The sequence below is a fragment of the Centroberyx affinis genome, unplaced genomic scaffold (assembly GCF_046629955.1).
Source record: "Centroberyx affinis isolate AG114_WGS23_722 - 3 ecotype Tasmania unplaced genomic scaffold, CSIRO-AGI_Caff_v1 ptg001166l_1, whole genome shotgun sequence".
Taxonomy (NCBI): Eukaryota; Metazoa; Chordata; class Actinopteri; order Beryciformes; family Berycidae; genus Centroberyx; species Centroberyx affinis.
Genome location: NW_027279697.1, coordinates 1 through 72,089, shown reverse-complemented (window position 1 = coordinate 72,089; position 72,089 = coordinate 1). Strand labels below are relative to the sequence as shown.

Genomic DNA, 72,089 nt, shown 5'->3' with positions numbered 1-72,089 from the left:
ATAATAGTCTCAAAGAGAAACAATCTAATAGATATCATGTATATGGTAGAGTTGTACTACACAGTATAGTTGTACACTATATCACAGTGTAGTAAATAATAATAAAGATAATATATGGCCCAACTATCCCAAGAGTGCCATGGCGGAGTGAACAGTATTTTCTAGTAGTATTTACCATGTAAAAGCTGAGGTGAACGGTATTTTCTAGTAATTACCATCTAAAAGCTGAGCTGAATGGTATTTTCTAGTAGGGAGTTCATGTCAACCGGCTTTCGCGGAAGTCTTGAACGCAGCATTCCTGCCAGGCAGCCCCCCTGGCGCTGCATTAGAGCTCCTCCAAATTAAGCATCACTGAGGTCAGGCTCAGTTCCTCAGGTCATAGCAAGGCTGGCTTTCTTTTTGGTTTTCTTTTTTAAGAGTGTATGCACAAGTCAATGTGTTCACTGTGTGTAACCTTCAAGCTGTACGAGTGAAAGAAATGGCTGGGGATGGGAGTGCAGCTTTATTTTCAGTATTTTTTCTATTGTTTATTTATTTTATGGAATGCATGTAAAATTGACAACACTGCAAAAACCTTCCAAATGCATTCATTTTCTCTACCTGCTTTTGAGGGTGGTGGGTGAGCCTATCCTAGCATGCATTGGGTGGAAGGCAGGGAGACAGGCAATTTAGATAATTTAGACACCTTGATATAATTACTGTAAACAAATCAGTGGTATTGTTAGTGCTAGTGTTTCTCAAAACTAAGACTACATTTCCCATAAACCCTGTTGCTTCTTGTTACAATCTTTGCTTCTTCATTTAAAGTTTTTTCTCTTTTTTACAGCGCCCTCCTCCTGTTTTGTGCCGTAAAGCAATTTCCCTTTGTGCCGTAAAGCAATCCCGCGGATTTCCCTCCAAATCCGATCTGGTGGAAACACACAATGTAAAATACAGTGTAGAGGCCGGTAGAGGCTGCCAGTCTTCTCAGCGATGGTCTTGTTTGTTTACAAAAATTATACTAATGTCTCGAGATGAATGTGGTAATGAATGATTTATTGATGGTAAAATGCTTTATGTCAAGAAAACAAATATCCATAGTATTAGGATAAATTGTAAATTCTAGAGGGGAGATTTTTACTATAAGCCCTTTGGGGTTTCTTACCTCTCCTGCACAATCCCTGCTATGTTTGTTTTTATATACTTTTGTTTTATCACTTCCTTTGTGCTAATCATTTAAAGTACTGATAACTGTTCCCACGCGTCTTAATGATCAGAACTCGCGATGTGTTGTCGCCCTCGCTGGTGGCATCCATCTCCATCGCCTGACTAGATGTAATTAGAGAAGCCATATGCCTCTCACCAGGGTGTCTGGACTCCAATCCTTCCATCACCTTAATCCCGCCGCGCAGCTCCAAGATTAACAAGCCTCTCCTCTCGCCCAGCGGCATATCTCCTCTCTGACTTAATGGTTACAGATAGGATTGGGGACAGCGAGTTGTGATCTTAGATCTGCTATTAGAAGGAACACTAGCCTGGGCTAATCCGGTCAAGTCCAAGGTGCCCCCACCACCACCACCACCACCACCACCCTCCCCTCCATCCCCCATCCTCTTCCTCTAGGCCCTGGCAACTGCCTATATAGCAGCCATTGCCACAGATGTAGGATCATTCTATCCAAATACCAATCATTACCTTTTGACCATTAACCACAAGGGATGGGCCGATATATCGAAACTCAATATATCGTGATACAAAAATGTGACGATGCGTATCGTGGGGGAGAAAAAAAAATCGGGATATTAGCTCCATTTTATTCTGCTGTAGTAATCACAAATGAGACGCTTGACCATCACAATTTCACAAGCTCTCCATCCAAATTATATTATTGTCACTTTGTAATGACATTTATAAATTGTTTACATTCTAGCAAGACAATGCCATTGCTAGAAAGATTTGTGGCTCAGAAAAAAACAGAATTCTGCACAGTCAGACTTTGTTGTCGTTGAACTTTTATTTATTACATTGTATCATGGTTGTATTGAATGGTGAACCCTATAATCACGTATCAAATCGTATCGTGAGATAAGCATATCGTCCCATCCCTAAGGTGAGATGTTGCCATTGAAATATGTGATTGGTTGGAGTATCTAACAGGCATGGGAGAAAACATCTGAATCACAATATTCTGGTCAAGTACAATTTATGTGCAAGATATGTACATACTAACTGACAAGGTACAAGGCCATACAGGACCTCATATACAGTAAAGGCATGCATTTAGATGACAGGCTGAGAGCATCTAAACATTAAGGAGAGGCACCACAGGTAAAAATGGCTATTTTGGCTGGATTGGTCAATTTTGAGATATTATATTTTGCTGTAGTTTCATAAAATATACAAAAAATATATCAAAAACAATTGGAAATATAAATTATAAGTTTCTATACCAGCTGCAGCAAGTACAGGAAATTAACTAGAAGAAATACTGTATTTCTTGTATGTTCCCTGTATGCTTAACTTGTAGATATGGACAACAAATTTGACCTGCTGCTTCATAAAAACAAATAGCTGGTAATTTACATTATTTTGCTTTTTTGATATCTTCTGCCATTTATTTTTTATGAGGTATTTTACATTTAAAAAAAAAAAAAAAGCTGAGATAAAGCTGAGATTTTTACAAATTACAAATTTGTCTGTAAATGAACAACTATTTAGTTATTCATCAGAATGAAATGGGAAAATGCACTCTGACTAATCCACAGAAGAAGAAAAATGTTCTGATAAGCAAATTCATGCATTTTTATGAAATATTAGCTATTTTGGAAATGTCACTCACAAAATAAATAAAAGTCATAATGCGAAGAGTGTTTGTATGCGTGTCCATATTAAACATGTAAACCTTCATTCTGACAGGATGACTTGCATTAAGTTAACAAATAGATATTCAATGTCAATATATTCAAAGTCAGAAGCAACATTTGCATAAATTATGACAGCAGCTGTCAGGGAAACTGTAGTGAGTGTCCAGTATAGTGCAGCAGTCCGGTGTGGCCTGGTCCTCATAAATATTCAGTAGGGTTAAATAGGATCAGCTTGAGAATGTATTAGAGAGCTGATTGTTGTACTGGAGCTGTAAAATATCAGATGAGCCTGTTAATTCCCCCCTTTCAAAATGACAGTCAGTATTACAATGCCTTTAAAGTGTGAGGAAAATAATGATTTCATCACTGTAAACAGCATTGGTTCATGATATCACATTCATTTCATTGAAAGGTGCATATACCTTTTTATGAATTTCCTCAAAAATTCTGGCTTATGGACATCATGGCAATGTTGCAATGTAATGTGAATATGTGCATGGCATGTTCTTTTAGAAAGGGCTTAGTAATATGTGGATGTTTGGATGTGGAATTAAAACAAATTACAAACATAAATCAGTTCAAGAAGATATACAAAAAAAATATTTTTAAGAGGTATATGGATGAGGAAGGGTTGTGTTAAAGGTTTAGTTTTATTTTATTGACATAGGGTGGATATTTGGGTTGTACATAGAATTGGGACAGTTGTTTATTAATTGTATTGGGTTGTACATTGGGATAGTTGTTTATTAATTGTATTGGGTTGTACATAGAATTGGGATAGTTGTTTATTAATTGTATTGGGTTGTACATAGAATTGGGATAGTTGTTGATAGTTGTTTATAAATTGTATATATGAGTTTATGGATGAGTAGTTGAGAAAGGGGTGGGAAAAAATAAGTGTATACTTCTTCCGACTCCTTTTCAAACATGTAATATTTAATTTGTGTTGTTTATGAGAATTTGTTTATTGAGTTTGTTGTATAGGTTTATTGTTTGTTAGATTATGTTTATTAGTTCATTAGTTTATTAGTTTATGAGAATTTGTTTATTGAGTTTGTTGTATAGGTTTATTGTTTATCTCATCTTATTGTTATTCTTGTTTTGTTTTTATCTGTTTTTTTTATTTTTATATGTTCGAAATAAAAATGATCTATCTAATATGAATTCGCTTTCATATCATAGTCAAAAATGTAGGAAGACATTTCTATCTTTGTAAAACAATAATTTTACTCCCATATCCCATATTCTAATGGTTCAGTTTGTGGCTCTATGGGTGTATATTAAGGCATATTGAGGTTCAGAACATCAAGGTAAGACATAGCTCAGTGTCAGCATGTTCATGTGCTTACAAGGCAACTGGCATAGCAACACAGAGTCTTTAGGCCAGTGGTTCTCAACGTGGGGTTTGGGGACCACCAGGGGTCCTTGAGGGCATTCCAGGGGGTCCCCAGCAAATTGATGAATTGTTAAACTTCATTATTTTGTCATTTTAGAATGACTGTTTTGATCATAGTTTCTCTGTTATTGCTCTACCTACAGTACAGATAGTCATGGAATTCTGGATAAAATCGTATCTGACAATAAAAAATATTCTCAGATTTGGGTCCGAGAGACAAAATCTCATCAAATGGGGGTCCGTGGCTCTAATGTGGACTAAATTAGGGGTCCTTGATATGAAAAAGGTTGAGAACCACTGCTTTAAGCAACAGTCAGGCACCTTGACATGTATCGCCCTCTCCTGGACAATCCTGCAACTCATTACAAGCTGCTCTTCTGCTAGTCCCACCTCTCTCATTCTCCACTGAGACAACAGGATAACTTACTCAATTGAAATTACATTTATGTATATAGCACTTATCTAAAGCTTATAGAGAATTACAATATGATTCTGATTTCGTTAGTCCAGTTGCTCCAGCATGTTGTTCCACAATTCCATGAAGATAATAAATAGGCCAGATTTATGAATGCACTTTGACCATAATGTGATTATACTTACATTTGAATGAAAATACAAAGGTTTTGTTCCATTAGTCAGCTTCCTTGTTAAGTGACAAGAGCACAGACACCAAAATCATTCATGTGTCCCCGGTAGATCATTGGCTTCATTCATTCATTCATTCATTCATTCATTCATTGTGTGAAACACTTAAAGGTTGCCAGTCCCTCACAGGCTTCCATTAATTCATGTTAAAGGAGAAATCCCCCCACTACGAAACTTAGCTAAATATCTCAAAAGTGAAAATGAAAACTTGTAGCAGCTGCAGAGCTGAATGGTGAGTAATGTAACATGACATGCAGCTAACAGAGAAGCTAACAGTGTGCCAACTCTATGTTCTGATTATCCATTGCCCTAACTTCATCGGCTATTGCTGACTCATTATGCCTAAGTAATATTGTTTTGATAATGTTATGTAAATCATCATGATCTGGGCGACAGGTTATATAACATTTAGCAAGTTAGTTACCATAAAACTGAAAATACTAGAGGTTGCACTTGGCTGTTATATGGGTGGACATTTATTTTGACCAAATCACCAGAAACAGTCTATGAATTTAAGCCACTAGAAACAATATATTCATTTTCCCATTCACACAACGGAATGAAAGCTGGCATCAGCCATCAGGAATGGGATCTAGGTGAATCTTGATGCTGGATGCTCCCTGGTACTGGCCTGTAGCAGGTCAACTGACTTTAAAGGGAGTGTTCGCTCCATGGCTGATGCCCCATGGCTCTAGTGTAGCTTAAAATTCACCTGAAACACTTCCAAAAATAAACCTGGCTGCATCAGCCATATTGAGTTAATGATATATTTTGCACGCGCGCACGCACGCACACACACACATACAGTATATATATGTATACAAACATACACACAATCTTATCTGTGGGAGAGCAGCCAAATTCAAAGGCTGGGATTAAAGCGAGGCACACAAATCCCTGAATAAGCAAATACACTGAGAGGGAGGGAGTGGGATTACAAGAAAGGAAAGATAAATGACAGAGAGACAGAGTGGGCGAGAGAGAGAGAGAGAGAGAGAGAGAGAGAGAGAGAGAGAGAGAGAGAGAGACATTCAACATTTTTGTGTTGAAGCTGCTGATAGCTGATATTTTGCCCTGATATTCAATATCTTCACATTTGACCATTTTCATTATTCAGAATTGTATTGTTATCAGGGTGGAAAAGTTTCTGAAACAGCAGTTTGATCATGATGGGACACTAAAACTAAAGGGACTTTGATATAAAACTAACTTTGTTGGCATTTATTGCCAAATATGAGTATGGCATAGAAAATTAGCTAAATAGGTGAAAGGTAATTTTTCATTTCATTGTGACTTTAAAGTGGTGATCTTCAAGTTGCTTGTTTGTTTTATTTTTATTTTACATCTTTGTTGCTAAGCGCTCATTGCCGTGGTGTTTTCTGCACTGCACTTCCCAGAGATCACCTGTCAATCAAACCGTGTGGGCGGGGCTTGGATTTTCTGTTGGTGAAGTTTGAGTTTGTGTAGGTGGCGCTCTTTTCTTTGTCTGTTCAGCCACGGTGGCTATCGCTGCTCATGGTAACTACCCAGCTCTTCTTCTGTTTGTTCAAAACAAGCCGGAAAGGTAAAACGCATCACTTCCTGTGCACCAAAGGATTTTTCCAGAGAAAGAGCTACCAGCACCAGGCGTCAGCAAATGTAAAAGCTTTCATGAACTGGCTGCTGAATTACTATTGAGTTCTATCAATCAGTGATAGAGAGTAGCAAAACAAACATTTATTTATATGAAAATGTTATGGATTATTGCTTTAATAAAAGGCCAATATATCGGTCCAACCCTAGTGCAAAGAGAAGCAAGAGAATAGGAACAGAGCGTTGACAGAGGAACTGGTAATGTGAGATAATAAAAGTGCAAGACTGTTACAGTCAAAAAAAAAAAAAAGAAAGAGGGCAGAAGCAGAGGAAAAAACACAGGGGAGAGCGGGGTAAGATGAGCAAGTTTCTACTCAAAATGTTATCTTGGTGGGGTAAAATGAGACAGAACTAAAATAAAACAAATGCTTCCACCCATATTTCAGGCCTGGTCACATGACACATCGTGTTTATCATTGCTAGGATACAGCGGGTGGCTCAACTTACCCACCGCTCATCTATCACCACTATTTTTGACCATTGTATTTTTTCTGTATAATTCTTTATAATTCTTTATATAATATTGTTTATTTATTTATCTTGAGTGTACAAACTGTGTTTCTCTAATTGACTAGGCGTCCAGGCTGTACGTTGTGTTTCAGTTATTGTGTTTGTTCTATAAACATATAACTTGGGTACATATATGTACATATGTTGAGCATGTATGTATATATAATATTCTCTAGGTATGCATGCGAGTGCCTGTGGGTGTGTATGGATGTTGTAAGTCTATGCATAGCTGTTAACTGTGCCCAGTGGTGTAAAGTAACATTTACTCAAGTACTGTACTTAAGTACAATTTTGAGATACTTGTACTTTACTTGAGTATTTCCATTTGATGCTACTTTATACTTCCACTCCACTACATTTCAGAGGGAAATATTGTACTTTCTACTCCACTACATTTATTTGACAGCTTTAGTTACTTTTCAGATGGAGATTTGACACAATGGATAATATAACAAGCTTTTAAAATACAACACATTGTTAAAGATGAAACCAGTGGTTTCCAACCTTTTTGGCTTTTGACGTCTTCCAAAAAGCAGTGTGTAGTCGGGTCACATTTCAGATGTCTATGAGTTGTTAACAGCTCCACCAAATAGTGATTTTTCCCTCTAAACCTCACATGGTTTCATTTCAATAAATGTTCAAATGATCCAATATTTCAGCAAAAATCAAAGATTAGAGAAAAAGTCCAAAAACTGAAAACAGATTTGTGTATCAGAACTTTGTTTTTTCTTCTTTCCTCTCCCATTAATCATCTCACGACCCCTCAGATTTATCCGGTGACCCTTTGGAGGGGCCCGACCCCTAGGTTGGGAACCACTGGACTAAACTAGCTAACTGTATATAAAGTAGTTCAAACTAGCTCCACCTCCAGCAGCTACAACAGTAACATGCTGCTTACACACTGATGCTTCAGTATTGATAATCTAATGATGTCATATATAATAAAATATCAGTCAGAGGGACCAAACCACTACTTTTACTTTAATACTTTAATTACATTTTGCTGCTAATACTTATGTACTTTTACTGAAGTAGGATTTTTCATGCAGGACTTTTACTTGTAATGGAGTATTTTTACTTAAGTAAAGGATCAGAGTACTTCTTCCACCACTGACTGTGCCTTATACTATTTATATTTTTGTATGACCTACTGCACATTTTGTATTTTCTAAAAATTCCAATAAACAAAGTTGTGAACAAAAAAAAAAAAAAAAAAAAGAAAAGCCACTGTTTCCATTTGCTGCAACTTATATCTCCCACCTCAGTCCTTCCCTCCTTCTGCTCTACTCCTCTCTTTCAGAATGGCCTTTTCACCTCGGGAGCCACCCTGTTGTAAAGTGTACAGGTGTCACTGAGCTGCAGCCAGTGAGGAGAGCGCTTGACCCACACCTCTGATAAGAAGAATGCAGTGTGTTTTACTGGGTGGCTTTAGAGGTGGAAGGGGAGGAGAGGGGCTGAGGGAGAAAGTCCCCGACCCTCCCTGCTTCACAATGCAAACTGAGAGAGAGAGTGAATTATGTCTCGAAAAAAGTCTTGATCTGGCCAAGCAGGTTCACACTTGCAGGTGTAACGTATGTGTGTGCGTGGACACACACACACACACACACACACACACACACACCTCACATCTCATACCGGTATGAGGTGTGGCTCTTTCTAGCACAGACACTTGCAGGTCTCATGTGTGCAGACACAGATATGGGAATGTGACATGGGACAGCGTTTCTTACCGATGCAGCACACATCATCTGACACGTGAGCGGGTGGGGGTTAAAGGAATAGTTCACCCAAAAATGAAAATTCTGTCATCATCTCCTCCCCCTCATGCCAGTTGAAACACAGGTGAAGTTTGTCCATATAACACACAGGGAGGTTGCAGCACAACTCCATAGCAGCCTTCTCCAAAACAACTGAAGTCAGTGGGGACCAGTTCTTCAGAGTTCCAAAAAGACCTACAGTATATTTACACCATCATTTAGTGCAAATCTTAACTACAGCTGATTGATTTGCAACAAATAATGGTGTATAGGTCTTTCTATTCACAGTGTGATTGTTTGGCTGTTCTTGTTTTGGAACTCTAAAGAACAGGTCCCCATTGACTTCAGTTGTTTTGGAGAAGGCTGCTACCAAGTTGTGCTGCAGCCTCCCTGTGTGTTATATGGACTAACAAATTTCATCTGTTTTAGATGAAGACAGAATTTTCATTTTTGGGTGAACTATTCCTTTAATGTGTGTGGGGGGAAGTGATTGGGCAACACTCTCCCCTCCCTCAACAACTGCTATCCAAGACACTGAAGCAATCTCCAACAGAACATACTTCAGTTCCACGCCTGCTGTGATTGTACAATTATTATCAGTTATTGTTCAGTCTGTTTGATACTTTTTTAGTGTTGTTCACACATGTCCTTGTTTTCTTTGGCTGCCAGTTCTCTGCTGCGTTCGGGTTATGTGGGAAGAAGTGGAAGAACGGGATTTCGTCGCTTGGGCTTGAGCGCGTTCTTGACGTGTTTTACTCGCTGGAACACCCACATCCAAAATCATTTGTATTCATGTCCTACAGACTTTTGGTCCTCCCTGGTAGTTACAGTAATGAGACACACCTGGTTTGTGTCTACCTGGCGCTGGCCCTCTACAGTAAAGTAAGTAGGCTGGGAAAATAAGGCCCGAGTTGAAAATAATAATTATCCTTTAAGATGTGTTGCACTGGTCCTAGGAGACCTGCTGCTATGTAGGAAACAGTTCAATGGCATTAGGCGGAGAGCCAAAGTTGATAATCATCTCCATCCAGGTGATAATGTGGGGTCGTATTATGCATCATGCACCGATTACATGCTATTCTCCTCAAGCTTTGGGTAGGCGGACAGACAGTAGGTTATCAAATTAAAATGAGAAGGCTTTGTAGCCTAAATATTTGAATAATATTTGGGGAATATAGGGCCCTGGGAACATAGGACCTTGGGAACATAGGACCCTGGGAACATAGGACTTTGGGAACATAGGACCCTGGGAACATAGGACCCTGGGAACATAGGACCTTGGGAACATAGGACCCTGGGAACATAGGACCCTTTGTCATGTTCCTATTATGTGCCATATAAATCTGGGGAACACAGGACCCTGGGAACATAGGACCTTGGGAACATAGGACCCTGGGAACATAGGACCCTGGGAACACAGGACCCTTTGTCATGTTCCTATTATGTGCCATATAAATCTGGGGAACACAGGACCCTGGGAACATAGGACCCTGGGAACATAGGAATGACTCCATGCAGGGATATATAGTTTGAATGAATTATGCTTGAGGGATATATATCGAAGTCATTGTGGCCAACATATCATCCACAAAAGGGTTGGAAAGCTTTTCAATAGGATCTGACAACAGCTGCGGTTTTTCCTCATGCAACAGCTCATGTTATGTCGATATTTGGCTACGCTAGCTGTAGCTATCTAGCATAGAACGCTAGCAACTGTAAACAGCACTTCACATTTCAAATTTATATGTTTAAGAATTTACAACACAGGTGTTTTGATAGATTTAAGATGTGCAATGCTTGAAAATTGAACTTGAAGTGTATTGTATTGTGTAGTGTTTACAGTGTATGCCACCATGTTGACTGTCAGACAACTACAACTGGGAAAGCTTGGGGTTAGCTTCCTATGTGGAAGTTTAGGTTAGGATATTTTCAAAATGGTCATCAACAAGAATCATGTTTTTGTTTTTTTCTCCATCTTTGGTGCTAAGCGCTCATTGCTGTAGTGTTTCTGCACTGCACTTTCCAGAGATCACCTGTCAATCAAACAGTGTGTCCAGTAGTGTGACCAGGAAAGTGCTACCAGACCCCAGGTGTTTAGAACAGCAAATGGAAAAGTTTTCATGAACTGTATATAGGTTGGATTACTATTGTGCTATATGAATCAGATAGAGAGTAGCAAAACAGATTATTACATAAAGAATCTGTCACCTTGGACCTAGCATCAGTCTTGTGGTGACACATTTTGGGCCCCGACCCACAGTTCAAGAAACAATGTGCAATGGCAAAGGACCAAGTGAAAAATACAACATTACAACAGTATAAAACAGATTAAAAACTGAACAAAGGCAAGGCAATATAATATAAATAAATACAAAAACAAAGGGTAAAGCTAAGTCACATTTCTCTGGGTCTTTATAGGACTGCACAGCTGATGGTTACTGATGATAAGGGGAGTCGATGGTGCACATACTGGTTGTGTATATGTGAGTGTGTTTGTGTGTTTGGTGGGTTTGGCCACTGACTGCGACCAGGGAAGGCTCTGTATGGCTTAGCAGTCCGGACGGACAGGGCAGCACTTTCCCTGTCAGAGAGGCTTTGCTGGGGTTTTGGGGGCTTTGGCTTCAGCTGCTCCCAGGGCTTTCTCCTCCCAACACACCCACACACACACACACACACACACGCACACACATGCACACAAGCACACATGAAAGAAAACATGGATGTAGGGTTTGGCCGATACTGATGTTTTTAAACTGAAGCTGCCAATGGCTGATATTTTCTGCCAGGTTTCAGTATCTTTACTGAAAATTGACCATTTTATGCCCAAAAATCCAAAATATTATAGGTTTTCAGATTCCCCCATAATTTGATTCTTGTCAGGATTGAAAAGACCATGGAACACTAAAACTCTCTAATGAACCCCCAGAGAAATGCTAATACAAATACAAATACTTTATCACAGTGGTTCTCAACATGGGGTCCGGGGACCACCAGGGGTCCTTGAGAAGGTTCAGGGGTTCCCCAGCAAATGGATGAATTGTTAAACTTAAGTTAACACAGTTAGAGAATGTAGAAGAATGACTGTTTTGATCATAGTTTCACTGTTATCTCTCTACCTACAATAAAGATAGTCATGGCATTCTGGACAAAATCATATCTAAAAATATCCTGGATTTGGAGGTCGATGACACTGACTAGCTGATATTTGATTTTTAATGAAAAAAACAATATAGGCTTGTAAACCAATACATCGGTCTAACCACACACAAGCATGCAACAATAACCTTGCTTATCATCAGCTGCCAAAGCCTTTAAAGAGCTAAACCCTAACCCTAAACCCTAACCCAGTCCCAGAATTCCCTTTTGCATTGTGCCAAACAGGATTTAACACAAGCTTCGGAAGTTGTTCATATGCTTCATATCATGCTTTGATTACTCTGCAATATCCAGTCTTCGAATTTCATGACATACATATCAGCACACACAGAGGAACAATGCCACGTGTATTTATCGTATTTCTATGCTTCAACCAATAACTTTTGTGAGTCTTGAGTCACTCTTTAAATAAACTTGAAATTCTCCCTGATACTGCAGCCACTGAGGTCATTAGATAAGGCTCACATTCTAATATACAATAGAAGCATTAAAGTAACAATGAGTGATAGTATAATGAGATGTGAGATGAGATGTCCTCACCTGAGCATAGACAATTAGGCTTTTTTTTCTGTTGGAATCTACCAGAGTGTTTACTGAATGGATTACATATTTGAGGGTAGGGTGGAGTCGGTAGCTTGCCAATAGAGCATTTTAATAATGCTAAGCAGAAAAGGGCTTGGCATAGTTTTGAAGTGGGTGTGTGTGTGTGTGTGTGTGAATATGTGCATTTGTCAGCGTGCTTTGTCAGTTTATGTTTGTATGAATGCCTGCCTACATTTGTGTGTTTATATGTGTGTTTTATGGCGGAACAATGTCTCAGTGTTTGTTTAACCTTGAGTGAGGGACACTCCTGTCATTGACATACTGTTGATACACACACCCTTTAATTGCTACGACAGTCATTCCTACACATGGTGCTGGAATGTGCTTTATAAACCACTAATTGAGCCATCAAGTTAAATTTGGCATTTAAACCTGCACTAGGCAACATCAAATGATGTGGCCCTAAAGGCAGTGAGAGGTAACTGTTTGAATTTTAAGGACTTCAACACCCAGAAATTCTGTAAGGTGTTGTCAGTAAACTGCACACAGAACGCTCATGTTTACCAACCCAGCCAGTCTGTGATGCTTTATACCAAAGGAAACCAAAGAGACGAGAGAGACAGAAGATCTAACGTTGGTGGGTCCAGCTTTCTCTGGACAGAGTGCTGCTCACTGCTGTTTAGAAGACAATTTGGATTTCACTCTTAAATTTTGGTTCTTCAATTCCTGTATGGAGAAGATTTCCCACCAGGGACCGTACTGACACCAGAATTTAATTTGGGCAAAATGGGCTCTGTTGCAGTCCTACCTTGTGATTTAGCCTGATAAGACAGCTGGAGTTTGATATAAAACTGCCTAGTGAAGCTTTAACCATCATGAGACAATTTACCAAATCAACATAGTTAATGTAGTGATATTTTAGAGTCAAATTTTAGTTTTAGCTGCATGGGAGGCATATTTAAATTTTAGGGGGCAAAACAAGGATGCCCCTTACTACCTTTTTAATTTGTTACTGTCTTTGTGTTAAAGTCCTTGTCGTTCGCACCTGAATACCAAATCAGGTCTTCCACTCTGGTCAATATTGCAATCATTCAGCCCATGAAGGTTTCATCAACATGCTCAGTCTATATTGCATTGTGTCTGTGTTTACCGTGGTAACTTGCTGTCCTGATACGGCAGCTCGGCCACAGTTGTGATGTGATGCGAGACAGGAATGACACACCCATAAAAGTAGAAACCATGCCCTGTCTGTGTGTTTGCACATATAGGAACTGTCTTTGCTTTATTTAGTCAAGATTTAAATAGGTTTGACTCTGTGAACCTGCTGGCTTGGTATTGGACTAGTATACTTTGGAGCGCTGATATCGAATATTTAACTTTTTCTTTTCTATGTGATGGTGATTTTCTTCATTTTATGTTTTTGACTGTTTTTGACTTATGTTATGTTTTTGACTATTCTCAATTCTCTATTCTTTGTACATTATTATACATTACTGGTCTGCAACTTTTCTGTTTGTTGTGATGCTGCTTTCTTGGCCAGGTCCCCCTCGAAAATGAGATTTTTAATCTCCACAGGATTAACTTGGTTTAATAAAGCTTGAAATAAAAAAAGTCTGTTTTTTAACCCAGTATGACACAGCAATAGAACAAAAACTAAAATAACTAAAAATGACCCATCCTGAGAATCCATGGTACACAACAAATACACAACATCAGTATTTATCACAGATACAACTGTATGGCACCACCCCTGGCAAAAATGTGTCTAAAGCTTCATCTGTCATACTTGACATACCAGCACTGAACCCACGTCCTCCAGGTAATAAAACTCTTGACAAACCTTAGTGACAGCCAGACACACCTTAAAGTCAGCAAGGCCAAACCTCCCTGGGGAATGTAGACTACAGGCATGAATGGACTTTTTTGCATTTTTTTTCCCAGTTCATACCTATACACACTCATCCGCATAGTATGAATGCCACATAAACACTTGTCCACATTTTCATTGTGTCACTCACCTGGCTGAGTTGCCATGGGTGTACACACACACACATTTTGGAATAAATGCACTGGTGCACTGACATGGGTGTCAGACACCATCACACACACACAGTCACACACACTTGCACACACACACACACACATACACACCCTCACACACACATGCACAAGACCTGAAAAAATATAGGCACAATAGAAAAAAAAATGATGTTTATTAATAAAGTTTGTTATAACATTTTGAATAACCTTCATATCTTTTTCATTTCTGCATTCACCAATAATAACAACAATAAAATAGCAAAAGTCATCAAAAAGCATAAAGGTAAAATGGCTCGGAGCCAAACAGGTTTCTATTGGAGTGAGATTTTTTTTTAGGTTTCTAGAAACGGCTACATGGAGACAAACTACAAACATAATTACATAATAATTATAATAATAATAATGACATTGTAAAACTTTATTGATCCCTGCAGGGAAATGGGTAGGCGTGTGGGTGGGATGGGAGGAATGACACTGCTCAGCTGCCAGGTGAGGTGACTGATGGTCGGGCCTCAGATTCAGGAAGAAGAATGTGGATTCTGTGCTGTTGTGGAAGAGTGAACCAGATTTTTACCCTCTCAGATAATCAACGAGGCATGGGGGGTTTTGCTAATCCAGTCTGCATACGCTTTGTTGATACTAGGGCCCCTGGTACAAGCCACTCATCCTTATTCCTTCAAAGTGAGAGCTGCGTTTGCATTCTTGGCATTAAGTCAAGCTTGTTCAAGGTGGGCATCGGACTCCGTCAAGGATGCTCCTTGTCCCCTCCTCAGTTTGTGATATTCGTGGACAGGATATCAAGGTGCAGCCGAGGTCTGGAGAGTGTCCAGTTTGATGACATTAGGGTGGCATCTCTGCTGTTTGCAGATGATGTTGTTCCGGCACCTATTGCATGCTCAGCCGTCCTGGTGGGGGATCCCTCTTTGACTTGGCCCGCCCATTTTTTTTCCTAACAAGGTTTTCTTGGAGGTTTTTCCTTGTATGCACTGAGGGTCTAAGGCTGGTGGTGCCGGGTAGGTTAGGCTATGTAGAATAGCTAGGCTGTTATGTCTTGCTAAAATCTGCTTTTGTATGTGTTGTGCTTTTCCTGATGTTTGTCCTATATCATTCTGTTCTATGTTGATCAGTTAGATCTAGGTAGGCTCATTCTCTGTAAAGTCCTTCGAGACATGCATGTGATAAAGGTATATAAATAAACAAACTTGAACTTGAACTTGAACTTCTGGCTTCATCTGACTGCGTTGTAGCGGTCTGGATTGATGGTCAGACTGCGTTGTAGCGGTCTGGATTGATGGTCAGCACCTCCAAGTCTGAGGCCTTGTTTCTCTCCCAGAAAAAGGTGGCCTGCCCCATCCAGGTGAGGGGAGAGCAGCTGCCCCAAGCAGAGGAGTTCAGGTATCTCGGAGTCTTATTCACCAGTGACGGTAAAAGAGATTGTGGAGATTGCCTGCCGGACAGTATGCTTGCCAAGATGGGAGCTTTAACTTGGGTTTTTTCAGTTAAAGAGCGGTCTCACTACTCACTATGCCAAGGTTTGTATTTCATCACTGTACTCATTAGTTCAGGCAGCTTATCAGCTTTCCCTGATGGCTGAATCATTCTTTTGCTCATGATCAGAATGCTGTTGTACCAGTCCAACAATCCAACCAGACATTCCTTTCATGGTACCTGGGTCTGCCTACAAGGCTACACCCCTCTGGAATGTTTTAGCTTATAGCACTACAGCAGACCACCCAGTTACTTCAGTAGCATTGCCTGAAGAACTATGGAACGACTTCAAAGACATGGATAAACCCCAGTTCTTAATTAATATATGAACTAAATGAAAGTTAATTCAATAACAAATATTACTTTTCAGTAAAACAAAGTTGTAAACAAAGTCTAGTCTAGGAGGAGGGAAGATGTGCAGTTTTGAGAGACATGCATCTTTTGATTAAATGTTTATTGTAACTTATTATATCACCTTCTTGGGGATTTTGCTGTCAGTAAAAAGTGATAGGCAAGGCACATCCTGTCTGTTTGAGTTCAATCATGTATGATTTATTGCTCACATTTTATTAATCTTGTAAAGCACTCTATAATTGTGCTCTACACTTGAAGGTTATCATATTATTTTGAAATCCAGACTAATCAGATCCTTTTAGTGTCAGCAGCTCTTTAAGGCAGGGTGACTCACCACACCTATTCAAAGGTAGAGGAAACTCTGGGGATACAGTACTGCCTTTCAATGAAGAATCTAAACACAAAAACATTATTTAACAATTAAAGAAAAAAAAATGAAATGTACAAAGAAAATAAAATTTCATGTTTCTGGTATTCCAGCCTGTTTTCATGTAGCTGTGGTCAGGGAGGAGCCTCCATCATATCAGAGGTGGATGACACTGACTGGATGATATCTGATATTTAATAAAAGGCAAATATCAGTCAATTTTAAGGAAAGTTGGACCCATCAGCAAATCACTCAGCCAGTCAGAGCTTGGGTTCTGGATTTCCCCAAAACAATTTTAAACCTAATTTCATCTTTGTTCCACTGACATACTCCAAATTTAGTTTCAGGTTGCCGGAGCTGCAGGTTTGTTTGCAGGAGAGGGTTTGGTATGCTGTTAATGTTTAAGCAGAGAACGGACTGTACCCTCCACTGATTCTCACATCCATTGATTCTTACATCCCTATCAGTAGTGGAATGCAGTGGTGATGGGGTTAGCGAAGGGTTACACCACTACACAGCACTGTATGGTTGTCACTCCTAAGTTATGTTATGACATGAGATAAGTATGGCTTAGTCAGATAGGTAGCCCTAAACTATTGGAACTACCCATAATCCATTAAGATTTGATCATATGAACATGTGTAAATTGTTTTCCCTCTGATTGATTCCTACTGTTTCTTGCTGTTTGTGCCAGATAATAAATCGGACACATTGGCTTTATGAGCCGCCTTAGAGACATCTTTGTCTCTCATCCAACCCCAAATTACTGCACTACACCCTTATTACCAAATTACAAACATCCATGGATGAGGTAACGCATTTTTACCTGCACATGTAACCCATTCAGCAGATGTTATTGTCCATCAGGGCCTGCAGTTAGGGGGCTGGATATAAGCAGAAGTGCCGATCACACGGACCATTGCTAACAAGCTGATACTCCCATGCTATCTTTCATCTGCCTGACTTTGCCTGTCTTCCGTTTCATTCGGGGTTTTTGTTTCCATTTTCATTCTAGGTGAGTGAGTCACCCATTCTCTCACCCATGCAAATCCACTGAAATTTTCATGCCCGCTCTCTGTGGTAGGAGTGTTCCTGAGAAATTCACACAGACCTGTGTTGAGGCCCATGAGCCTCTGCTACAATTTGGACTCCTTTTAAACTTGAGCTTCCCCCGGGGTCAAAGGTGACATATATCGCGAACTCTGGGATCGGCAGCTTTCTATAAGGAGAACAGCAAGCAGCAAACCATTGCAGCAATGGGAAGGGTTGTTAAATATAGGAGTTGCTGACAACACAAAGCAAACGTAAAGTATACACACCGACACAAATAGAACCGGACGCACAAACTCACCCTCGTGCTTTGAATAAGGTTTTCCCTTAAAGGAATAGTTCACCCAAAAATAAAAATTCTGTCATCATCTACTCCCCCTCATGCCAGTTGAAACACAGGTGAAGTTTGTCCATATAACACACAGGGAGGCTGCCAGCACAACTCCATAGCAGCCTTCTCCAAAACAACTGAAGTCAGTGGGGACCAGTTCTTCAGAGTTCCAAAAAGACCTACAGTATATTTACACCATCATTTAGTGCAAATCTTAACTACAGCTGATTGATTTGCAACAAATAATGGTGTATAGGTCTTTCTATTCACAGTGTGATTGTTTGGCTGTTTTTGTTTTGGAACTCTAAAGAACAGGTCCCCATTGACTTCAGTTGTTTTGGAGAAGGCTGCTACCAAGTTGTGCTGGCAGCCTCCCTGTGTGTTATATGGACTAACAAATTTCACCTGTGTTTCATTTGGCATGAGGGTGAGTAGATGATGACAGAATTTTCATTGTTGGGTGAACTATTCCTTTAAAGATTGGCCAAAGGATGAACAATTTGAATGCGTTTTAAACCTAAGCTGAGCTCTATTTTACTGACTCTCTCATAACAAACCAACCTTCAGGCTCAAACTGCGCAAACTACAATACTGACTATTCCCATTTGATGCCTGATGGTTATTTGTCAAGGAAACAATGGTTTGGCTGTTAACATGCAACAAGCCTTGAGGGGGAATTAGTGACATGGGGAAAGATAGAACTCGACACTATACTTTTTGTTTCCCATCCTGCTGAACATGGAAAAACACACACACACACACACACACACACACACACACACACACACACTACTGTTTGTGATGGTTTCCATGGCCAGTTCCTGCTGCTCTTCCTCCCAGCTGATAATGGCCTTCCTGTGCATGGTTGTGAGAGTGCCTGACCATTAGCCTGGATGTGGAACAAGACTACATCACCGCAGACCAAAGGGATGAGACTCTGCCCTATAGCCAAATCCTCAAATGACATAACTCTTAGTATTCACACAAGCCAGATTTCCAAGTATTTGATGTGAATTCTGATTTATGATTTGGTATCGAATTGGAAAAACTGAAAGGAAATGGCAAAATTCACAAAAACTTCCGCAAAATTTTGGAGCGGAAATGTTTTTTTGCGATAAATTATGCGATAAATTGCGATGGAAATAGATTTGTCGGATAAATAATGACGTAGGCTTGACATGTCTGGTTAAATTCCATTGCATAACCATTCACAGGTTGCTTTGAATGTTCTGAAATATTGTCTGTAAAATGTCGGTCCAAAACGACCTCCAGAAATGTCCTACCCACTGTCACTCCCATGCACAAGTCTCCATGGTGGTTGTGTATCCAGTTGGTACATTAGATCGGTGGTTCTCAACGCGGGGTCCGGGGACCACCAGGGGTCCTTGAGGGGGTTCCAGGGGGCCCCCAGCAAACTGATGAATTGTTAAACTTCAGCATTATTTCATTTACAAGAAGTGAACACAATTAGAGAATGTAGAAGAATGACTGTTTTGATCATAGTTTCACTGTTATCTCTCTACCTACAATACAGATAGTCATGGAAATCTGGACAAAATCATATTTAACAATAACAATATTCTCAGATTTTGGTCTGAGAGACAAAATCTCATCAAATGGGGGTCTGTGGCTCTAATGTGTGCTAAGTTAGCGGTCCTTGATATGAAAAAGGTTGAGAACCACTGCATTAGATTATTACCTAGTGTATTTCTTTGTTGTGTTGATTTGTTCTGTGTTTTATTGTGATTAAATGTCATGTAGTTGCATTGTTTTTACCGTTGTCTTATTGTTTTTATTGGGTTTTTATGGCGTGTTTTTACTGCAAACCCTATCTGCAAACCAAATTTCCATTATGGGACAATTAAGAATCGCACTGCATTGCATTGAATTAAATGGAGCTGTAATTTAAAGGGGTACCAAATGACAAAATATACAAATAACTGTAACACTTTACAATAAGGGTACACTAAGTTAAGGGTTAGTTAATGCTTAATAAGGGGTTAGTTAATGCTTAATAAGGGGTTAGTTAATGCTTAATAAGGGGTTAGTTAATGCTTAATAAGGGTTAGTTAATGCTTAATAAGCATTATTATGCATAGTATGGGCTATCTAATTGGAGATGAAAATGTTACCTAGCTATCTAATGCTAGCAATATAAGTTGGGTTGTTATTGTTGCTGTAAGATGAATATATTCGAGTAGGATTATGCTGTCTGAAGCTAGTATTTAGCTAGTGGTCGGTGCACAAATTTTTGTATATTTCACAAGGAGAGACTGGCTTATTTTCTTGTTGGTAAGTGAAGTATTGCGTCTTATGCCAATGTTAGTGTATCATGTTTGTGTGTGTGTGTGTGAGAGAGCTAAACAGCTGCTGCAAAATTGCTACACACAACCAAATTATCTCAACAATATCAATTACACATCAAAGCCATGTGCTACTGTGCAAATATCAAACTTGTTGTTAGTGGCTGATCTATGATCTAGTTTGGAGGACTGAATCTCTAGTTTAGTCAATGGCCTAGTTCACCTGGAAATCCTCTGGATTAGTATCACTGTCACACACCTTGCACTGACTGGGACACACACACACACACATAGTGAAGGCGAGGACACTGACAAGTCTGACTGGATCGGCCGGTGTACTCCTGAGCAGCCACACCTCCCAAGCTACAAAGCAACTCACTCACCCACATCCACACCCACACATACACACACACACGCACACGCACACATACTACACACACACACACACACACACTACAAAGGGAGTGTCCATGTTGTTACATAGATGTCATTGTTTTAGAAAGAGAAATCTAGAGTCATGTGTACCCCTATGTCATGCACTTCTATGACCCATGCTCCACTCTGACAGTTATTGCATGTTTATCCACCTATAACACTGTTTCACCACAAAACAATGCATTATACAAATAATAAGTCACTTTTACTGAGTAACTTTTACTCAAAGCAGAGAAAGAAATGTTTTTCCAAAGTAGTTTTCAATAGACAATTTAGACAAGTCGTACCCTGTTTTAGATTGTTTTGCAGTTGTAGCCTATTCATTTCTGTTCATGCCACTGAAATTGGTCTATAAATATATATGAAAATGCTATTAAATGATGTAGCCTACGTTCTACTTCCATTATGTAGGAGTCATTTTTCTCATGTTTTTATCTGCTCACACACAGCCTACTGCTCTTTGGGTTTATGGGGTAATGTGACATTAATTTGCTAGTAATTCATAATGCTACGTTGCAATGGTTACATTAACAGCGTACACATGCATTAGGTAAACGGGGTGCGTTTTGCAGTACAGTATGTTTGTGGCTGTGAATACCAGGGCGGTTACCTGAAGGACGGGGCCCGGCTCAGCTGTGTGGCCCCGCCTCTTGGCTGCTAGCTGACAGGTAGACAGACTGGGTGTACAGTGGAAGAACAGACAACCAAAGTTAATATTCCAGTTGGTAACTCCAGTGCCACTGGTACCGTGTCTGTGGGAGGGGAAGCTCTGACAGTGTGAGGAGTGTGTGTGTGTGGACATATCTGACACAACACACACGCACACAGACCAGTGCAACCAGCAGAAGACGCGCACAGACAGCCGACTTTCACCTGTCCCACTGGGATTGTTTTGTGGTCGGAAGCCGCTGACAGGTGACCGCGAAGCAGCGACCTGTCATCATGTTCAAGAAAAAGCCCTCCAAGACCAGCGTGGCTATAACGCAACCAAAACCATCGTAAGTAACGTTAGGCTGTTTTGTTTTGCAGCTATGGCGTCTGCCAGAAACTATTTTGCTGTGTTTTGTAGCCTACAGTACTGTTCTGCTTCTAGTTCTAGCTCCAACACGCGCCGTCCTGGCGTATACGTCACTCCAAACTCTATTAAAAAAATCTGGCAGTTTAAAGTGGCCTCGCCTCTCGGCAAACTTACATTGCCAGTAAAGTATAACTTAACTGTAACTGAATCTTTAGCAGTCAACCTTGATTTCGGTATCCATATAATCAAGCAAGCAGCACTTTTTTAAATAAAATGTCAACTTTTAGAATGGGTTCGCCTGTTACTCCTACAGTCTTCTTCCACCAAAAAACACTGAGGTGGGCGGTAGCGAGCAATGTGAGCTAATTATAAAAGTTGAGATTTAATTGAAATAAAGTGCTGCTTGGTGGATTATATGAATGCCGAATTGAAAAGTAGGTCCTAACGATTCATAATGTGTCTTAACTACTGTTTTATCAGTTGTGTACCCCAGCCCATAAGCAAGGCCACATTATTTTTGCCAGATTTTTAACGGGGTTTGGCATGCAACAGAAAACTGGACTAACTTGCCTTACATAAAGTTGGCTTGGCTATAGGTTGAAAGTTTGCAGGCTACAACTGTCAATGGTCCCCCTGCGTCGTTAGATGTAAGCTAGTTTTTCCATTCATTTGGTGTGAAGTGTGGGGATTTAATGTGAAGAAAGTGAACTGCAGTCTGGAGGAGCTGCGTTTTAGACAAAATGTCAAATGAAATTGTGCTGTTAATTAGATTGCGTAAGTGTGTGCTTTAAGTTAACCAGAGGGTGTGGCTGATACGCTGTGTAGTAAAGTGGTAGTAACTGGTTTGATAAGTTTGGCTGTCTTCAGAAAGACAATGTGTACGGGATTGACATGGGTGCTTGTAGCCTCTCCCACAGTATCACTGCACCACTCCCTAGTCCTTTATCATTCATTCTGTCCAGTGGGTTGGTATGTAGTGAAGGTTAGGCTATCAAGTGAATAAATGTATTGAGGCTTGAAAGTGGGTTTCTGATCACCTATGCCAAAAATACTGCTCATTTCCATCGCAACCAAATGAGCTGCCTTCACTCCTCTCTGTGGATGGAGGCGGGCCTTTAAACACACAGCAGAGAGCCTAATGTACTGTCACTCAGCAGGTGCTGGGTGGGGGTCAGGGGCCCCTCAACAATAACACCCTTTGGCGTAGAATACCAAGAGATCCGCTAATCTGTTTCAAATGGTTATCCTCTAGTCGAAGGTGCCTCCCTTCTCACTGTCACTCCTGCTTTCAATAGAGAAGGGAACGTTCTGCCTCTTAAGGGACCGAAAAGAATCCAAAATCATATTCATCGCCTTAGAGATCATTTCAAAACGATGATTTATTTGCATTGGCTTGTGCTCACCACTCCACAGTGAGGATACCAGATGTCAGTGCGATTACAGATCTTATGTAATCGCTATCCAGCATGTCCCCTACTGTACCTAGCAGCTTGTCACCACCGAAGGGCCCGGCAGGAATCCTAACAATGCGGCTCCACCCTCTCCGATTGTCTCCCCCGTTGCTTTTCTTGTTCACGTTTTGGTCGGTGCATCGAAGTAAAAAAGACATCAAACAGGTAGCCGGGTAGTTGTCTGTCTCTCTGAGCAAGGCTAACGACAGCTTCAAGCTTTTTCATATCAAGGACCCCTTATTTAGTCCACATTAGAGCCACAGACCCCTAATATTATTTAGTGTTGGATATAATTTTGCCCAGAATTCCAAGACTATCTGTAATGTAGGTAGAGAGACAACAGTGAAACTATGGTCAAAACAGTCATTCTTCTACATTCTCTAATTGTGTTCACTTCTTGTAAATGAATTAGTGCTGAAGTTTAACAGTTCATCAGTTTGTTGGGGACCCCCTCAAGGACCCCTGATGGTCCCCGGACCCCACGTTGAGAACCACTGGCAAAGAATTACACAGGCCTCGGAGCTGTGGATTAGCGCCTAGGTTTGCAGCGTTGCAAAAAAACCCAAAAAGATTATATAATTTTTGTTTTGAAGAATAATGCGATAGGCTTGTTTGGGCCTGTTTGCATGAGTTTACACTTCAAATCCCTGTTTCTGGAATTGCAGAAAGTCCCGATAGGTGCAGAAGCAGTGACAGGCACTGCAGGCACTTCTTCTATATATCCTATTCTTATCTAGTCTGTCGATATAAGGATGGACACCAGGCTATTGAAACAGAGCAGGGCCAAGGCTGCTGTGAGGCTCACTGACACACCCCTCCATGTTCTGGTTTCAATTTGACCCCTCTCCCTGTGGAAACATGGGAGTTGTTTCTCCAGCTGACGTTCCCGCTGCCAGTTTCTTCCCAGAACAAGCGGGACGAGGCTTCAGAACAATGGATTCTGTGCCAGCGAGCTCACTGGGAAACCAATTGACAACATGCTCAGAATAGGGCAGGGTAGCATATTCTGAGCATGTTTTTCAGCTGCTTGAAGGATCCTCCAAAAAAGCGACTTTGTAGGAAGATAAACAAGTCGAGGCTCTGGTAATACAGAACAGCTTTCGGTTTACAGCTTTTCAAAATGTCCCTCCATGCCACGACCACATTATGCACAAACCAAAAAAGTTGTTTTCCGCGGGATACATGGGTAGGATATGTGATGTTGGCGTCTACGTTTGAATGAAAAATCAATGTGCTTGCCAAACTGCCTAACTGACAGTTTCAGTAAGTGCAGTTTTGGAAGTGCTGTAAATGGCTCCCATCATGTTTTTGTGGATTTACAGAGAGAGGAAACCCCCCTCGGGGTGAGTTTCATTCGAATGAGCCCAGGCAGACAAACGGCGTCTTCTTCAAAGGCGTCTTATACCGGTCTAAACTTGTTCCAGCAATGTTTGCATCAAAACCCACAGCTCTGGAATTGGAAGTCGGTGTCCGGCGTACGCTCATAGCATAATTGGAGCGTAATGAGTTTCAAATGGTGAATGTGGGTGTGTGTGTGGGTGTGTGTGTGTGGGAGGAGTTGGGGGGTGGGGGGGTGGGGGGGGGGTGGAGACACACAAACACACATTGAAATAAAAACAAACAGATGCAGGTCACAAACAGTATCACCAACATGCCTCATAGTCCCCAGTATTATAATAATGCTAAAGATTAACTTTATTCGCATAGCTGTTTTCATGATAACAACTGAAACCCAAACAAAAATGTGTTTGGGTTTCCAGACATGAAATAAAGTTACTGAGTTACAGAAGAATAGTGCTGTAATTCCTTGTGGTGTTTATCAGGTTTAACCTTAATGTCATCACATTTACATAATGACTCTGTATGAAGGTTACAGTAAGTTATTCATTATTAAATAGGGGTTCAATTTTAAAACCTATGAATCTACACTAGCCACTAACACCTTTTTATTACTTAAAGGTCACTCAACATAGTGCATGCTAAAAAGTGTTAGCATGGAGCCTACTGTCACTCAACATAGTGTATGCTAAAGTGTTAGCATGGAGCCTACTGTCACTCAACATAGTGATGGTGCCTACTGTCACTCAACATAGTGTATGCTAAAGTGTTAGCATGGAGCCTACTATCACTCAACATAGTGTATGCTAAAGTGTTAGCATGGAGCCTACTGTCACTCAACATAGTGTATGCTAAAGTGTTAGCATGGAGCACCAGAGCCAGTGATCTGTAGGGATGATTTTGGTGTCTATGTTCTCATTACGCAATGCCTAAGCTGACCAACGGGACAATATCAAAAGAAGGCTGTGGTTGTACTTGGCTGCTCCCAGGTCTGCATGGGTGTAACTATGAAGCACAGCGATGCTGAAAAGGAGCATTGTCAAATGTCCCTGGATAGAAAAGGTTTAAAAAGTCATGTTGTCAGAGTTATTGGTTATACACAAGGCGTGCCTGCTGCATGAGATGAGACAGGAACTTGTCGGACCAGTTCCCTGTCTGAACATTTTTGTGTTATGATTTATGAGATTTGAAATGAACTTGTTAGGAACCGTATCACCTTTTTGCAATTAAGTAACCCGTAACCCCGCCATCAATCTGTCGTTAATATAATTTAGAAAGGCATGCATAATATTTGCATGTAGATTAGGTGGCTGGTGAATGAATTGTCACCATATGTTGGTTAGTGCATCATTCTTCTGACATCTCAAGGATTTGCAGCATCAAGTCCTGTGCATTGGTAAACGCAATGGTAATTTCATGTGTATTTGTGATTGTTTCATAGTTGACTTTTTGAATTCTGGATGACTTTCAAATGAAATATCACAGATTAAAACAAGGCACATTTTTTTATCAAACATACTGTACACTTTTGTCCAGCTAATCAGATCCATCCTGGCTTCAGTGTGTGAGGATTCCCATGAAAGAGCTGAGCTGTGAGTCAGCCGCTTGGCACGATTCACTGTCAGTTTTGCTGTGGGTTGTTTTGAGCAAATCCAAACCAGAGGTGAAGTGGGTTGGACCTTTTTTTTTCTCCTGAAGTAAAGCTAATATAGATAGTAAGTGAAGGCTTCTGCACATGAAAGCCAATTTTCTTGTCTCCTGTGCATTTTAGGGCAACACTTAAACCTTTTCCTCAGTTTACCTCCGAGGCTATAACAACTTTCTGACATAAATAAACCACAAAGTCACACAAAACCAAGACATTTTCACTTCACACCAAACACAGTGCAAGTACACCCTTAAGATTTACACAGATGAGGCAATCAGAGCGAGGCCGTGCTATCTGCAGGGCGGTGGCCCCTGATAAACAGGCTCCTGCTGATATTGCCCCAGTGTTATTAGCCTGTGGGGAAAGGGGGATGCACTGAACTTGTTTCTCTTTGCAGGGTCAGATTAGCAAGCTCATTCCTAGAGTGACAGCAGTGCGATGTAGTCATTCCTCGCATTCTCACACCCAAGGAGGATTTGATTTGGATTTGTCTTCTTTGCTCGTATTCTTTAGTCGTGCCTCTTGACGGCAGCCGTCTTGGATTTGCATCATAAAGGTCTTAGGTTAGCTTAGAGCTAGCAGCTCTTTGATGTTGGTTGACTGGTATTCTCTATTGACGTTCACGTTTTGAATGGTATGTTTGCATAGACTTCACAGAAATCAGTAAATGCATCTATCTTTGTCTGCCAGTTAGTGAGCAAGCTGTCACTCTCTTCTATGTGGCATATACTTCAATATTTGTAATATTTGATTTGATGGAGTTAAATAAGCCTGTCATATACAGTATGTCCATGTCATTTGAATATGGTTTCATGATAACCATGGGGTGAGACAGTGACATCTTGTGGTTGCATTCATTCCTAATAGTACTGGATCTCCATTCATTTTCCTATTGACAAATACAAAAGCATCTCTCATGAAATATTAACTGCATGATCTTAATCAAATCGGTTGTTTTAAAGGAGGATGAGGATATAAACTATAATACAGTTCATTGCAACTCAGTTTTGTTTACATTGGTGTTGATCAAGAATCAAAGAACTTCTAAATTCTTTGATACAGGTTTGATGTATAGAGTTAAAGGAACAAGAGATATGTAAATTATACTGGAAATGTTATACTGTTATACTTAGTCACATCATTTGGTTTAATAAGAGAGTATTGCCAACACAGCAGTAACTTATATGTCAAAGAAAACAGTATTTGAGGCCCAGGAATTGAGCCTTGAGGCACACCTTACACAATCACAAAATTGTTTTTTGATGGGTTTTTTTTTCCAGATTAACTAATGTTTTCTTCCTTTCTTTCTTTGCTGTCTTTTTCTTGCTCTTTCTCTCTTCCAGTGCTCCATCTACAGAGCTGACCGCTCTGATCGAGAAGCTGCAGAAGAATGCCGACAAAGTGGAGAAGAACATCTATGAGACGGAGCAGAACCTCAACAAGGTGCAAACTAGATCTAGATTTTTAGAAGGACCAAGAGAACCTCAGCTGCACTCTCGCTCATAGGAAGTTAAAATATCTGACATGTAACCCAGGCTGCAGTGTTAATGAAAACATACAAGTAAGAGACACTGCCACATACCATAGTGTATATAAAAAATGTTAACTGAGCCCAGATCTAGTCTCTTGATTGTATTTTTCACATATAAATCCATATAAGTCACATCAATGTCAAACTATAGCATGGCTTTCGGGGGAGCTCACTGTTTTTTTTACCAGGGCGGGGGGTACAGGTATCAAAACCAAACATCACAGTACACACAATACGGCCAACTAAAGCAGGGCACAGTATACTCTGCAGAGTGATGTACTATATTCTATAGATTATCGACACAAATAAGACACGGATAGGTCAAATAGCAAAACAGCCTATAAACGCACAAATGTATTAAATCAAAAACAGAAAGTTTTTTTTTCTGATCTTTGAGTTAAAGTGAGTGAAGTTTCATATTGCGGCGCCACGCTTCGATGGTGATGGCAAGAATAGTATGCATGCCGGTGTCTTTATTAAAGTGAATTAGTGATGAATCATGAATCATACATCAACAACAGCCTACTTTTACACATGATCCATGATGATGAAGATATAAAAGAACAGAAATGCATGGCAAAAACAGCATATTGTCAATATTTTAGAGACCCCCCCAAAATTTCACAAATCATGTTTTCAGGAGGAGCTCATGTCTTTCATCATTAAGAGGAGCCAACTGTCCTTCTAACACCCAATTTCCCCCCCCCCCTTAACCCATGTTTTTTCCCCATGTTTTTGCCGCAGGACGTGAGTAAGATCAACGACCGCAAGCAGCCGCTGTACCAGGATGACACCAACAGGCGGATCCTCAACTCCCTGGAGCTGCTCACCGGCCTGGACGAGGACGCCCGCAACGCCAAGCGCCTCCAGCACCCGCAGGCCGAGATGATCGAGCAGGAGTGAGTTCGTTCAAAAGTTATGAATTAGCGTTACAAAAGGAAAATCATACGCTGTAATATGTTTTATATGTGTGTGTGTGTCCAGCATGAAGCAGCTGCGTGAGAGAGTGATGAAGCTGAGAGAGGACCATGACCGGATCTACCACCTGACCCGCACCGAGGGCATGCCCAGCATCAACTGGGGCACTATGATGGACGAGAAGCTGGTATGAAGCATAACCATATTATCAGCGCATATCACTTGTATGCTTGTGTGCTGACAACCACACTCACAAGGGTTCCCACTATGGTCCTGATGTCAAATGTCAGGACTTTTTCCATGACTTTCCATGGGCTGAAAACCATCTAATGTCAATGAATGTGGGAAACATTAGAAAAGACATTCTGGTATATTCCTGCAAAGTGACCCATTTGTAAAAAATTCCCTGATATTCCCTGATTTCCCCAGAGAGTTTTATCCAATTCGCTGATTTTCTCTGTCTGGAATACACATATTCTCATACACATACACAGAGCGGTAGTCAAGACCAGTGGTTCTCAACGTGGGGTCCGGGGACCACCAGGGGTCCTTGAGGGGGTTCCAGGTGGTCCCCAGCAAACTGATGAATTGTTAAACTTCAGCATTATTTCATTTACAAGAAATGAACACAATGGAGACAATGCAGAAGAATGACTATATATATATATATATTCTCAGATTTGGGTCTGAGAGACAAAATCTCATCAAATTGGGGTCTAATGTGGACTAAATTAGGGTCCTTGATATGAAAAAGGTTGAGAATCACTGGTCAAGCCCACCTTAGTTGGGTCCCAGTCAATTCTGAGACCAGGCCCAGTTGAGTTTGAGTCAAAACGAGGCCCAAAAGGGGGTAAAGACAAAATCAAGACAGAGATCAGAGCAAATTGAGTCCTTTTCATGACAAAGACCAAAACAGGAAATAAACAGATTTTCCAAATGTAAAAATACTGCTTAAGAAGTTTCTTAAGAATGGAAAGAGATGTAGATCTATCTGTAGGAACGTCCAACAAATCAATGCATAGGATTTTGACCAGTCAATACATAGAATGATGAGGTCGATTATATACTCTAGAGGGCTTTCAGGTGACATAATGCAGTGGTTCTCAACGTGGAGTCCGAGGACCACCAGGGGTCCTTGAGTGGGTTCCAGGGGGTCCCCAGCAAATTGATGAATTGTTAAAATTCACCATTATTTAATTTACAAGAAGTTAACACAACTAGAAAATACAGAAGAATGACTATTTTGATCATAGTTTCACTGTTATCTCTCTACCTACAATACAGATATTCAGAACTGTGGTGCATTGTTTATGTTTTTTGATTGGGTTAGGTAATAATGAGCGGGACAGAACATGATAAACGTCTATGTAAGCGCTGAAAACAAGTATAATACTATTATTATTATTTTAATTGCGGTGAAAACCGGGACAATTTGGTAGTGAATGTTGAAAACCGGGACATTTTAGTGTATTTGTCAGGACTCGGGACACCCATCTTGAAACCGGGACAATCCCGGACAAACCGGGGCAATCCCGGACAAACCGGGACGTCTAGTCACCGTAGACAAGGGCTAAAGACAAGACAGTTTACTGTGTCACAGTAACCTACATTTGGAAAAAAAAAGCTACCTACCCTCACTGAATTGGCCTACGCCCACACCACAACAATGTTTTTTTTCAGGTATCTCTTTTTCTAGCCCAGCTGGTATATATTATATATTAGATATTGTTTTCCACTGGACCGCCATGTTGGTGCTAGACGTGGTTGCTGGCAGATTTGTGATGTTCTGAAGTGCAAAGCTAGAGTTTAATCCCTTAAATTGTTTGTAGTGCTGGGGAGAAAAGAAAAGAAGTTGCACCAGGTGGAGAAAAATGTATCTTTGAAAAGGTTTAGATAGGCGAGAAAAGTCCAGGAGTGGCCAAGGACAAAGACAAGTCCAAGTCCAAAAAAAGGGACGGGACCAACACGAGCCCAAGTTAAAATAGACACACAAAAACACCTTCTCTCAACCACAAACCACAGACACTCACAAGTCACAACCCACCATCAGGCTTATAGAGCAGGACCAAGCTTGCTGTTTTGTCTCCCCTGCCCAGGACAACCTGAACAACAAGGGCTTCGGCCAGGACCTGCCCACCGTGGAGAACGAGGTGGAGGAGCACAACATCTTCCACAGCGAGGTGGAGGCGCTGGCTCCCCACATCTCCGACGGCAACGACAAGGTACAGGGGAAGAAGAACAGAGCGGTATTCCTTAACGACAGGACAGGATTAGGACTTTTTTTTTGCCGTAAAATTGCGAGAATTCTTACACTTATTAGGGGTGAATAAAACCGCAACCCTTATTATTATTACTCTTCCGTTGGTTGTAGTAGTTTGTTGATGTCTTGTTTGATTGGACCATTATATGTTCATGTAGCCTTTTTATGTCAATTGAAAAAAAAACCCCATTGCAAAACGAATATAAACATAATATTTGGCAGTGACGGCTTCCACATCCTATTTATCCATTTCTCACTCTACCTGTTCTCTCTCTCTTTCTCTTTCATCTCAAGGATTATGTCAGTGCCCTCCAGGTCAAGTACAACAAGCTCATGGTAAGCAACACTCAAACACACATGAGAACACACGCTCTTTATGTAAGCCCAGGGGTGTGTATGTATGTATGTATGTGTGTGTGTAATTGTAATTAGCATAAACCTCACTGTAAGCCGGCCATTTGTCTAGACCTGGTAACTCTCTCATCAGTAGGTTGGCTTTCGGGCCCTTTGGCAAGTTTCTGTCATTCATTTTGCCCAAGGGACTGGGTCTATTGGTATGCAGGCACACACAGTTGATGTTTACTTTGTTATAATGAGTACACACATTATCTGTCTTTACCTGCCAGCATTTACTTACCCTGTCACCTGATCCTGAGGAGAGACAGCAGCAGGGAGAGGGGGTGTAGCTTAGTTTGTGTCTGTACTGTGTCGGTGTGTGAGTGACAGTCAGTGTTTGTCCATGTGTATGAGCTCATTCCTATATACTGTATATATAGGTGGGAGTCACAAATTACATTTACTCTTGTTACAGTAATTGACAAACAAAGTCAGTAATTTTACTTTTACTTCAGTATGTTTTGACTGAAGTGGTAACACTTTACAATAAGGGTCACTAAGTTAAGGGTTAGTTAATGCTTAATAAGGGTTAGTCAATGGTTAATAAGGGTGAGTTAATGCTTAATAAAGGTTAGTCAATGCTTAATAAGAGCTAGTCAATGCTTAATAAGAGTTAACTAACCATTAATTAACAGTTAACTAATGTGTAGTTTACTAATGGTGTTAATGTTAACTAAGGTATTAATTTATACATTAATAGTTTATAAAGATGACTATTAAATAATGTATAAATGAATACCTTAGTTAACATGAACACATTAGTAAATGATTACCAGACACATTAGTTAACTGTTAATTAAGGGTTAGTTAATGCTTATTAAGCATTATACAACAGGTAGTTCCGACCTAGCGATCTGATTGGTCAACTAGACATTTAGAACGTCCTCAAATCAGCATGACAGCACACCTAGCCGTGCTCATCACTAAATATTACTCCGCCATATATTATCATACAATATATTTAAATATAACGCTACGTTAACTCTGTTCAGCCTTGATGTTACCAGACGCTCTGGTATCCTCCATCAGCTGTGCCGGTGAGTCGGTGACACGGCGCTACTAGCTTAAAAATACACGTGAAGTTCGCGGACATAGTAGCTAAATCTGTCCATGGAAAAATTATTTTTTTCAGCAGATCTCTTAGTTACAACAAGATTGAGCTAGCAAGGCAGTTTTGTGTTTATATGTGCGGTATTTATTCAGTTTGGGAAATCCCGCGATCTCTAGAAAGCATTAGCTCAAGTTGGCTGGCTGACTCAACAGGGACTAGAAATCGTCTCTGTTGCTAGGTCGTTACTAAGGCTCCGCCTACTTGCTGGAGTAGTAAACTAGGTTCCATTACATAGGAGTCTACTGACGTGACTGATTGTTTTCCAGTTATTAGTCAGACCTAGGGTTGCAAAATTCCGGGAATTTTCAAAGTTGGAAACTTTCCATGGGAATTAACGGGAATTTATGGGAATTAACGGGAATTTATGGGAATAAACGGGAATAAACCAGGAATTTACTAAATTGAAGGTATGCTCTTAATAGGGAACTTAAATATAGTTGGGGAAAATATATTTTAGCATAATCCTGACTAAAACAACCAGATATCATGCAAGTACAGTTGAATATCTATGCTATTCCTCAATCACATGCACACATAGCACACTGCTTACTGCAGGGCTATTGAGACCACGCCCCCTACCTGCACTGTGCATTCCTGTGCATTTTTATTAATTTTTGAATGGGTTGGGTCGGGGGGATGAGTAATATTTAACTCAACATTCATGTTTTTGTTCTTCAATGAAAGAATTGATTGTTCAATAAAATATTTAACACTTGATAAAGTTCTACTTACAAAAAAATCTGTTTTAATTGTATTACTTTGGATGGATGTCTGCTTATAACAAAACAAATATTTATGCTTGGATATGATACCTTTCCATTAAATTACCCTCAATTCCCAGTTAATTCCCATAAATTCCCATTAATTCCCATAAATTCCCATAAATTCCCATAATTCCCATGGAAAGTTTCCAATTTGGAATATTTCCAAAATTCCCCAGCTTAACTTCCCATGGAAATTTACCGGAAACTTTCCGGAAATTTACCGGAAATTTTTCACCCCTTTGCAACCCTAGTCAGACCCCATGTATTTCCAGGGAAACGGAGATAACACTAGCAAAAAGTTTTTTTTTTTGAGAGCGAATTGCCCCACAATATGAATACATTTTGTTTATATCTTTTATTTTGTTGGTAACTGTTGTATAATCGCAATATTACACTCGAGGGTGTGCGTTACCGTCATTATTGGCACTTCAGTGATGCTTACGGACCTTGGCGCAAGCGCCTCGGTCCTGACCGCATCACTGTCGTGCCAATAATGACGGTAACGCACACCCTCTCGTGTAATATTGCTTAATTAACTAACCCTTAACTTAGTGACCCTTATTGTAAAGTGTTACCACTTCAGTATTAAACTTCTCTACATTTTAATCACATCCATTACAGTGTAGGCTACAGATTTTGTACGCTCCCCATAATTATTGCATCAAAAACTGATGAATCTATAAATTGCATCTGAATCAAATGTGCAGACATATGGAGGAAATGTTAAGTTAGCTAACTGTGACTTTAAAAGCTCAAATTCATCCATGATAGTAGCTTAGTTAACATTAGCTAAGAAGCCTTCCTACTAGCTACAGTGTGGCTGGTTTGTGTTAGCCTTTGTTGTTAAGCTAGTTCGCTAGGTTTGCTAGCTACTTGGATAGCAAAAGAAACATCAATGAAGTAATATTGAATGATGGGAATGGGCATTTTCACTTTTTTGTCTTATGTCTTATGTTTAGAACACTCAACATACTCTATAAAAACATGAAATATCACATATTGACAGTGGTGGAAAGTAACTAAGTACATTTACTCAAATACTGTATTTAAGGACAATTTTGAGGTACTTGTACTTTACTTGAGTATTTCCATTTTATGCTACTTTGTACTTATACTCCACTACATTTTAGAGGGAAATATTGTACTTTTTACTCCATTACATTTATTTCACAGCTATAGTTACTAGTTACTTTTCAGATCAATATTTTATATTAAAACATTTGATCATCTTTATAAAATAACTATAAAAAAGCATTGTTATAGATTAGACTACCCAAAAGTATAGCTAAATTGTTAAGATTAGCTTCACGTTGACAACTTTAAAATGCTGCTTATATGTACATGTATGTCAATAAATCAGTATTAATATTCCAATAATTTATGAAAAATATAACTCTCTAAATGGGCACAGTTTGCATAATGAGTACGTTTACTTTGATACTCTAAGTACATTTTGCTGCCAATACTTATGTACTTTTACTTGAATGCAGGACTTTTACTTGTAATGGAGTATCTTTACATTGTTGTATTGCTACTTTTACTTAAGTAAAAGATCTCAGTACTTCTTCCACCACTGCATATTGAACTCTTATCATTTTTGCATTGCATGGGAAAGATGTAACAATGTCTGTCTTTTAATTCGACTTAAGTAGATGTAAACACCAGGAATTCTTCTTTTACTTCAGTCAAATTTCAGCAAAGTAGGACATTGTAGCACTCTTCCCACCTCGAGACTTTCCCTCCCTCCGCTAGGCCAGCTCCAGCGCTCGCCAGCGCCACCTGCTGAGCCTGCGGGACTACATGCAGCGCTGCACCAACGAGCTGTACTGGATGGACCAGCAGGCCGAGGAGAGGGTCAACTACGACTGGAGCGACAACAACCTGGACTACCCTGCCCGCCAGAGGCAGTACGAGGTAGCTGGGGGGGGGGGTCACACTCACACACACACACACACATACATAAAAGAGACTAAATAAAAACCGAAAACCGAAAAGAGTCTCAGTTCCCCCCCCCTATATCTATTGTCGCCCAACAGAACTTCATCAGTAAATGTCTGGAGTCCAAGGAGGCCACCATCACCAAGCTCAACGACGACGGCGAGAAGCTGACTGCCTCCGAGCATCCTGGGAAGAACGTGATTGAGGTACAGCGTGGGTCCATCTTTTCAGATTCACATTAACGTTCATTTTAACAACAGCCTCGTCCAGCACTACCAAACGGTTTTTAACAAGTGGATTTGGAAATAGCTGACTTAAAATGATCAATATCCCCCTGGTCTAAAACATTGAAATAAAAGCAGTTGAATAAATTAAACGGGGATGATTTGTTTTTTTTAAAGACTTTGATAGTATTCAACAATTCAGGTTAAGGTCTTCCCATAGACCAGTGGTTCTCAACCTTTTTCATATCAAGGACCCCTAATTTAGTCCACATTAGAGCCACGGACCCCCATTTGATGAGATTTTGTCTCAAAATCTGAGAATTTTTTTATTGTCAGATATGATTTTGTTCAGAATTCCATGACTATCTGTATTGTAGGTAGAGAGATAACAGAGAAACTATGATCAAAACAGTCATTCTTCTACATTCTCTTATTGTGTTAACTTCTTGTAAAATTTCATCCATTTGCTGGGGACCCCCTCAAGGACCCCTGGTGGTCCCCGGACCCCACGTTGAGAACCACTGCCATAGACAACCAGTGTAGTATTGGCTATCAATTACACAATATATACTGTATGTAATCAATCAAACTGCAAAAAGGCCAATATTGGCCTGATATATCAGTCTAATCCTAGGACAGTGTTTGTTCCCTTTGTCCAAACTCATGAAGGATTGAGCTGCTGTTCAGATTCATTGCTGCATGTGTGCCTGCCTGGGCTTCCGGAAACATTCATCCTTACTAACCAAACACACACACACACACATTGTTGCTCCTCAGGCCCACATGGAGGCGGTGCACGCCGACTGGAAGGAGTACCTCAACCTGCTCATCTGTGAAGAGAACCACCTCAAACACATGGACGAGTACCACAAGGTTAGACACAGAGATAACACACTCACAGGGGTTCACCGAACACATACACACCCGTCGATACAGGTAGAGATTCTCAGTGTGTGTGTGTGTGTGTGTGTGTGTCCAGTACCACAAGGAGGCACGCGATACTCAGGACCTGCTGAAGAGGCTGGGCACAGAGGTCAACCAGAAGTACAACCCAGAGTTCAAAGACATGTATCAGATGGACGGTCTCATCAAGGACCTGGATGTGAGAATTTATTCTTTATCTAAATATGAATTCATCTCACAGTGGAAAATACTCAACAAAACTCACCGTGTGATTGCTTGTGTGTGTGTGTGTGTGTACAGGACCAAGCAAAGGCCATGGACCACTTTGACGAGCGGGTCAAGGCGCTCCAGAAGCGCAGCCTGCAGGTTATGCCCCTGAAGTACCGCCGGGAAACCCCGCAGAAGCTGCTCCCCGTCGAGGCGCTGTGCGAGTTCGACACCGATGAGGTACCGGACGCCATATTCCTTCCTGAAAGCCAGTTTGTTAGAGGTTGCCAATAGCCAGTATATGGCGCTGATGTTGATTATCTTTGAGTTTGATGTTTTCCATGCTCAGCAAAATCGCCCACATTCCAAGTATTCAATGTTTTTTTATCCCAGAATTGTATTTTTATCAGGGCGGGAAAGCCTCTGGAACATTTAAAGTATCATGGGACACTAAAACTCTCCATTCAAAGCCAGACTAATACAATGTATATTAGGTCAGCAGCTCCTTAAAGGATAAGGCCGGTGTTTTTTAATGCATCACTTACCGTCAACAAATCGAAAAAATAAACAAAATCAACAATGCATTTGCTCTACTGCCATTACTTTCTGACTTCCCTTTAGCCGCCAACCCGGAAGTCATTGGCTCCAATTGTAAGCTAAAAACCTTGAAGTACAGCTAGTAGTAGTATTTAGCACTAGTAGTAGTATTTAGTAGTAGTATTTTATTCAGTCATCACACACAATACAATAAGTATAAACAGTATATACAATATACAATCTAATATACAATAAGTATAAGCAGTCTAGACAGTATAAACAAAATCTATGTATTAAGGAGTGACTGAAAAGGCACAGGCAGAAGCATAATGCTTATATATGCCTATCCTACATTCTTATCCATTTAAGCTACCCTCCAGAAATAAAAAATAATAATAAAATAAAAAATCATTCACACTTGTAACCCTCAAAAATAGCTTCTTTTGAAAACCAAAAGCGAGTTACACATTCTTAAATTTATATTAGCATCGTTCCATAATTTAACCCCAACGATAGAAATACATCTCCTTTTAATCCCTTTTTTAGCTTTTTGTACAGTAAACTTACAAACATCTCTCAAATCATATTTGCACTCCTGCATTGAAAAAAAAAAGCTCACAAAGACATAGTTTCCATTTTAAAAATCGCTAACTGTTACCACGAAAAGTCAGGCTGTTGTAGTTATTACCACATCAAATTCAAATGGGAACAAATTCTTCATTACGCCGGGGACTATTTTCGGTGCTACGGAACTACTTTCCTGAGATCGCAAACGTGTTTAGTGTTTTTAATCGTTTTTTTTAATACAATGGAGTTCTATGGTTGCTGGGACATGGCTGCATTGGGCACCGGCTACATGGGCGAGACTTGTTGGCAAAACAAAATCATTGTTGATTTTGTTATTTTCACAGGATTTGTTGACGATAAACAATGTATTAAAACACACCAGCCTTATCCTTTAAGGCAGGGGGAGGCAGGTTTCACTGCAGGTTTTACAGACTGTTGAGTAAAGTCCTCCCACACCACACTGGAATGATTTCTCTGGTATCTGAGATAAAGAATACAAATATATCGACTAGCTGTGGTCAGGGAGGAACCTCCATCATATCATACTGACTGGCTGATATTTAATACAAGCCCAATATCGGCCCCATAGATCAGTCTAACCATGCTAGACACCAAAACAATGCCCTATCTGTTTTTTATCCACTTTGGTGAAATATTAGTGATTGGATTCATATTTATGTAATGTATGAACTCAATGATGAAGTCAAATACAGGTTGGGCAAATGGAAAACATATGGAAACATGACTTTGGGATACTTTTCTTAATTATCTGACAGTAAAATTAGAGATAGTGCCTTAGTTTTGCAGAATAGGATAACAGGCTTTGGGTCAGATATCGCTTTGAGCAATAACTTGTGCTGGTGTGCCTTGACTAATCTCTTAATCTCTTAATACTTTTATTATTGTTGCCAATCATTTCTTTATTCTTTTCAAATAAAGTTTACTTACTTAGTTAACAAGCTGCAACACAACCTTATCGTCTCCCCCAGCTCACGTCAATCAAAGTTTGACATCTCTTTCTCTTCTTCTCTTCTTCCCTCTTCCACCCATCTAATCCCCTTGCTTTTTGAGAATCCTCCCTCCCTCTCTCTCCCTCTCTCTCTCTCTCTCTCTCTCTCTTCCTCATCTTCATTTGTACTTTCTTCACACCTCGAACGACATTTCTCTTACCGCTTTGTCCGCTTTCTTTGTGGTTCCTCTCGTGATTCCTTCCTCCCAAAACTGTCCCGTTCTCCTCATCTTTATTTATTATTTTACTGTCTTGCGATGACTCAGTTTCCCCTTGGGGATCAACACAGCTCATCTTATCTTTATTTTAATTATGCCTTTTTTTTCTCTCTCTCTCTCTCTCTCTCTCTCTCTCCGCTGTCAGTCCTTCTCTAATCCCGGGCCGTTCGCCGCTATGAGAGCGCATGACTAAGCACTCTCGCTTTCTTCTGCTTTTTTTTTTCTAAATTCCGGGGCCTCTTACTTAGGGTTTTGTGGTGTAATGTATTCAAATCCGCTCGCAAGAAAACCCGGGCCGAGACTCGGTATCTTATTTAAAACCCCCGGGGATCACAACGCAGTGGATTTGAAGTCTGTACTTTGCCTAAAGAGCCTATGGAACTCTATGGAACTCTTCAGCTTAGGTGTAGTGAATCAGTGAGAAAAAAAACTCCTCATGCTTTGGTCGTCTCTTAGTAGTGGTTTGACCTCACTTATTAGAGGTCAGATGTTTTTATCATCGTTCATAATATTCACAATGTGTAAGGTCTTCTCCCTTAGGTGGACCACTTTGTGTTCTTCTGTTTCTTCAATAGCAAACCAATGAATGACTCATGACTCAATGACTGTTCATACTGGATTTGCGCTTTAACAATTAACAAACGACCATATTTATGGTTTATTTATTTAGTAAGTAAGTAAATCTTTATTTATATAGCACCTTTCAAAACCATAGTTACAAAGCGTAGAATAAAAGCTAGAGATTTTCCGATACCATTTTTTCCTTCCCGATACCGATTCCGATACCTGAACTTGCGTATCGGCCGATACCGAGTATCGATCCGATACCAGTGCGTTAAAAAAATATATATATACAGTACTAGGGCTGAACGATTTTGAAAAAATATCTAATTGCGATTATTTTGACTGATATTGCAATTGCGATATGATTTGCGATATTAGAGGGAATGATCATTTTTACATCGTTATTCTCATTTTCATTGAAAAACGTATTCAAATGATTATGGTGTGATTTTTGCGGGGATCTGTACCAAACAAAGATGTTTTCTTAAGTCTGTAGAATATGATGTGTAGGCCAGGACATCTCTGCAGCACCACAATATTTACTTTAAAATGCTATTTTGACACATTTCACCTTTAACAAATATTGCACCTCCTGCGATTTGAAAATTGCAGTAGGCCATATTGCAATTTCGATAAAATTTCGATTAATTGTTCAGCCCTATACAGTACTGTGCAAAAGTCTTAGGCATATGTCAAAGAAATCCATAAAGTGAAGATACTTTCAAAACTAATGAAATGAAAAGTTTCTGAATATCAAAAATTTACAATAAACAGCAGTCTACTGACACACTAATGCAGAAATCAAATAAACATTGAAGACTTCTAAGAAATTGATATAAAAAATCTAGGGTGCCTAAGACTTTTGCACAGTACTGTATATTATTATTATTTTTTAACAGCTGTATTCTACTAACCCTGTATGGATGTGATATGATTGCTATCATTGTTGTATGGCCTGGCTCAGGTTAAACCCTTTGTAAAACATGAACAAATACATACAGAGAATGAATGCCATAGAACTTTATTATCTAGTTTGACAGTCAGCCATAACTGAAAAAGAACATAAATAAATAAATCTATGAATAAATAACAATTCCTTTAAAAAACTGTTAATGTGCAGCCACAATTTAGTAAAATAAAAGACATTTAAATAGTATATATTTAGTATATAAGTATAGATTTCCGGGAAAAAGGCCGTTTTTTCCGGCTGAAACTACTTTAAAGTAGATTTTTTTCGGAGCTAATAAATTACGTGATATCGGATCGGTGCATAGACTCACATACTTGCCGATACCCGATCCAGCATTTTAGGCTGAATCAGAGGCATTTCCCATACTGGTATCGGTATCGGAACAACTCTAATAAAAGCTAAATAAAAGAGTAAAATATACACAAGGAACTATAACTATACATGCACATTTACAAAAGTATATACATATATATACACATACATCCTACATACATGCTCACAGATATACATACATACATGCATATAAACATGTACATGCATACATACAGTGGTGGAAGAAGTACTCAGATGTTTTACTTAAGTAAAAGTAGAAAGACCACAGTATAAAAATACTCTGTTACAAGTAAAACTCCTGCATTCAAAATGTTACTTAAGTAAAAGTACAAAAGTATTAGCATCAAAATGTACTTAAAGCAACAAAAGTAAAAGTACTCATTATGCAGAATGGCCCATTTCAGAATAATACAGTATTATATTATTGAATTATAATTATTGATGCATTAATGTGTAAGCATCACTTTAATGTTGCAGCTGGAAAAGGTGGGGCTGATTTCCACTACTTTATATACTGCTGGGTAGCTTACAGTAATCTATAATAATACATCACAATTTATTAGTTGATTATATTTTGTATTAATAATCTGAATCTGCAAAGTAACTAGTAACTTAAGTTATCAAATAAATGTAGTGCAGTAAAAAGTACAATATTTCCCTCTGAAATGTAGTGGAGTAGAAGTATAAAGTAGCATAACATGGAAATACTCAAGTAAAGTACAAGTACCTCAAAATTGTACTTAAGTACAGTATTCGAGTAAATGTACTTAGTTACTTTCCACCTCTGCATACATACCCATACACATACATACACATACTGTACACACCCATATATACACACACATAAACTGCATATATGCATGCCCACATACACATGCACAGTGTACATAAACACATACAGCACAAATACACAAAAAGCACATCTGTCTATACATGCAAACACGCAGATTCATAGGTGCAGTTTTGAGAAATATGAGTTTTAAGACATCGTTTCAAACTTTCAACTGAGGAAGCATTTCTTACTGAAGGTGGGGAGCTTGTTCCAGAGTTTAGGGGCCACGACAGAAAAAAAGCACAGTCAGAAGCAAATGAATGACTATTTATCAGAAGCAAATGAAGGACTCCTCATAGTCTCATAGTAGATCTTTGAGTCTTAACCCGGCGTGTTTTTCCGCAGGGCCAGATTGTGCGCGGGGAGAGGTACACTCTGCTCAGGAACAACGGGGCCAAGTGGGACGTGAAGGACCCGGCCGGGCGTAAAGTCACCGCGCCGGGCATCTGCTTCTTGATCCCCCCCACCGACCCCGAGGCGGTGTCCGTCTCTGACAAGTGAGTGTGTGTGTGTGTGTGTGTACATGTTGCGCGACCCTCTATCCTATTCATTTGATGACATGACTTCATTGTATCGAACCCTTTTTTTTTTTTACGGTCAGCCTGGCCAACCAGCAGAAAGGCCTCAAGCAGAAGATGGCCAGCAGCAAGGGAACTCTGCTGAAACGCTTTGATGAGCTGAAGAGAGAGAGCGGTAGTGGCACAGGTACATATTATCCAATTCTACTTTTTTTTTGCAGTTTTAAAAAATAAAAAAGTTCACACTGCGAGCAACATGCTATTCCGGCTGATTGTGGGTGTTGCAAGAGGCACCGATTGAATATGTAGTGATCTCATGCAGTTGTTTCACCTAGGAAAATAAGCTATGTATTTATAGAAATCGTGTATTTTTTGCTGCTTTGTTATTGCCTTTCGTAACATTATTGTTAAAAAAATGTTTTGATGTGTTAATATAACGAGCGAGCAAGTGCTAATATGGTAAGATTAATAGAAGATGAACAGAAAAACCGACTGAAATGATTTCTGAGCTTACGATTGACCCCAACAATAAATGCAACCAAGCAGCAACAAAATCACATGGGTTGGGAAACGAGGAAGCGCGGAAATCTGATTGGCTGTTGACGGCCGATGACTACTTCTGTTAATAATAATAATAATAATAAACTTTATTTGTATAGCACCTTTCATACAAGAAATGCAGCTCAAAGTGCTTTACAACAAAGAAATTACATGCACTAAGTGCTTCACATAAAACTTGATAATAATAGTAAAAATAAGGTAAAGATGAGAATAGAATACATAGAATGCATCTTCACATGAAAATAGACATAGATTGAGCATAAAAACAGGGAGAGAATGCCATAATTAATGTAAAATAAGATGGAGACTAAAACCCACTTGATAATAATAGTAAAAATAAGATAAAAATGAGGAATGCATAACATAAGATGGAAAATAAAACCCACTGAATAATAATAATAAGAATAAGGTTCTTACATAGAATGCATAAAATCAAGTAAAATACAACATTTTAAAATAAGTGCAGCAGTGCAAAAGTGATGTTGACTTGTTGATCGTGCTGCCATGGTTGTCCCGAAGAGTTGTCATTGTCTGGCATGGATCTCTAAGAGAAGAGACTAGGCCAAATAACTATGCTCATCACGTTGTGTGTGTGTGTGTGTGTGTGTGTGTGTGTGTGTGTGTGACCTCAGACAAGCAGGAGCAGCAGTGCCGCCAGCTGATGGCTGGTCTAGATAAGGTTGTCGGTGACCTGGACAAGCAGGAGAAGGCCATTTATACTCGAGTGCGCCCTCCGCTGGGGCAGACCAGGCCACTTCAGGACAGTGCCGATCGCCTGCAGGACATGAAGGTAGTAATAATGACTTTAAATTCATTCTTTCAGGGTTCCTACGCAGGTCTGGAAAGTCTGGAAAGTATTAAAAATGAATTTGATCATTTCCAGGTCTTGAAAAGTTTGGGAATTTTAAAAAATGTTTGGAAAAGTATGGAAAATGTTGCAGTTCAGGTCCGATACACACATAATTCTAGCTTTTATGTTGTTGTAGAGCCACTTTGAGTCCACAGTTTTTGTTGATGTGAAGAATAATGTTCAGATAGAGGGACGCTCTTATTACCCAGCCGCTGTCAGCATGCATTATATCAAATACACACCAAAATCAAATCCGGTCAAGAACATAGGGTCTGGGAAAAATATGGAATTTTAAAATGGAAAGCGTGTAGGAACCCTGCCAATCATCTCACATATTGTGATATTTGTCGCTGTGAAGAACAATCTTCATCTATACAGTGATATGACCTAGTTAGCAGGGGCAAGATGTCTATCTGCGTAAATCATATTGAACACCAGACAAAATCTTCAAAACAAATCAAGGTCTGGAAAACGTATGGAATTTTTTAATTGAAAATGTGTAGGAACCCTGTTCTTTGTTGAATTGAATCGAAACACTCTCTCACAGACGCATACCTTCATGCACACGCGGTATTCCTGTTAACCGAAACTTTCCCCGCCAGGACATCGCTGCTGCTGTGAGTAAAATCGAGCCAGAGAAGTCCTCCAAGGTGCAAGAGGCAAAGAGCTTCTTGACCTCCAACCCGAAATGTGCCAGCACTCCTCAGCTCCACGCCAAGGTGGACGAGGCCAACAAGAAATACGACAAGATTGACCAGCTTCTCAAGTGCTCTGAGGACAAGTATGTAACCTGATCTGTATGTTCTATGTTCTATGGTAGTGGTGGTTTGGTCTGCATTTGTTTCTTTGCTCCAAGATAATGCTTAAATTTAACTGAACAACTTTGTTTTAGACTGAAGAATTCCAACCGCCTGGAGAACTCGCTTCAAAACGGGAAAACGTTCTTGTCCACCTATGAGAACAAGCTGGCCAGGGAGGAGGTTGCCCCATCTGACATCTCCTCACTGGAGAAAACACAGCGCGAGCTTGGAGTAAGATGTCTCTTCTTTGACCTCATGACACACATCATCACAGACAGTTAAACCAGTCACACTTAAATAAAGGCATAATGTTAAATCTTCAAATATGAACTAGAGATGCAATCTCGGAACCCATCGTCTATCGGTCTGACGACGATTAGACTCTTGGGGCGACGGCCAATATTTCGGGGTTTCCGGTGGAGCCAGCGGACATCCGGGCCGAGACTTCCTCTTCTGTGCGCCGGTCATTGTTTACAGTCCGATTAGCAACTTGAGACGCGAGAATGGAGTCGGAGTTGAGAGACGACGTCTACGACCGGATTGTTTCACAAGTTTTTTAGGTCCAGACGACATTTCGGCTAATCTCTATAAACAGATATCATGGAAGAGGAAGTCTTGGCCCGGATGTCCGCTGGCTACACCGGAAACCCTGAAATATTGTAACACTAACAAATCAGAAATATAGTCCTTTTTTACATTCACATTTATGTATTATTCATTCCAGAAGAGCATAGTACTGTATATACTCAATTCGTCTTACTTCCTACCCTGGCAGGATATTGCATCAGACCTGAGGTCCAAGAGGTCAGTGGTCGCTGAAACGGAGCAGAACCTGCGGGCGGCCAAGAGCAGCTGTGACAACATGGCCACCAAGCTGCAGGAGCACTGCCCCGACATTGAAAGGCAGGAAGCCGACGTCAAGAAGCTCAACAAGCGCTTCGACAACCTCAGCAGGCAGACTGACACCAGGTGAGCGGCTCATGTCATGAATAGGAAGTTTACTTTGGAAGATCTGTCCGTCCAAGAAATATTTGTTAAAAAATGTGTTAGCACATACACACTATCATGTGTTTTCAATCTTGGCAAATAAACACAGCATCAGTGTAGTTTCTCCAATTAAATAACGATGACTTCACATATGATCTATGTAATGATGTTCTCTGTCGCTGTATGTTGCAGGTCTCAAAGCTTGCAGAGAGCCAAGATGGCATATAACAATTACCGCAATGACTACGACAATCTGAACATCTGGCTGTCTCGCGTTCCAAACTATGAGCCCCGTGAGACTGATGACGTGAGACAAGTGGAGACCAAGCTGAAGAATCAGAGGGTGAGAGCAATGAGTGACACTGGATACGTTTACATGTACGGAGGTTTCCGGTCTTCACCCAGTAACTTAAGTAACCAGATTTTGGGTCGACGTGTGTAAACATCATAACTGTGTTAGAATAACCTGGCAAGATCATACTCCAATTATGACAAATTAGGTTAAGATATCTGGCTTACTCCCATATTACTGGGGCATTGAAACATTTGACTCCTTTCTCTTTTTAGTTTCACAATCTGCACAAACTCAGACTCACACAGGGTTATAGGTACATTGTGATGTCAGCAAAAACAGTGATGAGCAGTCATTGCTATTCGTATTACTTTTGGGATCATTATTTCTTTCCTCTGTATTAGAATTAACCTAGTGCTCAGTCAAAGAGGGTAACAGGTGGCTGCAACTTTTCATACTTTTTTGCTGGCAGACTTTTCAGGCCACTTCAGGTGGACAGGAATATTCTGTTAACTGGTTTATTCGTGGCAACAGGGAGACTCTGTCACAGGGTATCAAAGGTGCATGTAAACACCTTAACCTAAAGAAAACCTTAATCGGTATATGGTCAATAGCCGGGTGAGTCCGTGGATGTCAATGTTGCCATTGGAATGTTGTGGAATGTTTTGAGAGAGATTGCATTGTCAGAAGTGACAGTAGAAATAGACATACCTCTAACAACATCTGCGCTATTATCCACAGAACCTGCTCTCTGATATTGCAAGGAAGGAGTCTGACTTGAACAATGTCTCCAAAAATTCCCAACTTTACCAGCAAGCTGTCAAAGTAAGATATTCAACATTTATATATTTCTGTATTTATCCATTCTGACACTAGCTTTAATTTGCAGAAATACAGAACAATGGAGGGCTTTGATCTAATGGTTTATTGTTTCTGTTTTTGTAGGACTATGAGAATGAAACTGAGAAGTTCAAATCTATCCTTGACCTTGAGGATGGGCTTGTCCCTCAGACATACAAGAGGAGCAGACTGGAGTCACCTGCACAGAGGGTCAAGGCAGAGGTAAGGCATAGTAACCAAGCTTCCATAACATGAAATGTGAAAACATTAAATATATTATCCCTTAATCCATATTTTGCTCAATTTTTCTATCATAATCAAATTGGATTTAGTTGATGGAAGCAATAACCTAAAGGATTCATGTGCTCACCTCGACATGCTATTTCTCTGTTTACAGGAATCTGCTATTGGGGCTAAGTTTACCGAGGTGAATGCTGTGAACAAGCAAAGGCTGCAGAATCTGGAGTTTGCCCAAAGCCTTCTCAACCAGGTGACATATTTTCAGATTTTGTGAAAGAAAAAGGTCATTATGTTTTCTATGTCTAGAAAAAATTAATGATTGTCTTCTGACATTAATTATATCATTTTCTCTCTAAAGCAACCTGATATCCCCATGATCCAGTCTACAAATGTCCAATCAGTTAATGCTGCAGCCCCAGGAGAAGAGCCTTGGAGAATCAAGAAGCAGCTGGATGAGGAGGCACAGAGGAGGGAGCAGCTGGAGAAAGAAATTGAGAAAATCCAGACTGACATCTATGTCCTAGAAGGCCAGAAGCCCCAGGATACCATTGTCAAAAAGGAGCTGATCAAAAAGGTTCCTGACCCCCAGCTGGATGAGGAAGTCCATAAGGTCCAGCAGAAGCTCTCAGAGGAGCGCCGCACTACACGAGTCCTGGAGAATGACCTTGAGGTACTGAAGTTGAAGCTGCGTGGCCTTGAGACAGAAGTCAAGGAGGGGGCACAGCAGTACACTGTGAAGGAGGTCCTACGTATAGAAAGAGACCGTGGCCAGGAGGAGGAGGTGCGCAAGCTTCGGGAGGACCTGGATGAGCTGAGGAGGCAGAAGTTAACAAAAGACAATGAGCTGATTCAGATACAAAAGCAGGTGACTCTCCTGGCTGAGGAGAAGAACAAGGAACAGGAGGTGATCACTGAGGAGGAGGTGATCAAGGTTCAGAATGACCCCCAACTAGAAAGCGAGTACCGGGTGCTCTTAGACAGGAAGCAGAAGGAAATGGATGGCAGGAAGCAGCTGGAGGATGAACTGAACTTCCTTCAAGACAAGCTCCGAAGGCTGGAGAAGGAGAAAGCCATGGCAGAGGAGAAGATTTCCATCAAGGAGGTGCTGAAAGTGGAGAAGGACGTTGTCTTTGAGATGGAGGTGGAAAACCTGAGGAGGCAGTATGAGGATGAGAAGACCAAACGGAGGTCATCTCAGCGAGAAAGAACTGACCTCCAGAGGAAAATCTCCAGCCTAGAGGAGGAGAAGTCCAAGGTTATTCTTCAGGAGAAGGTGCGTGAGATTGTCCGCCCTGACCCCAAGGCTGAGAATGAGGTGGCCAATCTCCGTCTTGACCTGGTAGAGCAGCAGAGGCGCTGCAAAGATGCAGAGTTCCAGTTTAGATCCCTACAGGATGAGCTGACCATGCTGAGAAACAGGGGCCCTCAAGTGGAGGTCAAAGAGACCATCAAAGAGGTTATCAAGTACAAGACAGATCCACAGACTGAGAGAGAATTGGAGAAACTCCGCAACGAAATCGTGGATAAAACCCACCAGACTGAGAAATCTGAGATGGAAATCCGTCAGCTTCGTGTTGAAATTCAAAGATGGAAGGACACCAAGCCCCAAGTGCAGACTAAAGAGGTGGTCAATGAGGTGCTGCAGTATAGAGAAGATCCCAAGACTAAGGAAGAGATTGAGCTGCTCAAGAGAAAACTGGCAGATGAACAGAAGAAACGCCTTGATCTTGAGAGAGAGCGGTCAGAGCAAGAGGAAAAGATCAGGCTGAGGAAAATTGATCTGTCTACCATCCGAGAGAAGGTTGTACAGCAGGAGGTGGTCAAGATGGAAGAGGATCCTATCCTGAAGTCAGAATGCAGCACGTTCACCCAAAACATCAACAATGAGCAGAAGCAGAGGGAGAGCCTGAAAACTGAGCTCTACCAACTGCAGAGAAAGAAGGCCGACCTGGACCTTCAACTGGAAGAACTGGACCGTGAGCGGAGGGCAAGGCGTGATGCTGAATTGGAGATCCAGAGGCTTAGGGTCAGACTCAATGAGATGGAGATCCGGGATAAAGAGAACCGTGAGAAGGTGACGGTGAAACAGAAGGTAGTTCTGCAGCAGGATCCCCAACAGGAGAAGGAGCACTCCATCCTCAGACTACAGGTAGAGGAAGAGAGGCACAAGCGTACTCTGCTAGAGAAAGAGCTGAATGCCCTGATCCAGCAGCAGATCACCTTGGAGAAGGTGGATGTGAAGGAAAGAGTTGTACGCACTGAGAAGGTCCAAGTTGAGAAGGACCCAGAGGCTGAGCTAGAGATTGAGAACCTGAGGAGGACTCTGGAAGACGAGAAAAGGAGAAGGCGAGACCTAGACCAGGAGTTGTCCAGCCTTACTTCCAAGCTCTCAGATATGGAGTTCTCTAACACCAAGTCTTCTAAGGAGCTGGACTACATCCGCGATGAAAGTAGCCGTCTGCAGCAAGAAAACCAGAGGCTGCAGAACGAGATCCGCAAGCTTCGGTCCGAGATCCAGATCACCAGCAAAGAGACTCGGCTTATCACTGAGTCCGCGCCCAGGGAGAACGGCAAGAACATGGAATTGAGGCTTGATTCACTACAGAAGGAACTATCGGAGCTCAGGAGCATCACCAGCCAGAAGGATGAGGAGATCGAGAAGCTTCAAAAGAATCTGTCGGCAATGAGAGTCAAGAGGGAGCAGAGGGAGAGCCACCTCCGCAGGTCTATCGTGGTCATTGACCCAGACACAGGGAAAGAGATGCGACCAGAGGAGGCCTACAAGCTGGGGCTCATTGACTGGAAGATGTTTGTCAACCTGCAGAGCCAGGAGTGTGACTGGGAGGAGATCACGGTCAAGGGCCCCAAGGGAGAATCATCGGTTCTTCACGACAGAAAGTCTGGGAAGAAGTTCTCCATTGATGATGCCCTGCGTCTTGGGCACATCACAAATCACCAGCTTCAACAGTACCTAAACAAAGAGATCACCATCCAAGAGTTTGGTGTTATGGTGTCGGGCAAGAAGTGAATGCAAAAATTCTAAGAAAGCTCATCTATTTTTGGATCCTAAAAGTTTCCTGGCTTTTTACTTTTATTCTGACTTTCATGTCACGGTGAATTGGCATTGTTTTGTACCTCTCCTTTCTTGATTCCTAAATGCACTATGTATTTATTTTCCCTATGCATATACAATTTTGTTCGCTAAACTGGTGGTACTGGAATGACATATGGGTTGACATGACTGTTGTTACAGCCAACTAGCTATTATTTGATGTAGGAAAAGTGTTTTTTTGCAGAGATTATCTGAAATTTCTTACACTAGGTACTGGGGTAGAGGTAACATTCATTTTCTGATATGATATTGCTATTGAAGTATGAAACAAATACACAAGGATGCTAAATGATGTTTCATCTATTTGTGGGGTGTTTTTCCCAAGTTTCTCTGATGTGTGCTCTACAAGCCTAAATAAAACAGTAAAATCAAACTGGGAAATTTGCATGGTGTTTCTGAAGTGTGATCTCTTTGTGTGGAACATAAATGTTTGCATTCACATGGCATTATTGAATATATTTGAAAATATGTGGACTATCAGTACAAAGTATGAGCATACTTACAAGTCACACTGATAGAAGGAAAGCAGCTCTGAAGGCTGAGTGATACTCTTGTCATACCTATAGAGTTAGGCTACTACAATCACAGGAAAGGTGGTAACATCATCATCTCTATTCTCAAGAAATAGTAGTCCAAACTGAAATTAGCCTCGATAACAACATAAAGTTCCTCTATTCTTTTACCTGACAGAGTATAGCTCATTTAATAATAGCCCAGTTATATAATGTTATGGATAATCCTCAAATAAGCTCCTGGCTGAAATTATCAAAGGGGGCTCATGTCTAATATGTTTAATAATGTATATGTTTATTGATGTATCAGATGGTCTATTTGGACTGAAACATCAGTTTTTTATATGATTAACTATTAAAGCATGGACATTGTTTTCACTGAGTTATTGCTGCACATCATCATCCCTCTATATGTCAGATGAAGGGCCCCAGGAGTGATGTCTTTCCATGTAGTCCTCCCACCAGTAGGTGGCTGCAGGTCCTGTTACAAAGGGGGCCTGGAAGAGACGTCTGGGTCTATTTTTACAGTTTGGATAGAACACAAACGCAGGGAAGAGAGAATGCCACAATTGTAGCCTATAAAATAACAAGACTAGGCAAGCATAGTTTAGCTGGACCGCAAATGCAGCCTGTGGGCAACATTGTCTGAAACTTTTGACCCATGACTTTCTGTCAATAAATGGTACTGGACCCTCTTTTCATGTAGGTTCCTAGAAAGTCAGTGAGACGTAGGGCAACATCTTCAGGCTCTTGGGCAATGCCCTGTGCCCACAGGTGCTGTGGTATAAAATGTGGCATGGAAAATGGATTGGAGTGCTCTGAATCTACACGTAAGCAGTGGTGGAAGAAGTACTGAGATCTTTTACTTAAGTAAAAGTAGCAATACAACAATGTAAAGATACTCCATTACAAGTAAAAGTCCTGCATTCAAAATCTTACTTAAGTAAAAGTATTGGCAGCAAAATGTACTTAGAGTATCAAAGTAAACGTACTCATTATGCAAAGTGTCCCCATTTAGAGAGTTATATTTTTCATAAATTATTGGAATATTAATACTGATTTATTGACATACATGTACATGTAAGCAGCATTTTAAAGTTGTCAACATGAAGCTAATCTTAACAATTTAGCTATAGTTTTGGGTAGTCTAATCTATAACAATGCTATTTTATAGTTATTTTATAAAGATGATCAAATGTTTTAAATATAAAATATTGATCTGAAAAGTAACAGAAAAGTAGCATAAAATGGAAATACTCAAGTAAAGTATAAGCACCTCAAAATTGTACTTAAGTACAGTACTTGAGTAAATGTACTTAGTTACTTTCCACCACTGCACATAGGCGATAGTAGAGTCAGTGCAATCTATTTTGCATTTAAACTCGCATTTCAACAATGGAGAGTCAGTCAGTTAGGGACATAGAATATTCTTGGCCAATCATGGAGGCAACCATTTTTAAATATGACTATAGAAATATCAACACTTTGCTCTTTTCTGAAATTGTAAAGATTGGTTATGTTTTTATTACAATCAAGGTTTTGTCTCTTCTGGGCACATTTAAATGTCACAAGTCCGGGGTGGCTCAAACCTAATTATCAATTGTTTGTATTGACATGAAAGGGAACTGACTCCCAATTTAAAATATATGATAATAAACAGCAAGTAAAACATCCCTAATTAAATACTGGTTAAAATAACCATAACTTAGAATATTTTTGAATTTAATTAGAATGTAGCCGATGTATTGAGCCTCTGCTTTATTTATATATTATGGAAACTAATTGTGATATGATGTAGGCTAAGTTAGTTAATAAGGCTACAAGGAATGCTAACAGTACCTCAACATAATCAAATATCAAAGAAGAAAAAAGCTATGCAAATTGCGGAAATAGGCAAACTTCATTTAGTCTTCATATAGACATAGGTTTATTTGTTTGTGGTATGGGACCATAGGCCTTTCTGTTTTGTTCTGTTTTGTTCTGTTTTGTTTTTTTCTTTCTGCGTTGGTGTTCAGTTTTATTTTTATTATTTTGCATACATAATGGTTATGTATACTTGTTGTAAATGTTGATGTTTTTTTTTTTGCATTATTTACGATAATAATAAAATCCATGAGTAGCGGATGTTACATGGGGAGGAAGGGCTTGTCGTCGCACGTGATTACAGTGGGTGTGTGTGTGTCGTCTTCTCCCTTCATTCAGTGCGACGTTTTACTAAAGTTGTAAGATGGCGACGGTGCATCTGAGAATCGGGGACCTAGTGTGGTGAGATAACCTATTTAACATTGTTAATTACTTCTGTTTCTATCGAATGTTCTCGCATTCCATAAAGGAGTGCTGTGTCAGTTAGTTTGGGATTTACTGCTGGCATTAAACCGACTGTATACAGGGAAATGTTCGCGTACTAGTTGATGGTCAAACCCAAACAAATTGCTAGCCAAGCTGACTCAGCCAACAGTCGTCGTTAGCTTCTAGCTAGCCAACAAGCTAGAGTAAATACTTGGGTAGAAACCGGACAGAGTTCGATTTTTCTGCACACAAACCTGTCTTTTACAGTTATAACCTTTGTGTCGACTTGTTTGCGAATGTAGCTACTTCGCGTACGTTGGTTTTGTGATGTTGGAAAAATTGTAGTCCATAATGAGACCTAGCTGTGTAGCTTGTTCCTATTTGCCAAGCGGATATCTAACTGGCTTTCCATCTGATCAGCTTCCGTATTAATAGTAGGAGCCTATGTCATCTGCAACCACCGTTAGTTTGTCTTCATTGAGTTGCCATGTCCCATTAAAGGCTTAATGTAAGTTGACCCCGATATGTGACGTACTCCTGCATGGAGAGACCGATAAGCCAAACTCCGTTAAAAATCTCCCAGTTTAACGTTTCCCTGCTTATCTACAAAGGTACACACATGGTAGAACATGACTTCAGACCTTTACGAGGCTATGACCCACTCTTCAATTCGGCACGCATGTAATATACCCATCCCCACTTATTTTAGTATCTTTGGACTTTTACAACGATTCACCTGTTATTCAGTCCTCTCGCACCCAAATACACCGTGGAGGGCGGTAGCACGCAGTTCGTGCCAAATTTAGAAGTTGAGATTTTATTGAAATAAAGTTTGCCTACCAAAATAAAATGCCGACGAATTTACCAGAAGAATGCAACGATTCGTATAATGTCTTAAAGTGTGTTGTAACGGGTATTTTCCTTTGCCGACAAGCAAGGCAACGGTAAATTGTCAGATTTTTGAATGCAGTGTGGCGTGTTGTTCTGGGAATATAAGTGTAAATGTAAGTGTCACTCTGTTTCAGGGGGAAACTTGGTCGCTACCCACCATGGCCAGGAAAGGTAAGAAGAAGTGCAGACTTGGTCAACACATACTATGGTGTGGTTCAGAGGGAAATAAACACTTGCATTTGTTTGTGCTTGTGAACTTGGCCATGAATTACAAACTGCCGTTTATCCATATTTCAGGTAGTAAGCCCTCCCAAGGACCTGAAAAAGCCAAGAGGCAAAAAATGCCACTTTGTGAAATTCTTTGGCACTGAAGACCAGTAAGTATGGACAGTAGGCAATACATGCATTCTCAATTCCCTGCCTGGCAATTTCCAACGGTGCTGTGTTTCTGTGTTTCTGTGTTTCCCGTCCAGCGCGTGGATCAAAGTGGAACAGCTGAAGCCCTACCACCCCCACAAAGAGGAGATGATCAAGATAAACAAAGGCAAACGCTTCCAGCAGGCAGTAGATGCGGTGGAGGACTTCCTAAAGAAAGCAAAGGGGAAAGAACAGGTGAGGGGGGGGGGTGTCCTCTAAACGCCTCACGTATCATGCTGGGGACACACTATTAGAGTTAAAGGAAACTATGGCTGGGTCTATTTTGTTGTGTGGTGGAGTGTTTTTCGCGCTTGTCACGTCAGGATATAGAAATCCATCACAGAAGAGGCAGAGAGACCAATTTCTCCACCCACAGCAGCCTCAATAGACCAGAATGCAATGCAGCCACAAGACATTTTGTGTTTTGATTAAGGGCCGCGAGTCTCACTGTTTCTCAACTGGACAAACCTGCTCTCTTAGTATCGCCATCGCTCCCTGAACGCAACAAGTTCTCCGGGGGTTGCCAAAAAGGAATTCTGGGAAATGTAGGAAATCACTAACTGAAGTAGAAGTAGACGGGGCAGGTTGAGGGAAAGTGGGTACACCAAAAACGCTTCATAACAAAGTAATGCCTGGAATTTATTGAGCATCACAGATTGATGATGTCTAGCAGTGTGAGAGTATCTGAGGGGGATTTTTCCTCTAACAGAACAGTTTGGGCATCACACACAGAGCAGCAGGCATTTTAGATTTTTTTTTTTTTTGCCTTGCCGTCGTAGAGGAAACACACGTTTGATATCCAGCTGGATTTAGGGAACACACACTACCCAAGCCCTGATGCCACACAAATCTCGTGAAAACATGAGCTCTACAACACACAGCCAAAACAAACATGGAGGTAGAGCATTTTTCTTTCCACCACTGATGAATGAATCCTGTTTGAAGTCCTTAACCCCCATATACTACAAGATAATCTGTGCTGATTGTCCAGTACTATGGCCTCAAACTAGCACTGACTCAATGCGATCTTGAACATCAGTCATGATGTACATGTCACGGTTGTAATCAGGATAAAAGTCATGTAGAATTGGCAGAGAACAGGTGCCACGTTTAGCCTCAGCAAATGTTCCTGCTGCTATTGAACCCCAGGCCTCCAAACTGCTGGCACTGCTGTAAACCTGTTTTCCTTTGCTTGGGGTACACACTAACCTGTTTGTGCCATGCAAGGACTGCACTACAAGATGCTACATCTGTCTTTAACAGAACTCTGACGGCAAAGGAGACTCCAAAGGAAAGAAGACTCCCAGCAAGCCACTGAAAATACTAGAGGAGGACGACGAGGACCTCAGCGCCCTGAAGGACCCCTCCGAGAAGGTCAGTAAAAACATTAGGTTCCTTCAGGGAAGTCGGAACGGCAGGGTTGTCGCGGGTGAATTCCCTAATCGCCGCGGTGGTTACTTACTTAACGTAGGGTATTTCCCAAATGGTGCGCTGTTTGTGTCGAGAGGGGCGTAGCCTTTTAAAGCAATATTCCACTTCGTTATAACATGGGGGTTATTCAGTACTTGAATGCCACGAAAACCAGAATGTAAACTACTCACCAAGATCAGATGCAGCTGGGACGAGTAACTGCTTTAAGCTTTTAAATGATGCACATAACCATACGGTGGTACAATTAGATCAATGATTCTGCCTTTTTCATATCAAGGACCCCTAATTTAGTCCACATTTGGGCCACGGACCCTCATTTGATAAGATTTCTGAGAATGTCTGAGAATATTGTTATTGTTAGATATGATTTTGTCCAGAATTCCATGACTATTTGTATTGTAGGTAGAGAGGTAACAGTGAAACTATGATCAAAATAGTCATTCCTCTACATTCTCTACTTCTTGTAAATGAAATAATGAGGAAGTTTAACAATTCATCAGTTTGCTGGGGACCCCATGGAACCCCCTCAAGGACCCCTGGTGGTCCCCGGACCTCGCGTTGAGAACCACTGAATTAGATGATAAAGGCCAAAAATGACCAAAAAAATATGCCTATGAGACATTTGCACTCAAAATAGCCCCCAAAAAAATAAAGATTCTGTACTCTGAACACTCTGAAGATTAGCTTGCTTAACTGGCACTTGGGGAAGCAGCATTTTAACAGACAGGTGCTATGCATACAAAGTCCTGTCAGTTCATCTTCAGCATGCTAGCAATTTACAAAATCCCCATTTCAAAGATCCCAGTTAGTTACAGCCAGTATAGGGATAAAATCAGTTTGCCAGCAATCATTGTCATCGCTGCTTTTTTTTTTTTGCCACCTCCTGAAATACTTTGCACGTAATGGACTGAGCTCTGATATCCATTTCATGGCATCTTTAAGCAGGCCCTAGAGTCGAGCAGCAGAGTTGGAGCATATTTTGCCCTCTGCATAAGCTCCGATGTACTACCCAGTGTTCTTCACAGTTCATTAGCGGAGCTGAATGATGTTTGAAGCCATAGTAACCGCGTGTTCACACAGCGAGCAACTCTGGTTGACGTGTCGCTCTATTCTGATCGATTGTGGGCGGTGCGAAAAGCTCAGACTGCATCTATGTAGCGGTCCGCAGCCACAAAGTTTTGAACAGGCAAACAACGTTACATTGCTTTGATGACTTGGCAGCAAACAGAAAAAACAAACGGAAAAAAAATCATTAAAATAACTTCATAGCTAATCATCGGCCACATTGACGGATGCGACCATAGTCGTTGAGACATTTATTCCTGTCGTCTTACAAATAGAAGTTGTAGAGAACTATGAATTCACTTCTCATCCATTTTCCACTTGCCAGGTGAAACTATTGTTCAGACAGTGAAATCACATCAGAAGGGAAACAGAAGCACGTAAATCCGATGACCATGAAAAGTTCAGCCGTAGCCAACTTTTCTTGGCTGTCAAGCTTGTTGACCGTTCACATATCGGCCGACTTTCCCCGGTCACTCAGCCGTATAGGAAATGAATGGACGTTTGGTGACTTGTTGGTCATGTGGCTCGCAGTGTGAACACGCGATAAGGTTAACCTCGGTAGGCTTTCCCAAAATATGTCGGCGGTGTGTTTCACTGACATCTTCTGGAATTACAATGCCTCCATTCAATTTTTTTTTTTTAGTTTAAAGTGTTTTCGAAAACCAAGCCCTGGTCAGTAGGACTCTAGACAAGACCATGTATCTAGCACCTGCTGTGGTGTTAGATTTCACTCCTTGCTCATTTCAGTCTTTGTTAGACTGGATGTTGTCCAGCATCCTCTTCTTCAACTCAGACTACAGGCAACCTTTGATAGAGGGGCAAAAGCAGGACTGATTCTTAAGATTTTTGGATCTTTCGCATCACTCTTTACACCCTGAAGAATAATAATTGTTGTTTTTATGGGCTACATGGGTTTACTCACTCAAAGTCACTCCTCCATACTCGACAGAGAAACCTCCCCCCGCTATAGCAGACATGTCGGTCTGCAGATTCGCCCCATGAACTGCAAGGTGAATGTGTGTCTCTCTCCCCCCCCTTTTAAAGGACTTAACTGACTCTGACCCCGAGCCGTCCACTCTTGAGAGGCTGGGGGCTGCACCTGGCTCAGGATTCAAATGGGAAAGCAGTGTAGGTGAACCCCCTTCCCACCAAGCCTGCTTTGCCTTGCTGTTCTTCTACCTTACCTTAACCTTTGGCTTTATTGGCACGCCACCAAGAACTGCAGACCTTTTTCCTTTCTGACCTGTTTGGTGTTCACTCAGGACTACAGAAGCTGTCGGTTAGGGGGAATGCCAGCGAGGTGGTCACCAACTCTGTATGTCAAGGCTCACAAGGGGGGGGGCTGGGATTTTGTTCCAGTTTGGCCCAGAAAAAGTGGGATTAAACTGATTTTCTGTTTAGCTGCCTGGTTTCTGTGAGTGTGTTTATAGTCGAATGTGCCCAGCCTGCTCCCCAGGCCCAGGGTTGATGACCACTCTGCACAAGATGCTCTTAAAATGCAGATTGACAACTAGGTGATTGTAAAGGAACTGTTCACTTTAAAATGAAAATACTGTCATTATCTACTCATCCCTTTTGTCACTAGAAACTCCATTGAAGTTCATATGAGCACCGAACACCCAACCACTTAACTACTGCAGTTCCATCTCAGCTTTCTAACAAACAATTGAGCGGGGTGTGGTTGTTTAGAGTTCCAAAAAAGAGCATCGAATTTCTCTAAACATCTTGTGCAACATAATGTTTTCTAATCAAACCATTGCACTGTGAGTCCAAAAGGCCTAAATTTACCTCATTACACAGTGTTATTATAGATAGAGGAAACTGTAACTTCTTGTAGTGTGGCAACTGAAACAAGGAAAAGGGCTGTTTCTTTTCCAGCTTGCCAGCGATTAGAGATCTCGCTGTGCTACCTGGCACCACCCCCCAACCCCGTCTATTGGCTTGGCAGTAGTAAACAGAGTCAGTCCATTTACTTTGTTTCGGTTCCCATACTACACAAGAAGTTAGTTTCCTCTACCTAGAATAATGGTCCACAATGAGGTAAATGTAGGCCTTTGGGACTCGAGTGTTATTATTGACTACAAAACCCTTGGATGATACCGCACAAGTAGTTTAGAGATATTTGCTGGTCATTGGTGGTCTTTTTGGAAATCCTAACCAAACCCTGTTCAGTGAAATGGCTTGGTAGAAGGCTGAGACGGAACCGGGGAAGCATAACTCGCTGTGTGTTTTGGTGGTCATCCAAACTTAACACGAGTATCCACTGACACTGGGGAGAGGAGGTGATGACAGGCTTTTCATTTTGGGTCGAAATGATTGTTTTCATAGAGGTGCACCAATAGTATCTGCAGCAAGCTGTCCGGATACCGATACTTTACAATTGTGTTTTCATTCACCACAGATTCCCCCGAAAATATATTCTTATTTTCACCTTGGTACTTTGTATTACTCAAAAAAAAAAAAAAAAAACCTTACCGCACATATTTGTCAGTAAGGATTTTATTTTGAAAGGTTTGACCGAACGTTCTAGAACTTGCCGCTCACATTCAAGAAGCTTTATCCTTTAGCCTGTTTTATGTAGCCTATTTTATAGTTCATTATTTTGTATCATTATTTTGGATGGTTAATCAGTGGTTAGTGCAGAATGTGACCAAAACAATAAATGAATGAATCCATTAACAGAATTGATGGACTTGTTCCTGTAATTGTCGTATAATAGGCCAATAATAGGCGGCATGAATGACTGTAAATTGAGTAGTACTTGGATCGGTGCTTGTGTCGTCCCATCTACTTTACAAAGCACTCAGTACTGGCATCGGCTGGGAAACTTTGCTATTGGTGCACCTCTAGTTCTTAGGTGAAAAGGAGACTGAACTGCTTTGAAGTAATGCTTTTCTTCTCAGACAGTTAATGTGTTGGTGTGAGTATTCTAAAGGGTCAGCCAATGCTGCTACTGTATGCTGTCGTTATTGCTATTCAACTAAACCTATCTTAAAGCTGACTGACTCGTGAATTGATTTAAGATATACCGGGTTCCCACTGGTCATGGAATTTCTGGGATATCATGGAATTTTCAGAGGTGTATTCCAGACACCAGAATTTGGCAAATTCTCCGGGGAAGCTAAGGAACATCAAGGAGTTTCACGCCGTCCCCAATAAAACATACAAACTAGGAGGGAAGCGCTCCCACTTTTTGTCATGAAAAGTCACGGAATTTCACAGAACGGCCACGATGGGAACCCTGGTGTATCCGCACCGCTCGGTAATAGACTCAAGGATTTCCGCACACTAGATTTGTCTCTACTAGGTCAATGCATGTCCTCCGAGAATACTTCCCAACTGAACTCTTCTTCCATTGTAGCCCGTGAAGGACGACCCACATTTCCACCACTTCCTACTCAGCCAGTCTGAGAAGGTAAGAGGGAACGCCCCGCTCAACATTTCGCTCTTGGGCCTGACATCTGCCCCCTGTCATCCTTGTTTTAGAGAGGGATTTTAGGTAGAGTTTGCTTTTAGCATGGTGTAATCTCACTTTCCCCTCCTACTCTTGTCTTCAGTTTGATCTAATCTTAGACATTGCAACCTGGCGCTGTTTTTCTCTGTATGCGTCAGCCTGGCTCTGAGTTGATCAGTAGAGATAGTTTGTTGTAGCACCTTGTTCTGTGTTATCTTCCTTTCCCCCCTTTCTAGACGCAGCAGAGCCGATTTTCCCTGTGGCAACTGCATTACCCTTGGCAGTATTACTCACTGTCTTAATATAGGCATTAGCTAATATAGGCACTGTGCACAAAATCTCACACGCCACCCCCCCCATTTCTAACAGTTAAACTGTAACAGCCTGTGGCTAGACTGATAAATACTTTTTCATTTCCTTCACTCTATCACTTCCATCAGTCTACTTGTGACTTGCACAATGAAGTTTGTGTAGACTGTATGAATTAGGAGTACGGGGAGTAGGACTTATTGTGGAAGCAGAATATGTGCGATATGAAAATATACCAGAGGTTTGTGTTACACATGATAAGAATATGCCAAAAATGAAAGTATACAGTATACAGTGTGAAATGGGTTGAACCAGTCTAAAACTACCTATGTGTGCCGGAGGTGCCTATGAGAAGGATATGAAGGAAGCAGATGGATGAATTCACAGCAGATATACAGTACATGATGTGGCTAAATGTGTCGTGTTCACATTAACAAGCCTACTCATCTGTAACAGTTTCTTTTCTGCTCTAATCCCACCTGATGAATTTCAGTTTGACTCAGATTTTCATAGCGGCCGCCAGTATGAACTGAAGTAGTCAAAGAACACGATGGCATCTTGTCGCTCATGTTTTAACTACTTGGAACTACCCACATCCAAATTATTATTTACTTTAATTGATGATTGGTTGATTTGATGCCATGTTTGCCATGTGTTGACCCACTTTCACAATTTGCGATACCAAGTGGGAGATATCAGCGCAGACAAAAAATTGCTCCATCCTACTTGGAAATACCACTAGGAAGATGACATGAATGTGACATTATGGTCTGGTCTCTGTGCTGTGTGTTTTGTTGTTGTTTTGTTTTGTTTTTTTGTACTAACCCTTCTCTGCCCACAGCCTGCCTCATCAATGGAACCCATTAGCAAGCGCCTGAAGATCATTGAAGAGGTAGAGTAAACTAGTCAATATGATGTCCCCCACAAACGATGCACTCACCCTTTGGGCCAGTCAATAACAAGTTATGCAAATGTGTAAAAGGTCAAAATTTCTAATCTGTTCTCAAGAAATGCATTGGTTGATGTACAAATGATGCAGTCGCTCCCAGGTCAGTCTGTAAATAAATGAAATGGCCTTAAAGCTGCACTAGGCAAGATTTTTCTGGAAAAAAAACCCAACCTAAATCACAAAGTGGGAAGAATAACGCCCCACCCCCCACCGATTGAGACGCACTAGATTCACTCTATTTGCCCAAATGAAATTCTGGAGTCTGATGTCGACCCTGGCAGGGAAATCTTCTTGGCCCACACGAAGCAATGAATCAAAAAACGGGGGGGGGAAATCCAGAACTGTCTCTTTAAAGAGCAGTGAGAGAAAGCCGGATCCCGCCAACGTTAGATCTTTTCCCCTCTCGTCCCCTTTTGCTTTCTGTCGGTATAAACCACAGACCGGCCGGGGTTGGTAAACATGAGCGGGCCCTGTGAAGTGTACCGACGTTATTATTGTACAGGAATACCGCATGTGACAGATAAACAAATGAACAGAGAGGGAGAGATTGCTCCGTACCCACCACCCACCACCATCACCACCATTTGTTGTTGACCATTTGCTGTCATTGTGGGGTACGACAAATGGTCTTCTCTGTCATCCCCCTTTTTCAGCCTGATTCTTTGTTTCTTCACTGCACCTATATAGGCCAACCACAGTTGAAGAGATTTAGTAACATATCTTGCATTCCTGTACCTTTTGCATTTTAGTTGCCATGTTTTCACTCAGAATTTTAGTAATTTTTCAGATAGATTCAGATAGATTATCTTAAATTTTGGTAATGATTTTTGTTGAATAGCTACATAATGTAGCCTTGTGCTTTCAGTGCATGAAGCTGACAATGGTGTTGCTTGTTTGTGTGCAGGACACAGGGTCAACATCTATCCAAGCAGCAGACAGCACAGCCATCAATGGCAGCATCACACCCACAGATAAAAGGTATTACAAATCCTTACTACAGCATTATAAAGTTCTACAAAAAAGGCCATTATGAAAATTACTTACTAATAGTAAATGGAAAAGAGAAGCTTTCCTAAAGGTCAGCATCTCCTGCTCTTAATTGTATTATTTTAATTTCTTTTGTAGTCTTAATTTGCTTGGGATCCATTTATAACCCACAAAGAAAATGCCACTTCTAAACTGTGCACTGATTTAAGTGGTTCCTCCCATTTTTCCTAATTTGTAGATTGAACCTCACAAACAAGCTAATAATAATTGTTCTCTTTTCCTTTTTTTTTCTTTTTTTTCCTGTCTGTTTCTCCTCTCCAGAATAGGGTTCTTGGGCCTGGGGCTGATGGGCAGCGGTATCGTCTCCAACCTGTTAAAGATGGGCCATGTGGTCACGGTGTGGAACCGCACAGCAGAAAAGGTACCGCAAGTCACACACACACACACACTCGCTGTCATTTAGGCGATCACCTTGCCTAATTTAAAAACAACGACACATTCTGTAGAGTCCACACAGGGCTCGACCAATATTCATATTTTTGATTTGCCGGTAGCCTAACGTTATATGAAGGAGGATTATGGGAGTTGTGTGAAAATCCTCAGCAGACATGTGAAGATTTAAGATCATGTTTTGAGCATTTTTTGCCTTTTTATTAGAAGAGAGAGACAGGAAAGAATGGGAGAGAGAACATGAAATGAAGGGGAAATCCCTCTCCTTCCCCTTTATCAGTGATCAGATCAGATTTTTGGAGGGTGTATATGAAACTCACACAGGCAACCGTTCCCTTACCCTGTTTGTAATTCTCTCCCTCTTCCCGCATTAATAATTTAGAACCCCTTACGTAACATCATCAAATCCTTCATTAATCAATAACAGATCTCAAACCCGTTTACCCCTTTGCAAGCTTAACATGTGCCGATACTGGCCGCTACTTAATCTGTCCTTTCTGCAAGCTCTCTGCTCACAGTGAAGTGACACACACACACAAACACACACTAGCCTTTGTTCTTTTATTTAATTTGCGTTCAATAGACCGTGCATGACTTCCATGGAGAGTCCTGCCTGTTTACTCTAGTGTCTTTTAAAGCGTTTGGGGCAAAAATTCCATCCTTAGTGCATATAGGTTTTCTACAATACCTTTTCCGTAATGTATAGTCTAAATTAGTTCGAAAGACATGGGTTTTTGAAGGCTAAGATATCTTTTAGCGACGGGACGATATATCGAAATTCAATACAAAAATGTGGGGCAGAAAAATGAATCGTGATATTGGCTCCGTTTTATTCTGCTGTAGTAATCACAAATGAGACAGCTTGACCATCAAAATTCCCCAAGCTCTCCATCCAAATTATATTATTGTCACTTTGTAATGACGTTTTAAAATTGTTTACATTCTAGCAAGGCAACGCCATCAGCTCGAAAGACTTGCGGCTCGGAAATAAACAGAATTCTGCACTTTTGTCACTGACCTTGTGTTTATTACATGGTATCGTGGTTGTATCCCAGTGTGACCTGTTCATCCAGGAGGGCGCCAGGTTAGGCCGGACCCCCGCGGAGGTGGTCTCCATGTGCGACATCACCTTCTCCTGCGTCTCCGACCCCAAGGCCGCCAGGGATGTGAGTACCGCCTCGGGGGGGCCTATCGACTTCCTGCGGAGGCGCGTGCGCCGGTGGGGAAACTCTTTTTTTTTTTTTTTTGTGTGTTTTAAAACTACTCTTCTCTCCCGTTTCTTGCTCTCCAGTTGGTGTTGGGCCCCAGCGGAGTGCTGCAGGGGATCAGGCCAGGGAAATGCTACGTGGAGATGTCCACCGTCGACCCGGAGACCATCACAGAGCTCTCACAGGTATACACACTCACACACACGCATACCAGAGTATCTGTGGGTCCCTAAAAAGTCTAATCTCAACACTGTGTAAAGTACTAAAATGGCTCAAATCCAGTTATTTGAGGTCTTATCTTTTTTTCACCATGTAGGTTTCTTTGTGCTGCATGTCCACTCTTAGATCAGTCCAGAACAGGTTTAGTAGTACAATCTGTATCCTATCTGCTTTACTAAACTCAGCTGGACTTCATGTCCCTCAAAAACTAATTCCCCGATGTCCTTTTTCTTCTCCTGCATACTTTCATTAGCTGTGTTCAACCAAAAATAGGCTCCATTACGAGAAAATGGATTTTCCGGTGTATCTGCTGGACTGACCGTGAAAGGACTGAAACCGTCTACATCTGCAGTGTTCCCTCGATAGCCAAAGAATGCAGCACTGCTATGGAAAAACATCAGTGTCACTGTCCGTACCGTCATGTAATGGAGAATTCAATTATATCGCGTTAGAAATAGTTACTCTGCAGTTGGAAGAGACCGAGGACATTGCCATTTCACAATCTATGACAATGACAGAAAGCCAAGAAATGTAGTTTAGAGCTGCAACGCTTAATCGATTAATTGTCAACTATTAAATTAATCGCCAACTATTTTGATAATCGATTAATCGGTTTGAGTAATTTAAGAAAAATGAGTCAAAATTCCCTGATTCCAGCTTCTTAAATGTGAATATTTTCTGGTTTCTTTCCTCCTCTATGACAGTAAACTGAATATCTTTGGGTTGTGGACAAAACAAGACATTTTTGTTTTGATCAGGGTCTTTTTATTGTAATTTTTCACATTATAGCATAGGTCCAAACAGGTCCAACAGAAAAAGAAAAGGAAACCCACCCCCCAAATACCAGACAAACACATATAAACACTATCAAAACAAGACATTTGAGGACGTCATCTTGGGCTTTGGGAAACACTGATCCACATTTTTCACCATTTTCTGACATTTTAGAGACCAAAAAACGAATTGATTAATTGAGAAAATAATCGACAATGAAGATAATTGTTAGTTGCAGCCCTAATGTAGTTTCCCTTGATGAAGGAAGAACTTGTTGTTCTTGTGTACAGTAGAAAAGGACGTGACATACAAATCTGACACAGGAAGTGATGTACTCAGGTGTGAAAAATGACATGCTTTATTTAACATCAGGCGGTCACGGAAAAACATATTTCTTAACTGTTATTGTGAACAATAAAAAATTAAAAAATATTACTGTTAATTAAAATTTCCATACTAATTAGGGTTCGATTTGGCCAATATTGGCCTTTTATTAAAAGAAAGTGTGCCAGTGTCATCTACCTCTGATATTATGGATGTGATGCATATTTATTATTTACCAATCATACACTGGTTGTCTATGGGAAGCCCTTAACCTGAACTGATTCTAATGAGACATTTTGATCAGATTCCACACAAATATGTTTTATATATGTTTTTACATTGCATTTCAATGGAGAGTTGTATTGTCCCATGGTGTTTCATACTCTTTTCTACTGAAACGCTTTTCCACCCAAAACGCTAAATACTTTGATATTTTTTGGTACGAAAATATATTCAAAGATCTCTATTGTGACATAATCCGTCCTTGGCCTTCTTCCGCCGTCCCGTCGGGTCATGTCATGGTCATCAATACGCGACTCCTCTTCTCCCCCCCACCACCAGGTGATCACATCGCGGGGCGGCCGTTTCCTCGAGGCTCCGGTGGCGGGCAGCCAGCAGCTCTCCAACGAAGGCATGCTGGTCATCCTGGCCGCCGGGGACCGGACGGTCTACGAGGACTGCAGCAGCTGCTTCCAGGCCATGGGCAAGACCTCCTTCTTCCTGGGTAGGTGCTCACGCTGCGTTCACTTCCTAGGGGAAACACGGGAGATACGAGCGTCCTGCTAGAGAATACTGTTCACCTCGGCTTTCACATGTAAATACTACTAGAGAATACTGTTCACCTCAGCTTTCACATGTAAATACTACTAGAAAATACTGTTCACCTCAGCTTTCACATGTAAATACTACTAGAAAATACTGTTCACCTCAGCTTTCACATGTAAATACTACTAGAAAATACTGTTCACCTCAGCTTTCACATGTAAATACTACTAGAAAATACTGTTCACCTCAGCTTTCACATGTAAATACTACTAGAAAATACTGTTCACCTCAGCTTTCACATGTAAATACTACTAGAAAATACTGTTCACCTCAGCTTTCACGTGTAAATACTACTAGAGAATACTGTTCACCTCGGCTTTCACATGTAAACACTACTAGAGAATACTGTTCACCTCGGCTTTCACGTGTAAACACTACTAGAGAATACTGTTCACCCCAGCTTAGGTTTTAAGTTTTTTTAATTACTTGCATATTGCAGCTTTTAAGTGTGTGTGTGTGTGTGTGTGTGTTTTCAGGCGAGGCGGGGAACGCAGCGAGGATGATGCTGATCCTCAACATGGTGCAGGGCAGCTTCATGGCGACCATCGCCGAGGGGCTGACCCTGGCCCAGGCCACCGGCCAATCACAACAGACCTTCCTGGACATCCTGTGCCAGGGCCAAATGGCCAGCACCTTCGTGGACCAGAAATGCCAAAGTGAGTCAGCACAAGCGGGAAGGTGTTTTGTGTGTTTTTGTTTTGTTTTTTGAGAGTGACAGGGTTCCAACGCAGGTCTGGAAAAGTATTAAAAATGAATATGATCATTTCCAGGTCTTGAATAGTTTGGGTATTTGAAAAAATGTCTGGAAAAGTATGGAAAATGTAGCGGTTCAGGTCCGATACACACATAATTCCAGCTTTTATGTTGTTGTAGAGCCACTTTGAGTCCACAGTTTTTGTTGATGTGAAGAATAATGTTCAGATAGAGGGACGCTCTTATTACCCAGCCGCTGTCAGCATGCATTATATCAAATACAGACCAAAATCAAATCCAGTCAAGAACATAGGGTCTGGGAAAAATATGGAATTTTAAAATGGAAACCGTGTAGGAACCCTGCCAATCATCTCACATATTGTGATATTTGTCGCTGTGAAGAACAATCTTCATCTATACAGTGATATGACCTAGTTAGCAGGGGCAAGATGTCTATCTGCGTAAATCATATTGAACACCAGACAAAATCTGCAAAACAAATCAAGGTCTGGAAAAAGTATGGAATTTTTTTTTATTGAAAATGTGTAGGAACCCTGTAATGAGTCTTTCTGATGCTTCGATGGTAACGGGGCAAATAACAGTGTTCCATGTGGACATTAGCTATGGGGGAAACTGCTCACATGGACAGTACCCTGCTTACATCAAAGGTAAAATGATGTATGATAACCATTTCCCTGGCCTCTTCCAGATATCTTACAGGGCAACTTCAAGCCAGACTACTATTTGAAACATATTCAGAAGGACCTGAGGCTAGCCATCTCCATGGGCGACATGGCCAACCATCCAACCCCAATGGCCGCAGCTGCCAATGAGGTACCATCTGCTCGTTCATTTCATGCCATTTCCCGCTATCCTTCTGTAACTTTGCTTTTACTTGTAAGCAAAAGAAGTGAAGCAGCTGTTGTTTACCATGTTGACCGCAGTCGTAACATAACCCCCCGTCTTTACTGTTGTGTGTGCAGGTTTACAAGAGGGCTAAGGCACTGGACCAGTCGGACAACGACATGTCCGCAGTCTACAGAGCCTACATTCACTAGAGCAAGATGTGACCTATCCTCCGGACCACGCAATCTTTAATCTCCATTTTATTTCTCCCATGTTCATCTAATGAGGTTTTTTTTTTTTTTTTTTAAGTTCTTTTATTTTTTTTTTAATTTTTGCCCAGCACCAGTTATGTTTCCTGCCCACAAGCAATGGGATGGAGGGGGGGGGGGGGGGGGACTCTGTTGTTGGAGGCGACCTTGAGCATTGCACTGACTTTATCGCTAAATCCACGCTCTAAGAATGCTCTGCAGAAGGTTGTACTACTACTGCGCCTGGCGGGTTTCTCGCGGGGGTGGGGGGGGGGGGTGGGGGTGGTCGTCCGGTCGTCCGGTTTCCCCCCCCCCCAAATCGAACGGTAAAAAAAAAAAAAAAAAGTAATGCAGGCTGTTTTGGCGAGGACGCGGAACGATGCAATTCATGCCAGATACACGGCAGAGCGCTGTCAGGCTTCGTGGGTGCACAAAATCCTGAAGATGAATTTATCACTCGCTTATGTGCATATAATTAGGTTATTTAATTGTGTGATCTTTTTCTTCCTTTTTTTTTTTTTTTTTTTTTTTAAATGTCTAGAATTCCATGAGAAAACAAAAAAAAAAAAACACACCAAGAACATGCCACTGCATTGCCTTAATATTGTAACCCTTGAGTCTCTCAATAATAGATGTATTTATTTATTTCTGTTTTCTCTATAGGTCTTCTTGGTGCAGTTTGGTCATGGCTTGTTTCTGTATTTGACGAGATGATATTTGCTTTTTTTTTTTTTTTTTTTCTCTTTTTCATGGTGTTGATATTTCTTGAACAGGTTAAGGACAGAGCAACAGATATGTTGAGGCCTTAAAATGCAGTAATAATTAATATTTCTCATCAAGACTTGAGCTTTCCATGTTTGAAACCTTTAAACCTTGTCTACAGAAGAGTTCTCATTTCCGATGTTTTTTTTTTTTTTTTTTTTTTTTTAATTCTGGAACTAGATAATTCCACCTTTGAGTTGCATTTTAACTGAAGTCAATAATTCTACCCCAAAATCAAAAGTGCACCATAGTTGTCAGTCATTGTTTATCAGTAGGGAGGGGTAAATATATTTATTGCAGAAATTGGTTAAGCTACAAGGGTTTGACCGATAAGGGGTTTTGAAGGCAGATATCTATCTGTGGATTGAAGCAGCTGATAGATTATATTTTATGACGATATTCTGTATATATAATTTGGACCCCTTTCATGCCCAAAAATTCCAAAACATTACAAGCATTTAATGTTTCACCCCCAGAATTGTATTCTTGTCAGGGTGGAAAAGCCTCTGAAACAACATTTAGAATATCATGGGACACTAAAACTCTCCATTGAAACGCAGACTAATGAAATTCTTTTAGGTAGGTTTACAGTTCCTTAAATTGCTTCACCGGCCGATATCCGATTCCTATTGAAAAGCCAATATTTGCAAACTGATACTGAACGAACACTGGTTAGAACATTAGATTTCCATATTCACCAAGTCAGGGCCGAAAAAATAAAAAATAAAAAATGCATGCATTCTTTTATTTGCGTTGGCCTCAGGAAGGGACAGCCAGTGGTCACATGGCAAGCAATGGCAAGGTGAAATGAATGCTGCGTTCAGGTCCTATCGGATTTACGTGCAGATTGGGGGGAAAAACATTCATGTCAGTGTCTCTCCCACTTCTTCTGATAAGACTTGAACGCAGCATAAGTAACATACTGCATTACTTTCAAAGGAGGGAGCACCATCAGAAGAGCCCAAACTGTAGTTACTACCTGGCAAAAGAAAATTATTATTGTTTTTGACGTTTTTTTGTTTATTTTTTTTAAGGCCCACTGTTTTATTCTCAGTTTGAAATAGTAAGTCTACTTGTATTTGTTTCTGATAAAAGCTGAATAATTTCATTGCATGTTAAGAGGTTACCTTCCCATTCTGAAAGATTTTTCCGTTTGCCAAACGAATGATGTTTAAGGTTTTTAGTTTAGGTTCCTATTACACAGCATAGTGTAAAGAAATGTTTTTAGAAGACAGACATGTAAATAGCACATTAGGCTGAGTGGGGTTTCTTTTATATATACAATAAGAGGGGAGGGGGGGGTGGGGGGGATAATGAAAAGAACTACTTTTTGGTTTGGACTCTACAGACCGACTGTCTAACATCATTGTGTCTTAATACTGTAGATCGTTCAGTTCAAGTGTAAATGGTTTATTAATATGTGGCTTATATAACCTGGCTTATAATCACATTGAAATGACAATGACTTGGATCCCGTTTAAGGAAGGAGGGTGAAACTATGGTTTTGGGGATATTTATGATTTTGTGTACATGTGGAAATATCAAGACTTTTTGTGCTGTTTATTAAATCCTCTCCTGATTAATGGCATGTACGCATGTTTTCATTTTAATGTAGTTACTTACTGATGATTCTTTTAGATGACATAGTTTTTAAAGTAAATCTTAAAGCAATTCCGGTATTAGTTACAGTGACATCTGTAAAGGAAATCAGACATTGCAACTATATGAAATTACATGAAGTCAGCACACACTGATGGTTAGAGCAGTGGTTCTCAACGTGGGGTCCGGGGACCACCAGGGGTCCCCAGAAAGTTGAATGAATTGTTAAACTTCAGCATAATTTCATTTACAAGAAGTTAACTCAGAGAATGTAGAAGAATGATTAGTTTCACTGTTATCCCTCAATACAGATGGGAATTCTGGACAAAATCATATCTAACAATAAAAAATATTCTCTGATTTGGGTCTGAGAGACAAAATTTCATCAAATGGGGGTCCGTGGCCCTAACGTGGACTAAATTAGGGGTCCTTGATATGAAAAAGGTTGAGAATCACTGGGTTAGAGGTTACAGATTCACGTTTTAGCACAGGGCTCACACACAGGATATGATTTAAGACCAAACATTGAACTACTACGTGAATTATGTGTACCTGATCTAGTATGCTGCGTTCAGTTTCTATGGGAAGAATCATAAAATGACTTATTTATACAAATCGTACATTATTGTCGAGTTCCTAAGTAGTATTTACTGACAACTGAGGTGAACGGTATTTTCATGTAGAAAACTCGTATCTACCACGTTTGTATGCGAACGCAGCGTAGTAATAAACATCTTTGTGGGTGGGGCCAGGATTAATGGCGAGCGTGTGACTGTCGGAACAATGCTGCGTTCAAGTGCTCCTGTAAACTCCTATTTGTGAACTCGCTAATCGCAAATACGACTTGTCGCGCACTCAGTTGTGTTTTTGTTAGAAAATATTACCAAAATGGACCCGGCAGCAGAAGTGCTTGTTGATGGCTGTCGTTTTATTTTAGAAAACAAGCAGCACATAGCTACTTTGTGCTGCAGTGGCAGAATGAAGAGGAGAAATTGTGCCTCGGGCATGTAAGTGAAGTTAACATGAATTCATTGCCCAACAGTTGTTGAATGCATCCGTTGTTGGCACGGCTTCCACGCCTTCCGCCCCCTAAACGTCACATCTCAGCAACTCTGGGGGGTAATCGTAGAAAATTCCGACTTTTCCCAGTGTATTTGTTGGGTCGTTCATGTGCGTTCAAGTTGTAACTGGATATTCCCGAAAGCGCGTGAAGGCATCGTAAACCAGCCGATAAGCTAGCGGATACTACACACATTCGTACCGAGAAAAGTGCTCGAACAGAAGAGTGTTTGAAAGGCTGTTTATCACGGTTTGCTCCTGCCTGCTACTGAAGATGCTGAATCCGCAGAGATCCCTGTCGGAACTGCCCAAGATGTCGGCTGCCAGTCAAGTGGAGAGAGCTGTGTTGGTAAGCTCTGCTGCTGCACGGGAGCACCGCGAGCTACCCGAGCCGCTTGGCTGTCTGTCTGGCTAGCTAAACTAACCCGTTTATCTACATAACATGGCTTGTCAGTTGTATTGCTTGACATTTTTGAGGAACTTAGATATGACTAACCTGGCTTCTTGTCAACGGCTGCTGCGCTGCCCGGCCAGGGAAAGGCAGCAGCATCAGTGCACTCTCCAGCACTGTAGCCAAATTCTGGGCCAAGTCACTACTGTGTGATGGAGACAGTGGGCCTGGGTGCACGGGAAGAGTTGCCTGCAAGCGATGTTGAATCAACTCCTCGTTGTTTTGGAATCATACGAATTATAATGCAATTTACAAGTCGCCATACAACTCACCTTGAGGGCAGCTGTCGTTGGCTGACATGAAACCAGACTTGACTGTACACATCCTTTTATTCCCCATAGCCAAGGTGTATGAAATGCATCCTGCCGCTTTTGCTCTCACGGGATGGCTGTTGAACAAAATGCCCATGGGCTCCATTTACAGACCAAACAGCAGTGCTGGATACAGGCCTAGGTGCCGTTCTCTCTTGCATGGAGAGAACATCACGCCAAACCCCATTAATAATATGGCAATTTAACATGGCTTTGCTTATCGGCTAAG

The 72,089-nt window shown here is 40.8% G+C and overlaps 2 protein-coding genes across 7 annotated transcripts; both read left to right on the top strand.

Moving 5' to 3' along the window:
* The first annotated feature begins 21,549 nt into the window (after nt 1–21,549).
* On the top strand, nt 21,550–50,652 carry ppl (periplakin). Its single transcript, XM_071524201.1, has 22 exons — nt 21,550–21,848; nt 27,649–27,748; nt 28,581–28,735; nt 28,821–28,941; nt 30,851–30,976; nt 31,309–31,350; nt 35,038–35,199; nt 35,322–35,429; nt 36,225–36,320; nt 36,427–36,549; nt 36,651–36,797; nt 41,933–42,084; nt 42,189–42,292; nt 43,299–43,456; nt 44,119–44,297; nt 44,409–44,547; nt 45,092–45,285; nt 45,496–45,646; nt 46,337–46,420; nt 46,541–46,657; nt 46,833–46,925; nt 47,034–50,652. The coding sequence occupies exons 1-22, from the start codon at nt 21,793–21,795 to the stop codon at nt 49,701–49,703; spliced, it is 5,277 nt and encodes a 1,758-aa protein (XP_071380302.1). The 5' UTR covers nt 21,550–21,792; the 3' UTR covers nt 49,704–50,652.
* A 1,854-nt stretch (nt 50,653–52,506) lies between these two features.
* glyr1 (glyoxylate reductase 1 homolog (Arabidopsis)) lies at nt 52,507–67,785 on the top strand. 6 transcript variants are annotated; one of them, XM_071524202.1, is made up of 16 exons: nt 52,507–52,564; nt 53,614–53,650; nt 53,777–53,856; nt 53,953–54,091; nt 55,160–55,270; nt 57,437–57,520; nt 59,754–59,807; nt 60,997–61,047; nt 62,009–62,082; nt 62,413–62,512; nt 63,597–63,707; nt 63,833–63,934; nt 65,628–65,790; nt 66,368–66,547; nt 67,294–67,418; nt 67,568–67,785. In XM_071524202.1, exons 1-16 carry the CDS (start codon nt 52,527–52,529, stop codon nt 67,640–67,642), a joined length of 1,524 nt encoding a protein of 507 aa, XP_071380303.1. In that variant the 5' UTR covers nt 52,507–52,526; the 3' UTR covers nt 67,643–67,785. The 6 variants fall into 6 exon arrangements, with proteins under 6 accessions (XP_071380303.1, XP_071380304.1, XP_071380308.1 ...); XM_071524203.1 differs by having other exon boundaries at nt 53,953–54,104; nt 55,176–55,270; XM_071524207.1 differs by lacking the exon at nt 55,160–55,270 and having other exon boundaries at nt 63,615–63,707.
* The last annotated feature ends 4,304 nt before the right edge of the window (nt 67,786–72,089 follow it).

Bases quoted from the DNA above. Each gene is read 5' to 3' on its own strand.
- ppl (XM_071524201.1), top strand. From the start codon at position 21,793: ATGTTCAAGAAAAAGCCCTCCAAGACCAGCGTGGCTATAACGCAACCA. The intron at 35,430-36,224 runs GTACAGCGTGGG...GTTGCTCCTCAG, and splicing joins CTGGGAAGAACGTGATTGAG to GCCCACATGGAGGCGGTGCA. The intron at 44,298-44,408 runs GTATGTAACCTG...ACTTTGTTTTAG, and splicing joins CTCAAGTGCTCTGAGGACAA to ACTGAAGAATTCCAACCGCC.
- glyr1 (XM_071524202.1), top strand. From the start codon at position 52,527: ATGGCGACGGTGCATCTGAGAATCGGGGACCTAGTGTG. The intron at 52,565-53,613 runs GTGAGATAACCT...ACTCTGTTTCAG, and splicing joins AGAATCGGGGACCTAGTGTG to GGGGAAACTTGGTCGCTACC. The intron at 63,708-63,832 runs GTGAGTACCGCC...CTTGCTCTCCAG, and splicing joins ACCCCAAGGCCGCCAGGGAT to TTGGTGTTGGGCCCCAGCGG.